This window comes from Apteryx rowi, unplaced genomic scaffold (assembly GCF_003343035.1).
Source record: "Apteryx rowi isolate R43461 unplaced genomic scaffold, aptRow1 scaffold_29, whole genome shotgun sequence".
Lineage (NCBI taxonomy): Eukaryota > Metazoa > Chordata > Aves > Apterygiformes > Apterygidae > Apteryx > Apteryx rowi.
In genome coordinates this window covers 2,598,105-2,670,193 of record NW_020449307.1, presented here as the reverse complement: position 1 = coordinate 2,670,193, position 72,089 = coordinate 2,598,105, and positions in this window count along the sequence as shown.

The window sequence follows — 72,089 nt, the reverse complement described above, 5'->3', positions numbered from 1 at the left end:
GGATGTCCAAAATCTAATGTAATGATCCAATTTTAATCAGGACAGAAGTTCTAGAATTTTAGAATTTGCTCTCTTTTAGTTCAGTTTTTCTCTGAATGTTTGGGTTGGTATGAAGACTTCACTCTTAGAAGACTTATGTGTGTGCTTTTATTACAAAAAAAACACAACCAAATCCTGTTTACTTGCTGTTTTCTGGAACTTGTACTAGGCAGGATATCTATAATGTAGGGTGACTTAGAAAATACATGTTACATTAGAATATTACATTCACATCAAAATATATTAAAAAATTGGAGACACTGCTCCACATGAACTTTTTATTAGTGTGTGGGTGGACCCTTTCATTAGCTGTCTGTATAAGCGTTCTTTGCACAAGTTTGTTTGGGAAGTTATGTACCAGCTGTTGGCACCAGCATTTGTTGGAGGTATTCAGAGACGTTCTCAATTTCATTGTTTTATTACGCTTAAATAAGAAATTGTAATTTGACCTCTGGGAGACCGTGACAAAGTACAGTCAGTTTGGAAAAGGCATTAGGGAGTCTCAGTAAAACTTGTGCCTGATGAATCATGAAACACAAGAGCCTGAAAAGGACAGTGTGGTCTGGAGAGCTGGAAGGGAACACCAAGGAGTAATGTGCCGGCAATGAGGTGGAAAGAAAATGAATACTGGTTTGGCGTGACACTGCAACAGGGTGGCTCTGCTGCAAATCCTCATACCACCTCCCTTCCATGTGTCACGGGGCACTGGGAAGTGGCATGGTTTACTCCTTGATTAAGATGTTTGGATTGCATCTTTTGGAAAAACCAAACAATAGGCAGTTTCTTTTTTGAGTTGTTTACCTTTCTATGAAAACATGGATAAACATATTTGCGTACAAGATATAGTAAGAAAAATTGTCAAAACAAAATAAATGTGAAATTGGTGAGTTGGTAGCGATAGCTATAAATGCTGGCTGTACTGTGATTATAACACGTCTCCATACTTGAATGATGTGGTTTGGGTTTTTTTGTTTGTTTGCTTTTTGTTTTCTCCTTGCAGTTAAAATGGTATCTTCTAATTAGCATGCTGATTACCTAAGAATGTGTAATTCCACAAGTGAAGTGCATAACTTAAGATCTGCTTGCTTATCTTGGATGACTTTACCTAATCTCTGTTGAATGTGGAATTGTGATCTTTGCCTTTGTTGCTGAGTATCAGTAAGTGAAAACTGTCTCAGCACAGCAGTGGTTAAATGAGTGGAACGGATCTCTCGCTAATTATCAAGGTATCTAGATAATTAACAGGGGTATTGACAAGAGTGTCCAAAAGAGAATAAACTAGAAAACTTTGAGCATGTTTCTTGTCTGACAAAATCTTATTCTATTTTTTTAGATTTGCACCACCTGTATCTGTATTTTTTTGAAAACTGCAGTAATCCTGTCTAATAGCGTATATTTAGTTAAAATATGGGATAATGTACTTGACTAGCTATGTTTTCAAAATGCACCGTTTTTATGAGGCCATTAAGGAATGACTGTGGAGTATTCACCAAATACATTTTCTTGTGYGTGGAAAGCAAACTTGTAGGTTTCTTAACTCTCTCCTGAATAAGATTCTTTTGGATATTTCTTTAAAGTTACAAGATCCTTTATGCTGTAGATACCATATCCTTTTTTCAGAAGAACAAATATTTTCTTACAAAAAAAAAAAACCTTCTCCCTGTTTGCTGTCCAGATTGTGGATTGGGTGACTGCTTTCCTGGTGACAGTGCTGCTATTCAGTAATAACCGTTTCAAGATCACCTTTGTTTGCAGACTTCATAGAACTTGGCAGGCATTAATGGATTTTTGACTCTCTGCCTGCCCGTGGACAGTAAACATAATACAACACATTGTCTATAACTTGCAGAGGGGGATGCTGGGGCCTTGGCTAAGTAACTTCTCAAAGAACATGAGAACTGAGTAGCAAAACCTTATAACCTGCATCACCTGAGAGCACATCTGTTTCAGTAAAGCAAAACTCTGATTATAGTTTGCACAAGGCATAGTGAGTCTTTGGTCTGAAGACAGCTTGTATGCGTAAATATTCAACAATAAATAACATCCACGATGTGCTGCATAAGAAGCTAAGGAGGAAAGAATTATTTTCATCTATAATATTCTAAAGTGATGCAACCTTACGTGCATATGAAAATTTTAACTTTCAATAAATGTTATGGTTCCGAGCAGATCAACTGAACATACAAGATGCACATTTTTTGAAAATAAAAAATGTAGGTTTATCAAATTATGCCCTCATAATAAGGACTGGGAGTCCTTATTTTGTACTGGACTGAGTCCAAWGTAGTACATTAATCTAAAGAAAATTAGAAAATAGGATACCTTCTCCTTATTCTAATGCTTCAAACTATGATAATCAGTAATAAAGATCAGTGACATATGTCACTGTTATATATGTCCTCATTTAATAAATACGAACAATCTCAAAGTGAACTAATCATAGTAGTGATGATTAACAGTTCTTTTCATTCTCCATTACAACCCATTGAAAGCCTTTTATTTAAACAGAGTGTTCTTTCATTCCCGATCCCTTCCATGGCAACAGTGACAGAAGTTACTCTAGAAGTAGACAGAACAGTAAATATATTTTATGGTCCCAAACTATTGCATTTTAGTCCTTTACTAAATAGCTTTGGCTGCTGCTCTGCATAAGTTGAGATATATTTGGTTCCTTTAGTCACTGTGCTCCTATTTTGGCCCTAAGGATAGATCAGGATGATATAAGAAAGCTGGTAACTGTGGTGGATATTAGGGGAGAGCAAATAGTGAATACAGCATTTAGCTGTGAAGAACTGCAGGTTATTACCTACATTTTGGACTGAAAACACTTCAAGGGAACATTTCCATCAAAAGGAAAACATTTTAATTTCTCTAATGTAATGCATCAACTGCTTGTGTAAATATTAACTTTGCAGTATTTTTATAATGAAGTCAAAGCTATTTAATCTTAGCCATTTTAAGACTTTTATGTACTCATCCATTATCTCAGTGACTTTTTCAGAAAATAGACTATACCATTATAGTCATTTCCTGGAGGTAATAGGATAGGTATGATTATGAACAGTTGCACGCTATGCAATTTTTAATGGTAAAAATGGCTTTTGTGAGACTTCTCTATCTGTTATAAAGCTGTAATTGATTCTTTCTCTGTAGTGAAGTTTGTAATAGATGAGAGATGTATTATCCAACCAGGAACAATATAATGTGCTTCTGGGAAAAAAATTCGAGTATAGAGTTGAAAACTAATGAGATCTGACTTCCTTCAGATTTTTTTCTTTGTCCTGTAGTCCTCTCTTTGACTCTACATCATGCTGCTGTATCTTGATTGCCGTGAAATTCAGATATTAGGATTTGGAAAAAAGATATTTGGGATAGACAGAAGGACAGATGGATAGAAATGTAGACAGTACAATTCCTAACAGTTTCATAGCTCATTGGACACTTAGATAATCTGCAATACCCAATTGCAGAGGAATGATCTTAAATGGATTATGGATTTCCAAATTCAATCAATTCATTTCCTTTGCAGGTGGGGCAGTTTTCTTGTTTGTTTTGTTTTGTGTGTGTATAGTAGTGGGTGTGGGTTTTTTTCCCCCTTTATTTCATTTTCCAGCATTATTACTTATGCTTGACTGTTTCTTGAGGTGTTGATTAAAAGGAGATAAAAAATACTATCCAATTTGTAATAGTCTCAAGAAAAAAACTTCTGACCCCTTTCTCCTTCCAAGATTGATTTCCCTTCAGTCATTCAACCTTCATATTTCCAGATGTAAATACTTACTAGACTTTTACAATAATTAGAATTCCTACTTCTTTTTACCAATGGCCTGCCTTCATTTTAGTGGAATATTGCTGATGGTTTATGCTGGGCAATTTAAAAGATCAAACTGTTCTTTCACAGACGCTAGATATTGGAAAAGTTTCCTCTTGAATTGTGTACCTATAATTTTGACTGTTGACATGCATTTGATGAATGACTATATTCTAAATCTGATTCTCAAAGGAGATAATCTATTTTTTAGGCCTTTCACTTCTTAGTTCGGAAATTTCTGTGAATAATGGCTGGATAAAAATGGACCAGTATGTTCAACATTGTATAAGATAATGCAACACTGGCCCACATTTCATAAATATTAGACCTGTTTCATGGCTCAGGGTTTTTTTTATAGATTTCAGTTTGGTTATGGTAAATTTAACTTTAGATGCTTAGTTTCAGCTTTTCTGTTAAAAATATTTGAAATGGAGTCTAATACTGAGATTTCCTTTGATTTCTGTAGATCAGTTACTATTTTAAATGGGGTCCTTGCCTTTGTCTTGGAAGCCCGCCTGGTATTCTTTCTCTCTTCTCCCTCAGTTAGAAATCACCCATCCAAAAACTTGAGTCAGAAGTTATCATAACTGAACAAATGAAAACTGCTGGAAGATGTTTGGGCAGAAAAGAACACCTGTTCAAGCTTTTGCTGTAGCTTTCACTGAAGGGTCAAATGCCAGTAACAAGGTGTTGATGGCAATACTTAACATGGTAGTGCAAAGATAAATCAATGCTCACTGCAAAAAGAGAATCAACCAATTGGCCATTTCACCTTCTTAGATTTAGTGTGTTACCAATTAGAAGTCATTTCTTCTTGCTGGGTTTTACTTCAAACGATCTAAAAAGAGAATTATTCTAGCCCCAAAACACTTTTCTAAGGAATTAGATGGTTGGATAAAATTATTTTGGTATTTCATTAAGTATTCCCCTCCACAAATAATGCCACAAAGAGATCTAAAGGTTTCAATATATTTTGTTGGCATGGTAATTGAAAATAAATTACAAATGGAAGAGAGGTTAAAAATGTATCTTAAAATATTTGAAGCTGTAGACATCTTAAAGGTTATCCCACTTCAAAAATCTATAGAATGAATTGGACTACCACAAAAATAATCTTGTTTTCTTCTATCCCCAAGCCTCTCTTTACCAACATATGTTAACTAAAACACTGAATTCTGCAGATGCCATACTTTCTCAAGACTTGTGAAGTTAATGCAATTGTTGCTTCCTGCTTTGCTTAAACAAGTATCCAGCAAATGCAGATCAGCTTAGTCAAATAATACTTTGATTTCTCTGTAGTTACAGTTCATACACTTCTGGTTTTGTTTGATCATTCTTGTATTTATATTATGGCTATAATGTTAGCTATTCCTTTGTAGTACTTGATGTTGATCCAGGCCTTGGTTCCTCCTTAACTTCCTTTGGTTAGGCGAGATGGGGAATTTCTGTAAAGAAATACCCTGACATACTATCAATTAAATTATTTCACGATAGACCAGAGGAAACATCAGTTCAGAATTTTAGGGCTAAGGGTTTTTCATCATGTATTTCATTCTCATACAGTAGTACATGAGTAAATATTTCCTTTATTTTATCTGAATGTCCCTACATTGGACGTAAATGGGAAACTGGCATTTGTTAATTAAGCTGCAGTAAGTGCAACTTCCACTGCCACTACAAGCTGCCTTTTTAGAAACCATGACAATGACATTAAGCATTTGCTAAACAAAATCTGCTCCTGTATGTCATGCAGTTTACATCCTGTTTACTATTAAGAAATTGTTGGCACAGGCAGAAAATGTTTTGTTAAAAACAGAATAGATAAACAGCATTCTCTTGCTCTGAAATCAGCTGCTTTCAGAGTGTAGATCTAGATGGAGAGAGAAGGCGTAAATTCTTCACTTCTTGCCCTTTTTTATGCATTTTTTACAAGTTGATGCTCTATGTCAAGTGTTACGGTTTTATGAAGCTGCAGCTCTCCTCATTACATGAACCCGCATCTTAAAGCAGAAAAATACTTTCTAACCACATGAAAATGCATGAGGACAGTTTACATTTATGAAGGTCTCCTGCAGGTAGTGGGGGACCTTGGTTTCATGTTCTTCTCTGCCTCAGAGGGCTTGAAGTCGTAGTTCCTGTTCTGCAGAACAATGATCTGGGGTAATCTCTGCTCTGCCTACGGCAGCTGGTGGTCTTGCAGTAACATGGGGAGAAATCATGCAGCCAGAAGAGTCAGAGAGATCTTATCCCTTTTGCATGCAGTTTGGGACACTCACAGGGATGTCAGTATGAATCCTATAGAGAAGGTTTTCAGATTAAAAAAATTTGAGAAACAATCCCAAATCCCTTGAGGTTGAAAACTCTTCATAACTAATTGTTTATGATCTGCCCCTTATTTTCAAAGTGGTGCAAAACTTGCTGTACTCTAGTCCATATCTTCTGTGTTCTTTATGTTGTTTCAACTATGTTTTACCAGGAATTGCTCCTCAGTCTGTCAACTCTGAGCTAACTTTTTGGCTGGAAAAAAAACACATTGTGGTCATATAATCAAGGGCATATTCTAAACACACTCTATTAAAGAAGAAAAAATGCAAACAATGTGAGAAAACTCATCTATCTGTTGTTTAGAAAGACAATTAAGATATGTGAGGTTTTCTTGGTGGAAAAAACAAATTAATGCAGATCATTGATTTTTAAGAAGCATTATCCTTTGCTAGTCAAAGAAGTTTTGTAGGCAGTCTGACATACTCACAGAGGAGCAGAGCCATATGTCACTGCAGCAGGGTTGTCCTTCGGCTTGAATAAAATGAGAATGTGAAATATTTTATTGCTCTGGGTGTTAATACTGGTCATAATCAAGATGAAACGGGATCATCTACAGTATCAGTGTGGGAGTTACTGCAATTTCAGTGGCAAAAATTTTATGGAGGAACAGATTAATTTATTTCTACATGTTTACTGGCTGTGCCTGTGAGCTGTGCTAGCTGTATGGCTGAATACGTGCTGTAGAGGAGAACACGTTGCACAGGTCTGTGCGTGTTGTGCTTTGAATGGCTAACTTTTCCCTTCACAAGCAGTGTCTCAGAAGCATCCTATCCAGTTGCATTTGAAAAAGCTGTGTGTAGTAATGATTAGTGATAATTTTTATGGAAGTTGGAAGGGAATCTGTCTAAATAGGGCTTTTATGAGTCATTATTTCATATGTTGCTGGAACAGTATTGGAACAAACTTAAGATGCAACCAAAAATGCAACTGCTTCTTGCAGCAGACTGAGAAGATGGAGTTGGGATTTTCTGACCTGAATGGCTCCTTACAGCAGCTTTGGTATGGAGAGTGCATGGAGCAGAGGGACAGCAAAGGTAGCAGCGTGCCCTTCTTGCAGCTGTGGCACAGTAAGCTCTGTTCTCCAGAGCTCTTTGGCTCGGTGTTTCACACCTCCTGCTATGCTGTCCTCGCAGCGTAGGAGCAGAGTCTGACTATGACCTGGCCCCTCTGCCAGTAGCCTGGGATGCCCTGGAGTGTGAGCAGTGTCTGCTGCTCAAGGGAAGGGAAGCGGATTTTCCCAGATGGAGCATGGGAGTATGAAAGGACACTGCACGGGGAAGAAGCCTTGGGGCTGTGGACTGGGGAGGGAGCCCAGAAGAACATAGGAGGTGGGGGAAAAGGGAATCCCAAAGGTGGCAATGGGCTGGGGAGGATAGCAATTTGCTTTGGCTCCCTCTTGGGCCTCTCCTCAACCCATCGCTCCCACTCACCCTCATTCCTAGGTATGTAGTGTGCTGCCACCAAAAGTGAAATTCATTTTTGCCTCTGTGGAAGAGGGTTATCATAGGGAATCAAAGGAATCAAGGGGTCAGGTGAGGAGAAGACATGGATCTCAAAAGTAGGTGTTCTTTTCAGAAGAACACATAAGAAGAAAGCACAATGATGGAGAGTGCAGAGCAGGTAGGAAGAATTTTTGCTTGTTCATTTCATCAAGTCTGAGGTAGAGAAGCCATTTCTACTGGGCCAGGTTCTGAGATGAGCTCGTACAGGTTGTTTTCTGCAGCAGCCAGTTAGGTCAAAAGCAGAGAAATTGTTTAGACTACCACTTCCCTACACAGAAACCTTGGACTTCATTCCCATTGGCACCCCTTATACATCCTCTTCCATCCCCAAACCTTACCAACCTAGACTGACATTCACCTCAAGTCTTTGTTCTTTAGATTCATAGGAGCCCTTCGCAGGTCCTGCTGTGTCCAAGTAAGTCTTGATTTCCAGCTGAGCTGAGTATCAGGGTATACTAGTACTTCAAGGGTTTGTAAGGGTTTATGTGTGCCTGTGGGATGCATAATGTTTTTTTTTAAAGCTACACCTCACAGGAATTTTAAAGAGAAGTCAGTAAAAAATAATTAATGAGAGTTATTGTCTATATTCAGGAACAGCATGCAAATTCAATGGATACAATTTGCTGTAGGAGTGCTTTAGCTTTTATACTATTTTATAATTGACTCAATCTATAATTTAGTACAGCTGAAAATGTACTAAATATGACTTTTTAAAGAATATTTTTAAAATGAAAGCATGCGTTATTTTGGGGAGAAATAGTACAAACCTTTTGGGGTGAATAAACAAAAATAGGGGCCAACTCTATAAATTATTTCATGAGTCTGTGTTTGCTCACTTGCATAAAGAAAGTCTTGGTTTATTTGAGGAGTTAGCTTCATTGACAGAAGTCTGGAAGATCGTATCTGAGATGTTGACATATAAAGGGAAGAAAGTTTCTTTTAATGTATCTTCCATATTCTTTTGAGGCCTGATCACCATATTCTCTGAGAACATGAAGCATGAAAAAAAGTAAATTAAATGCCCTTATAACTTTGTCTAAAGTGAGAGTTTCTGACAGCGCATGTTAAAAGAAGATCCATAAGATAAAGAGCACCTCTTGGATAGTCTTCTTGTTCTGTAGGTGTCATAAGCGTTGTTGTTGTTGTTGTTATTATTTTGTGGTCAGGCAACAAGGCAAAACTTCTCTTATGTGCTGACGTGCTCTTTTGTATTTTAATAATGCTCTCCTGGCTTTTCTGAGCGGATGAGAGTTTATTTGTCACCAGTGTGTGAATAAAGCCTGCGAGCAGCCATAGTTGGTCAAGGTGTCTGGCTCTCTCTATTAATCATTATGCTTTTTTAGCCAGATTAAGTCTTGTATGTGTTCTTTTTCCCCTACTGGGAGTGGTTCAACAGTAACTGGATGAATTGTCTAATCTAAGTCCCGTTTCTGTTTATTTTGTCTGATCCATTTGCTAAGAAGCTGAGGTAAGATGAAAAGTGCTGGCAGTGTGGAGGTCCCAGCCAGACAGGCCAGCCTGACAGGCCCACAAGGGTGATAATTGAAGTTACTGTGAAGAGAAGCGTAACTGGAGCAACATAATCAGTGATTCTGCAAAAATACCATTATTTAAGTAGTAGTGTGCTCTGTCAGGGGTTGATATGTGGAATTGTGGATCAGTGCCATAATAGCAGCTCCATCAGCATTACAGGAAATTGTGAATGAGTAGATAAAGCCAGATGCCAAGTTCCACTCCAAAATGACCTATTAGCTTTCTTTGTGTTTCCATCATTATTCCAGTGACAGAGAATATGAAACTGGTAAGCAAGAAGATTAGAGAGGTGAATTCACTACTCTTAAAAGTTTTAACCTCTTAAGAAATACTTACTTACTCTAAGGTGAGGTTCAGTAATGATGATGTGGCTTAAAAGGTGCCTTTTTAGTAGCAGATTCCAAACCCTTGACCTATGTTTACATTTTATTATTATGAAGTTATTTAATTATCAGATATACCATTATTAGGTATGATACAAAAGAGATCCAAGGAAATTGTCTCTTGCCTAAGATTAGAGAGCGACTCCGAGAGAGCCAGAAATACTACTTAATTTGCCATATATTCAGCCATGTGCCTTTTTCCTCTAAAATTAGTTGTCAGCAAATAGGAAGACAGGCAGTGAAACTGGTGTGCAATAACAGGGAGTAATAACCTAATTGCGTGGGGAAGGCTAATGGTTTTGATATTAGGCAATAGAGGTGGCAGTGTTTCATAGCTGCAGAAGCTTCAAAGAATGTAATGGACCTGATGGATACCAAAGGGAAGATGGAGAATGAAAATATCAAGATTTATAATATTAATTCAAGATGGCGAAGTCTTGTGATATGGATGTGAATGCTTGCTGTGTAGCAAACCTTCTCTGTTCAGGATGTTTTGGTGCCTGCTGCAAGTGGCAGCAGAAAGGGAGGCTGAGGCTTCATCCTTCCTAGTTGGGTTCTTTTAGTAAGGCCAGCGTTCTGTCACGAAAAATAGTTTCTTCGTTCTCTAACATCTTAGAAGTAACTTGTTGAAATGTCTTTTTTTTTATTTTCCTCTGTGGCATGCCACCTGTCTTACAGAAATGTTCTTGTGTACTTACTTGTAAGTGACATAAATATGGTCAAATGTGAGGCGTAAAAGGTCTTAAAGAAACTTTCTGTTGAGATGCTCTCATATTATATGAAATGAATGCTAAAATTGTTTGTGTTGTCCATACCTGTGACAGAATTTCTACAGGTTTTGAAAACTTGTATTTAAAATAACTTGTTGCCTGAAAAATAGTAAGATATACCCAAACCCTTCACTTTCCTGCCTTTTTCTTCAGTTAAAAAAAAAAAAAAAAAAGGAAGGGTAACCTTTATAGGTTTAGGAAGGATATTAAACAGTAGGAAATTCATTTCTGTATGACTTGAACAGCAGTGTAAAATTCTGATAATACTAAAAGATACAAAGACYGGACTGTGAAAAGAACAGGCAGAGGTTAGCAAAGATGTTTGTAGCATATTTTGCAATTGTTTGGGGTGAATCTTATCTTTTATGAAGGGAAAAGCCTAGAAATCTTGTACTGAAATAAACTGACTTGCTATCTATTTCAGCTAAGGAGTATAATCAGCACCATGGCCTTTTAAAATTTCTTTCTGTTAAGAATAAATTATAGGTTGCTCTTATTTTCATTTAAAGATAATAACAGCATGACTTTGACAGAAAATACTTCAAACTTCCAAGTGTATCATTCCTATTCCAATGAATTTCTAAAAGATTTTTGCTGTAGTAAGATGAATTCTGTACYATAACTAACCTTTTAAAAAACAAAATAAACCAATGGTGGCTTCTTTTTAATTGTGAAGCAACCATATTTTTAATATAACTGGAGTTTAACAACACTTTGCTTTGTATGAGACTCTTTTAAATAAGATATAGGGCCATATTAAAAATGTCTCCATAGCTGGTAACCTCATCCAGGGATGTAATCTGATCAGTGACATTTCAAATAAAAATAAATCTTGGCTGTTCTTGAGTGTCAAAATAAAAAAACCCACAAGTCCAATGAAAGGAGATGTGATAAATCCCTATGGCCTTTGGCTTCTGTTCTTTTCTCCAAAGTGCATGGGTTCCCTCCTGCGTCGCTGTGTCGCCCTGCATCCCTGTCACCAGGGCTCAGGCAGCCCTGTCCCGATGATGCCAACACCTACAGTGCCTTGATCCGGCTGTACTGTCTGGCCGTGTGTCTGTCAAGTGCGCCTGCAGACAGATTTGGGCTGCCTGGCACTGCTTATGAGACTGGCTCGGCTGCAGCTTGCAGGACTCCTCAAGACCACTCTGTCGCTTGATGTGCAGGTTGTTTCTATGTGAGGCCGTTGGTGAGCCCTTCCGACCCAAATGAATGCAGGAGGACTTGGCCTTTGGCCGGCCTGTCCTTCCTTCCCCTGCTAGTGATGTTGGGCATGGCCTTGGCAGATGCGGCTCTCACAAGGTCAAATCATGCGCAGGACTGTTTGTGCTGTTGAGCCCAAGATGTCCTTTCCCATTCGCAAGCCTTGCTTGAGAGTCTTGGCTGCTCTCTCCAGCTTCTGGACATCCTTTCCCCATCCTCCCCAGTGTCTGCTGGAGCAAAAGAAGGCATCTTGGGACTCTGATGAGTCCCTGCTCTTTCCCTCCCCTTCTCTGGTCAGAATTCTGCTAATGAGGAAACAGCACTTGCTCTTTTCTGTTCCCTAACCGCTGCTGCTGGATTATCAGAGTGTCTGCAGCTAATGCCGGGAACGATGTTCCGGGTTTCCCTTTCTACCTCAGCCCCACAAGGGTTGTGTCCTGCATGGGCTGTGCCGTCCAGTGGGCGTTAGGACAGAGAGGATCAGTTTGCTGGCTACCTGTGAGGCTGCACCTTGTATGCCTATGTGACTGACACACTGGGTTGTCCATGAAAGGAATCTGCTGGAGCTGGTAGTGAGCCCAAACTTTCTAGTTATTAGGGCTTTGTAGTGTTGTAGGGATTCGTAGTGTCCTGATCCGCTTCCTTTCTCTCTGTATGGAAAAGGCTGGAGTTGGGCCAGACGTTCCCTATGGAAAGATGGTCCTTGGCAGGCACGTCTGCTTTCCTTCCAGGAGATATCCAGGGTCCGGCTGAAGTAATCTCCTTGGTAGCACCAGGAAAACCTGGGTATATTTCAGAAACAGTGTCCTTTCTGCCACTTTATACTGCTGGAAGGGTGGAAGGAGGGAGCAAGATGTTCCCCCAGGTTTTCAGCATTTGGTTTGCATGGAGAGAAGGTGAAATAAGATTGTTTCTGAAGCTGGGTTGTGTGTTCTGCTTGGCCAGAGTCATTGCAATGTTGGCCAGATGTAGTTTGCATATGTGACCTATGTAGCCTTTGTCCAAGCGGAAGGTGGTCTGCCAGAGGCCATATTGTATGAACATCCAATAGCCTAGCCTAAAAATTCTGTGTGCACAAAGCTAATTTGATATTAGGATTTGAACCCACGTTAAGGAGTGTTCCCTGGCTCCCAGGCAGCTCCATAACCATTAAGGTCTCTTCCCCAGTGATCAGAAAATCCAGAAACAGAAACACTGTCCCCATCTTTGCTCCTGCTCCTCAAGGCAGTGTCAGGGAGCTTCCCTCTCTCCTGACATGGCAGAGGCCCAGGCTCACAGCCTGCTGCTGGGTATGGTAGCTCTGACTGCTGGAGGGGCCAGATTACGTGTTGGTGGTGGTGTGGCTGAAAGCATGAATGCGGGTAGTGAAGCTCCTCTGGGCTGTGGTTGAGGCTGTATGCTGCAGGGAGGTGTCTCACAGCCATGGGCGGTCCCAGCTAGAGTGGTGGTGTGGCACTGTGAAATCCTCCCGTGGTGGGAGATGTGCCCACAGCATGAGGCAGTTGCAGCCATGTGGATATTTCCCCAGGCCCCTTCAGTTAAGAATGGAGCTGAAGTTATATTTTTCATTCCTATATATATATATATATATATATATATATATATATATAAAAACCCAAAGCTAAAAAACCCTATGAAATGACTTTTGCTGAATGTGTTTTAGGAGTGTAATTTGGAGCAAAATTCCGACTACCAACAGAGTTAGTCAATCATTATGTCCCTTTTGGCCAGTTCTGATCCTTCTTCCCCTCCCCCATACGTTTACAGGTTTATTTTGCTGTAATAATTGCAGATGCTGAAATAAGGAAGGTTCCATTTTTAGACAGTCCAGGGGTATATAATCGCATTCAAGCATATGGCTTTAMCAAACTAATTTATTTTTAAAGCATAAATTATAGCTGTGCTCACTATCTGGAAAATGTACAGTTAAAATGATTTATTCTGTAATAAACATATGAACAGTGTAGTAGTTATCTTGTATGCGATGGGAGTATTGTCTGGGGAGTAGCTGCAGCAGCAGAGCTACTGTTTGCTCTGCAGTTCTCTGCTGACCTGCTTATTAGATGACGTTCTTATTAAAGAAGATGAATTTATACGAGAGGTGTTTAGGGGACTGCTGTCATTAAGGGTCTGTCAGCACTTTTGTTTAAAATGTTTTATGAATACATGAAAACCTTATTTTAAGCAGCTGCTGATCCTTGATCAGTAATGGGCAGAATACAACTTTATATGATCAAAATCATACATTTCATTTGTAATTTTACATAATAAATTGTTACAAATAAAACTAGGGAAAAAATAAATGTGTTAGAATACATCTGTTTTATTCTTAATTAAAAAATTGTACTTCCCAACTATGCATCATTTTACAGGTTACAGTATTTTTAGATGTAATAGCAGAGGGGAAGTGAAATGTTTCAGCAAAATGCAATGTTTTGTATTATGACATAATTATTTAGTGGGTTTTTTATTTCTTTTTTTTAATTAGAATGAGTCTATTTTTGCTGAGAGTGAAATCGTTTTCTTAGTACTGTTGTACTGGAAAAAAACCTTGCAATATTGAGAGAAAATTCTTAACTTCTCATGAAATTTAAAATAACAGTCTGTTCTCCCTTAAAATGGGTTGCTCTTTCCTCCTGCTCCCTTCATTAGTCCCTCCTTGAGTTCTGACCTTTTATTTTCCTGCATTAATGCAGCTCTGTCTCTTGACTTCTCATCAACCTCTCACTCTCGTACCCTGCTGAGGCAGATGCTCTTCAGAAGCAAATGCAAGAGTGCATCACAGAGAGGCTACAGCCAAGTATCCACATGTGCTCTGTGAACATCGTTGAAGTGTGATCACAGGTCGGGCTGATCAGAAACTAGAATTCATCATTTGGGCCATTGTGATATATCTGGAAATTTCCCAAGGAAAGCAATTTTGAAACTTAAAAAAAAAAAGAGAGAGAGAGAGAGAGAGAGAAAGCAACCTGTGAGAAAACTGTAGAGATGAGTTCTTAAAACTAGAATTACTGTAGCCTAGCTAGGTTAAGTGTTATGATTTTATGGTAGCTGGAACAATAGTTAGATGAAATGGCTGGCAGTTTCATGTACAGCACAGCTGGGAAGCCTATCAGTAATGCTTAGACACCTTAGGAAATATGTCAGTGGTTTCATCTTAGTAGTGATGTGTTATTTTTTGGTAAGTCAGCATGACTCAGTGTAACTTGCATTGTGCTGACCCTGCTAATATCACAGATGAGCAGATGGTACGGAAGATATTTTGTGCTGATGCCAGGGAAAGGCTACGAGGCCGAAAAGTAAACTTTCGGTGGAAGGTCTTGCGCATGGCGAGCTCACTGGTAACATCTATGGATAAGGTGGTGGGAGCATAGCTTGGATACCGCAGGTGTGCAGGTCTTTTCTGGGGAACAGCAGAGCTGTGCGCCGGGCTGGGCGGGCAGGAGAAGTCCTGCAGAAAGCCTGAGCTGGCAGGCAAGGACCTGACTGGCCAAAACAGTTGGACTTCAAAACTTAGAGAGCCGTGACTGGTGCGTAACAGTGGCAGGATATGAATTACTTCCATCTGCCACCCACAAGTGGGGAAGGAGGACTGCATCCCGGAGGATTACAGGAGATATATATGTGTATATGTATGTATTTTAACCATTGTTTCCCTGCTGTTCTGCATAAAGCTGCAGTTGGGATAGCCACGGGAAAGTGCTGCTGAGTGGGGAATCGTGATGTGCCAGTGGTGTAACTTGGTTTTCCAGGTTTCTGCGTAAGGGTTCAGGTTGCTGCTTTTTGTTAGCAGTGTGCTGCGCTAGAGATCAAAATGTGCTTCTTTTACTGCAGTCAGCTCCTATCAGGGCATGAATATAACATAGAAATGGGCAATTTAATTCATATTAGCACTAGTGTGTAATGGGACAGATTTCTGGAGGTCCCGTCTGAGTAATTCTATATGTGTTTATTCAAAGATCGTTCAAGTGTATGTCAGCATAAAGTTATACCAGGCATACCATATAAATCAGCACAGAAATGTAGAATGTGTCATAATCACTACAGGCCCAATTCGATCACACACACAATTTCAGGAGGAGATTTACTGCTAAAACTATGGGAATTGTAACCCCAGTTTATATATGCTTAGTTATGGCTGTATCTAGCTCCATGTCTTAGATGCTGCAGTGAAAATCTACAAGAAAAACAGACTTTTGAATTCACAGAAGTTTGGATTGAGCAAAAATCCCTTCATGCACAGTATGACCAAAACCTGAGATGCCTAGTAATGACCCTTCTTCTACACCCTGAATGTGCAAGGAGTTCTGTAGCGATCAAATTCACTGCTTTGTAATGAATGTATATGTACTGACTGGGTTAAGGAGTATTAACTGTATCATTTTTATTTTTTTTAAGTGCTTGACCTTGCACATAGTATTCTTAGGCGCAGTGTTGTGTTTCTGAGTCATACTTTGACAAGCGACTGTAGTCAAATTACCCTCTATATTGTAAATGCTTTAATTTGCAACGCTTGCTCTTTTAGCCATATAACATTTTTGAACTAAGTGTAAATGCCTCAAAGGTGTTGTTTCTCTCTTCGTTGCTGACTTGCTTCATAAACATCTGTACCTCTGAGGACTGTAAGTCAGTTAATCACCTAAGCATGTGGGTTTTGTTTGCTGGAGAGGATGGGAACGGGCATATTAATAGATGAAAACAGAGCTATCTGGATTGCAAATTCATTAGGCTGCAGCTGAAAACTCCTGTTGCACCAGAAATGCTTTTCCTGCTGTGATCAACATATTAAATGAGTTCTAAGTTCAGTACTGAGACTGTACTCTGCAAATTGATTTTTCAGCTTCCTTGCATAACTTATTAATGCACTCATGACAACAGATACACCTCATACACCTCACATGGCATAAATTGAGTGCATCTTGCTTTGTGCATTTTACTGCTTCTTATGCACACATTTTCTTTTGTAGTCAGAATTTCAGTTGGGGAGTTTATACCGTCAGCATTTCCATGCAAATATCTTTCAGGCAGTCTCACATAATGAGATAAAATGAATGCATGCGCACAGAAACTTGACATGATCTGTTGGACGTGGCACAGATTCTAGCAGATGAACAGAGTTATAATCATGGAATGATTATTTTTATTTGGATTTTTCGGTACTCACCTAGGGATGAAAAACTCCTTTCTGAAACTTGAATCTCTGGTAACTTAATGCCTGCTCACATTTGGCCCAGGTCTGCAGTAGTAATAGTAATTGCAAAAATCGGTCCTTTTCTGCAGTGATTTGGAAATGTTTTTCTTCTTGTTGCTCTAGCATTTAGACTTAAGTGAGAAGTACAGTAGCTAATGATTGTTGAATGTTTTTCCTAATGCTAGAGATGCCCATAATTGGAAGGAAATGCAACTGCAAAGCATGTCCTGCTGTAATTGTTTGATGAAAAATAGCGTAGAGTGTTAGAAGTTGGATGTGGCATGAGATTATTGGACTGCATATGAAGCTGAACACTATAGAGTAAATGTGAGAACATGTAGCACTTTCACCATGATTAATACAGCTTTGTGAAGTCTGATAAATACCTTAACTGAAATAAATATATTGGATTAATTCATCTGAAGGAAGACTTAGTTTAAAATGAAGAAAGGAATTGTGCTAAGGATACAACTATTTACATGACAAATTTGGATGTACAATGGTTTTTGTCTTAAAAGGGAAGTAAGTGACTTTGCGTGCTTCTATGAAAATTAATTCACTGTCCATTTTATTTTTTAAGTGGCATAAAAAATTACCTGAGGAAATAGTACACAGTGTACCTGTGGGGGAAAATGTCTTTTGTGAAAGAAATGTCAGCAACRATTCATATTAAGCTGTTTGCCAGAATTCTGGGAATACTGCGCTTACATCCTCTGATTTCAAATTTTCCTTTAATTTTTTACCATGGAGTCTGTCTATTTACATTTGCAAAGCAAAGACACCAAGTTTTGTCTGCATAAAACTTCTTTAATTGGTTTTGAAACAATAAGGCTGACCATGCAAGCCTTGAAATCTTACTTGTAATGTGAAATAGCTTCTTTATTAGCTCAGTCCCAGAACTAGAACTGGGTTTTCCGTACGGTGCTGGAGCGAGTGGGCTTAGTGGCCATTCCAGCTTGCCTGGACCTCCCYGAGGGGTCTCTGCACCATGTTCTGTTGCAAGGCGTGTGCATGCTGCTAGTCTCTGCTCCTACCGTTCTGCAACCTAATTTGAAATAACAGAGTGTAATTAACTTACCAGTCATCTGCGCTGTGGTCCTGGTGTTGCCAGGGAAAGTGTGGCTTTGAAGCAGTTATTTTTTCCCTTTAGAAACTAAATGATGTAAATGAATAGATTAATAGTCAAAATCAAATTAATTTAATTCTGTTTTTTCCTGAGGCTGTGATTAGGAGGGACTTAAGCAATAAATTACGTCTTGACCAACTTCTAACAAATGGGTTTGAGTCAATAACCTGAAACACAGCTTTAGTTGGGAACATGTTGAAAGGCTCACTCTTATCCCTAATAATGATGTATTTTGACTGGACTGCAGATTCCTTACAGAGTAATCTTGTCCTTTTAATGATAGCATTAGGGAGTAAATAGTTGTACTATGGAAAAAAATAATTTTTTGTAATAAACATACATTCTTCTAAAAATAAAACAAATTGAAACAGAAAACATACAAATAAGCTCAAACTTTTTTTTTTCCCCTAGAAATAGATTGTCTTTTAAGATTCAGAGTTAGGCACCCAAAAATGAAGACACCCAAAATTCTTATTTTGAAATCCTTGGCCTCATAAGGCTTTCCAGTACTATAACAAGACTAAGACATATGTGCTACCCATGTAATGAGTATTGGACTCATTGCACTGCTTTGCAGGCTTTATGGGGCTTTCAGTCTCTAAAAATCACATCCACATTTTAAAGGTCTTGTCCAAAGATGTAATTAAATTACATAACCATTTTGGTGGGGTTGACTCACAGTAAGGTGTGCTGTGTAGGAGATATTTAGCCAAATACTTTTATTTTGCTAATGAATAGGTTTGCAACTGTGCGAAGTTCAAGTTCAAAATTGGGTGGCTCATCAAACACAGCTAGTTAGGAGTTCAGACAATGGCCCCTGAAATTTTGGTGAAACTTAAGTGAAACTTTAATGGTCTTTGAGTAGGTAAATATGTATATTTTTAAGCTGAATGTTATGCTTTTGTTTGACTTCATAATGAAGCGTGAGGCAGCTGATCAGACAGGCCCCCGGCCACTTTGTGCAGCCGAGTTGGGTGGAGAGCCTCGTGTCGGGAATGAAAAGGTAAGTCAGGCGCTGTCCAGCTCTTCGCTGACCTGTTTGCTACCCACAAGTTAATTCTGGTTGGGATTTTTACATGACATATGTGGGGGTGACTGTACCTGTCTCTTAAGGATTAGACAGGGCTCATCAAATCACTGTAAAATTAACAATTCTGGTTTACGGCGAAGGCCTTTAGGCTCCAGTGTGACAAGAAGCTCAAAGTCCAGGTGCCCTGGTGTGGGAGAGTCCAGCTGTGCAGTGCAAAACCTTCTACACCTTCAGTAAACTCTGGTTTACTCATAATAATATAAGGCACCATTCCGATAAAATAAATGTTTAATCTTGACAAATATTCATAAGCCTACAGTCATTAGGCTTTTCTGGAATTATTTGTGCTTTTTTGGAATTAACCCTCTAATGATTAATGAAAAAAGATCTTGGCAGTAGTACAGCAGACAGGAATGTCTAGAAATAACCCTGGAGTAAACAGCTTTTTCTATCCTTGATCTTTTTTTTTTCTTTTTTTTTTGGATGCTTCCAGGCAACAGAAAGCAGTGCAGGTGCACAATATTGTAATTAAATTTAGCAAGCTTTGCATTGTGAATGACCAGGTGTGTGCTTGGGGAGAAGTTAGACATTCTCATTAAGGTATAGAAGCTCAAATTAAGGTAATCCTTTAAATTTCTTGATTTGTCATTTTTTTTCCCCCCAATGAATTAGGCTCCTGTATTGTGGCTTTTTTTTCTTCCCAAACATAAAGCAAAAAGCTCAGGTTCATGCATAACTCAGGAGGGCACGAATGACACTGAGCCAGAGCTTAGTTCTGCTTTACTGATAATAGAGCTGACAGTTGAGAACAAATCTACAGAATGTAACTGCAGATTCTCTAACCATGCTGCATACAGAACATTTGCAATGAAAATTGGCACCTAAATTAAAGTTAAGCATTAGTTTAAGTTCTCAAAAGCAAATTAGGAAGCTAACTAGATCTGTAATTGCAAAAAAATTGTAATTAACAGAAAGCTGGACTTCTTTTTTTATTCTTTCCTTTTTTCCCCCTTCTGAAAAGTGATTCTAAATATGCTAACTTTTAATAGCAGGTTTAGTATGTGTTTGTGTAAATGAACAATCAACACGTTTTGCACATTTACAAGTTTTCACTATTTATATAACCATAGAAGCAAGGAGCTCCAGTCATACAGTAGATACAATACAAGCAGAACAGAAACAGGCTTCCCTGCATGCTTCCAATGGGCATAAAAGACAAGAGAGGAAAGACAGGGACTACGAGGATATGGAAAGTATAAAGAAAACTAAACAGGAATAATCTAATAACCAAAATACCGAGGGCATTGATGTGAATATACAATTGTTAAAAACAGGGTGTGGATCCTTTTAATTTCTGTTTTTTAAATAGATTAAGATTTAAGTATGTTAAATAGGCTTAAATTAAGTATTAATTCAATTATTTAAGTATACTAATAAAAAATAAATACATTTTTTCCACTTGTGCAGAACGTAATTATCCTTGTGCTGTCTGGTGCTCTTTCCTTGCAAGATCTCTCGTGAAGGGGGAAAAAAAAACTATTTGTAGTGCTATTGCTATTATTAAAGGAATAGTAATTCCTTAAGCAAATTAAGGGAATGAATCTAGTGCAACTATTGGAAAAAATCTAGCTGTGATATAAGCCCATGAAGAGATGGACATATATGTCAGTTTTTTAAAATAATGGTATAAAAACAAGAACTTTCCAAATAAAGCTAGCAAAGAAAGTAGGAAGATGACTTGCTTAACTTGGCCTTGCTCTCAGCTGAAATAAATGTAGGGCTGATGTAGCCTTTAATAAAGACTTTAAAAGATAAGAATATAGTTAATGGTAGTTAATACAGTTATATGTAAGTAGGTTTTTCATAACATAACAAAAAAGTCTGAAAGAATTAACATTGGCTGATAAAGGTAAATTGCATGTGGCAGGTACTTAAGATTTTAGATACATTGAACATAATACTGTACAACACTGACTAAAATTTAGTAGCAAACTTTATCATTACATATTAATAGGCTGGATGAGTGACCAATGTCAAAATAGTCAGGAACTGGACGTCATAGTAGGGTTCAATTTTATTCTGTCTTACAAATGATTAAAAAGGGAATATGTAACTTATTTTCTAAAAATAATTAATTTTGATGACACAAAATGTGGATAGAGTGGTATAAGATGAAGACAAGACTGCTTTGGTACTTTCAAGCAAAATTTTGGTATAACCACATATAAATATCTGCCTCTAAAAAAGAGGAGTGTGTGATGTGCAAAATAGAAAGAGAAAGCCTCCCCAGCCCTTCCTCAGTGGCACAGATAAAAAACAACTCAGTGTCTAGGTGGGCTTTTTTTTGATTGTTTTGTCTTTTAAGTCTGGTATCTTGACAAAAACGATTAGTATAATTCATGATGTCAGAACAGGGAGTAACTGGGAGTTTTTTTGTCTTTGATCTAACTTTCATTTACTCTAATCATAAAACCAGTAGGAGAATATTAAATAAAATTGCCATGCCAGTGTTTAAAATTGTTGTTGAAAATTGGAAAGGAACAGAAGAGAAGGAAAGGAAACCAGAAATGATTTTGAATTTGGGAAAATGTTCAGACATGAGACTCAATTTGTTCAACTTCTCAAAAAAATATGGTGGTTTCTTGACTCCAGCGTGATAGTATTTTAATGGTGTGAAAATTCTGCGCGCTAGAACCTCTTTAAGCAAGAAGACAGTCTTAACATAAACTAGTGGGTAAAAACTGAAGGCAATACTAGACTCACTTGTTTTCAGATAAGTCTGATTGTCTTTTATTTCTGTACATGCACTGAGGGACATTTGGGATAGTTTGGGCACCAGGGAGATCATGCTCTGCGCTCTTCCTAGCCTGCAAGCTACTGTGGGGCAACTGAGCTTGTCAAGATGAAGGTCCAGCAATCACTAACATTTTTAACATGGCATCAATTGGCTCTGACCAGCTCATGTCTAAACGTTTCAGCTGGCAGGAACTTTTGTATTAATCACAGTTTTGCCATTACTAGCAGAGCTGCACTTATAACAGCAGTAGATTTTCATTAAAAATGCCCTGAACAGAAGAGGTTTGAAAGAAAAAAGAATTTGGTGCTGGATCACTTTCTAAATTAATCCTCAGTTCACTGCTTGCTTTGTAGGGAACATTTTTTTTCATGGCCAAAGAGTCTATTGCCTCACTTTTGGAGGCATTCTAGTCAGGTTTCTTAATTAATCTTTTCTGCCTTAATTTTGTCTCAGAATAATTTATAGGTTTATTTTGGCTTTCTTAGACCTTCTACTGTGTGCTATCTGTGATAACTATTCCTAGCTCAGTGCATCCAATTACATTTCTTTTTGAAAGAAATTGGCACTTAGAAGAATGTTCTTTCAGGGTACCCATGGTATCAGCGAGGTGCAATCTGACATTCAAATTTAAAAAACATCTTCTCTCACAGTTAACAAAGTAGATGTCCATGTGTTTAATTTTGTTTGTAAAAGCAGCGATTGGCTTTTGAAATTTTTCATTAGATATAATGACTGAACTGTGTTCTTTTTTCCTTTGAGTACTATATATGGATTTACATTTATGGTTGTACTGCAAATTTGAGATAAGTACTTTGACTGTTCCAATGATGAGAGTTACTTCGATTTATTTAAATTACTGAAAGCTGAGTAAAGGGARATAGAGAAAGTGAACCTCCAAGTTTACGAGGCTTGATTTAATGCTTATTGAAGTTAAAACTTACCCAAAGCATTATGARGAGATACATACACCTATTCCAGTAAACAGTTTGATTATACATGCAGTGGTGATGAGGTGCACTCCAAAACACAGGATGCACTTGATGCAAGGAACTGAGCTACTAATGATACGTTTGTGAATAATTTGCTAAGTACCTATGAAGGGAACATGACAAAATAATATTTGTATAACATTACAAGAAATATAATGTGTAGATATGTCAGCTAAAATTATTTCACATAGAAAAAAAAACATTTTACTYTAACTTCTAGCTGATGAAACACATGTAAACAAGTGAAAAGTAGTTCAATATTTTTAACAAAAATAAGAGAGTCTTTAAACATTTTGATGCAGACAGTTTTAGAAATTTATATCAATCTTTGTTTTCTTTTTCTGGGGAAACTCTTCAAAATGTTTCAGTTGAGCAGTTGGTATAAAATAAGTTGTTTTTCTAGACTTCCCAGCACTGATAATTATAAAAAAAGAGAAGAATATCTCAGATCCTTGGAAGAAGAAACCAAAGCTGAACTACAGAATAAATTTAAGTAACCATAGCAGTTAGATTTATATGCCTGGCCTCAGAAGGAATTCCAACCCCCCAAATTAGTCTTCCCACACAGAGCACGGAAATTAATATCCTCTTGCTTTGAGAGTGAGAGGTAACTAAGAGACTGTATGCTGAGCAGGGAGTTCTCTAAAGTCAACCATAAAAACACAATCGGCTATAACTGTACTAGCACATTAAATTTGTCTTGAGTGTACACAAGTCTAAATCACTGGATTGCCCACATTGCCTGTGGGTTGGGTTACACTCTGGATTAATGGTGGCTTGTTACCTAGCTCTCCAGGTGGAGAGGTGTGAGCGGGAGAAGGGAGGGAGGCTGGGACAGGTGAGCCCACTCCCAAGTCCTGTGGCTAGGATGGCTGTGAGCCATATCCGACTGGTCCAGACTGGCTCATGATCCTCAAAATTACAACAGAACTTATGACCTTGAATATCTTTGGGGTCACAGGATATTTCACTATTTAAACTACTGATGAATGGCAGACTGGATGGATGTGACTGGTTCTCTCCATCAGAACACCGGGGCAGAACATGTTTATATTTAGGCCACCTCGTGTTTGATATTCTCAATTTCAGGACTTGATATTACAGCCAGCCTTCTGAAACACAAAACCTGCCTGTTCTGTGAGTGCCTGACATGTACAGCAAGAGTACCGTGACATCTGTGGTACGTGACTTCCCAGCCTCCAAGCCTAGGGTAGCATTGAAAGGGCACCAGGAGGAGTCCCAAAGCAAGGCTCAGGGATTGTGGCCACCCAGGAGTCTGAAACTGCCAGGGAAACACTTTCCTTCTGTATCGAACCACAAGTACAGCCTATAGGCAGTTTACAGAAGATGCAGATTATAAAGACACATATATTTCTGGAGTTAGCTTGACATTGGCCCAAGAGCAATGTTGTGGTTAGTAGGTTTATGCCAGCATATGGGAGTCCAAAGGATGAAATCACAGAAAGCTCTGACTGAGGCACATGGAGGGGGAGAGGGGTCTCGTGTCATCTGACTTAAGCTTAGATAGGTTCAGTTTGGATACTGATGTCTGAGCTGGTTGCCCAAAATTTCCATTATATTCAAGGATGAAATAGGCACTTTCAGCTAGTAACTCATCTGACGCGGTTTAGATCTTTAGTGTAGGAGAAGATGAATCGCACCCTTGACTTCATCTTTATAAAGGGAGCGCATAAGATGACTAGGCCAGTTGTATATGCGAGAGGCCTACTTTTAACCACATGAATCCTCTCCGTGCTGTCTGGGATAATGGCCAGTTTCTGGTACTGACAGACGGAACAAAAGAACTGGCAGGTACAAAGTACCTAATGCAGTCAGCAATCCCCAGGATAACCATTGTCCCCTTCCTCTGACTGTCTGAAACTGAAATAGAAACCATAATCCCTTATGAGGGGAAACTTGCTCTAATTGGGTAGTGGCAGATACCAGGCATGACAGGCAGGTTAGCAAAAAAAACCCCAGTGTCGCCTGAGCACACTAAGCCAGGGAGGGTAGATCTTTGCTGGCACTAGTAGCCATTGCTTTGCACCCTTCCCTTCTCCTCAAAAAATGGTTAATTAGATATGCCAAAAGTTAAAAAATGACAGCAGGCACACCCACAAGTGCACTCGAGGATCTTATTAATTCACAGGAGGAACACACTAACTATCAAGCTGCAGACTGCACTGAATGGAGATACTCTTTTGCTAAAGCTGCTGTGTAGAAAAGAAGACAAGATTTGCAAAGCTGGAGGAAGATGGCAAGAGGGAACAGGATTGTACCCTAGTGGTTATGCTGTGATTGAGTCCTGTTCCCAAGATTTTGTCAAATTTGCACTGAATAGCTATTTAATGTATAATGCATTAACAATCTTGGGAGCAGAAGCTGGAACTGATAATTGCACACTCTCCGGTTGAAAATCCTATTAGACTGCAGATTCATGCTTTTCCTTTTGTTCTCTTTCTGTCTCTCTGCAGCTTTTCTATTCATTAGTGTGGCTTTAATGAAAAAGAAAGTTATCCCAGCTCCTCTTAAAACCTAATAGATAAGGTCTCTCCTATCATGTGGCAGATATGGGATTGAACACTCTTCAGACCGAAGAACTTAGATTTCTCATTTCCTGAGTAGGAGTGCTGATCAGTAGACTATATCTATATACATGCAACTCCCTCACAGTTCCTATTAGCCAAGAACTGCTTTCTAGAAAGATATGGAGTATACTCTCATTTAGTGAGTATTTGGATCCAGTCAATGCTCTGAATACACCAAGTAGACTCTGGGCTCCTGTCTAGCTCACAGACAGTTCCAGTTTGTTACCAACAACAATGGGAGTGTAGGTCATGTTTTTTAAAAGAGAAAAATACAGGGTTTCTCTGTTATTTTCTGGATATTGCCTGGGCTTTCAGTTGCAGCCTGGCCCCCAGTGGCCTGACATTAAACATTTCTGCTAACCCACAGAAACAGAACTGCAAGAACTGCTAGAGCGCTCAGGTCAGTCAGTGAGACACGTATGCTGAGTCTATGTTTTGCAATCAAGATGTGCCTTGCAGTTTTGATTATCTGGTTATTCATTTTGGAGTATGCTGTGATCACCTCCCTGCCCAGATGCACAAAAGTTGTTATGTTTGGTCTTCTCCTGATGTGGCCATGGGATGTGGCCATTTGGGCTGAGCATTGCTGGTGCACTGCAAGTCAGTTTACTTTGTAGGCTTTCAGTATCTTCCCCGTTCTGCGGCCTCGTGAAAGGTTTATTTTCTTATCCCAGATCAGGGCTGGGGCATGTATAAATATCTTGATATTTTAGATCTATACCTAGAACATGTAAATAGAGTGATTGTCTGATTAGACATACCGATTTTGTACGTAATGCAAGGTAAGAACCATTTAACAATTACAGTAGTCCCTATAAGAAAGAAGGACATAGACTGTGGGGTGGTGGTGTATTTCGCTTTGTTTTGGGATTGCTCTGCAGATTGATTTGAATATTGGTGAATGTATATAGCTGATTCTGAAGTCTTATCTTAGACTTAGTTTAAAGGCAGCAATTAAGACACCAAGCAGCACATCTATTTATAAATCATTAGGCTTTATGATCACTGAATACACTGACATCCTTATCACGGGAACTGCTACTGCTTGTAGATGGATTTGTTGCAAAATCGCTGAAAATCCTAAATGATTTTTGGAAAAGTATTTGATATTTCTGGCTAGCCTAAATCACTTCATATTTTCAAAGTGACTGGATTTAACCTTAAGGACTGCAGCAACTGTTTTCTGTAGAACTTGCTGTCATAACTCTCCGTAATTGTTTACCACAGCATAAATCCAAGTTTCTGTTTATTGTTGATATTTTACTTCCCTCACTACAATCCCTCCACCCTTTTTCAAAGGCTAGTAGTATTTCTAGTACTGTTGCTGCAGTTCATAAAATGTGCTTTACAAAACATTTACCTTTGCTTTGCCAGCAGTTACTAATAGTATGTCAGACTCCATTAAATTCTGGATTTATTGATTTAAATGAATGAAGTCTGCTTGGTGTTTTAAGATGTGACTTTAGTTTCAGCTTGATTTTTTTTCCCAATACTTTCTGCATCAATAGTGTTCTTCCATCAATGCTCTGAGAGCATCTGAGAAACGATGTATTACATAAAGATTAAAATCATTGCTGGTCACACCTCTAGAACTTCAGCAAACATTCTGGGGTAAATTCAAGCAGGAAAAAAATGAACTCTAATTGTTGTCTTCTACCAAGAATCTAATTTTCTCCCACAGAAGCACTACAGCTTTCCTTATCTGTGAAACAGTGAGAAGTAAAGCAAAAATAACTCTCACAATGAGGAAGACGTTAACTGTTCCTGGAACAGTTCCATTACACAAAACTTTGGGAGCACTCTACTTCGTTCTGTTCAGAAACCTGTGCCAGATCACATCCATTTCAAAAGGATCACTTCCACTGCATCTTTAGGCGTTGCATTTCCTGCTTCATGTGCTGTAGTTCATAACACTGGGGCTTGTAAACCACCTGGGCAGGTGGTTGCTCTTAAGCCACCAGAAGAAAAGCCCCAGTCTGGCACTTGGGAGTTCAGTGCAAGGCCTGGCGAGACCACAAGAGCTGGAATTGTCACAGTTTGAGGTAAAGCCAGCCCCTGTATCTTGGGGGTTGCAGGTGACCATACCCCTATGCCACTTAGAAAATGAGCGTAGCTGACCAGCGAGTTATATCCATCTTCTGATGGAGAAGGAAGGAAGCTTAACCAGCAGCAGGTAGCTAACACTTGCCATCTTAGCCAACATTAAAACTGGGAGCTGAGAGTGTGAGACCCTGTAGCTGGGTTTGAAGAGCCAATGTGTGTGGCTTGCTATAATAATTTTGCATCCTTTGGGAGATATTTTAGGCAAGAAATTAGATAAATCTTTGTTTAGTTTACTAAATTATTTATAGAAGGAAACTAAAGTGTGTGTTCAATAGCAAGTAACATATAGGGTTCTGTTTCTACATATAATGGGAATGTTTCTCAAATCTTTAGCTATATTTTTATGTAGCTAAAAATGAACTAATGCTCATTTTCTTGCTCTTTAAATTTTAGATGAGCTTAATCTCCTTATAATTTAGCTGCAGATGTACTGCCAAGTTATGCTAAGTTACACTGGGGGCAGTTAAATTCACTATAAGTTGAGTTCCTCTTGTTAAAGGTGATCAGAACATCTTTTTTGACAAAAAACTATGTTTTCACCTAGATTAGTTATATTATAAAGCACCTGTTTTCTGCAGAAGGCTGATGTTCCATTCAAAAACAAGTGAATATATGAAAATAGAATAAGTTTTAATTAAAAAAAAAAGTTGGACAGAAGTGGGATTTCAATTCATAATGCTGCAGTTGATTGATATGCTTGTGGTTGAAATATTGATAGATAGGAGCATAAGACTTCTGGTGGAAAAAAGACATAAGACTTTTGATGGAAAAAGGTAGTTACAAAATGATTCACTATTCACTATTCGCTTCTATACAGCTAGCTGAGAGAAATGAAGGTCCAAAAGAAAGAGGAATATCTTTTAGGCCAATCCAAAGTATTTTCTCAAATATGGGACATTTCCAGCAAAATTTCAGTTCATAATCATCTGAAGTCTCACTGTCAGACTTGGCTTAAGCAGATGGCCTTAATAACAGTAATGGACAGCTGCAATTTGGATGCTTCGTGACTGTGATAACAGGAGCTTTGTTAAGAACGTGTTGTGCTATCGTTCTCTTCAGTGAGCTGGGCTCTTCTCGTGGGATCATATCTCATGCTCAACACGGCCAGGCTTTGCAAGAGGTAGTCCTTGTTCTTGGGAGCGGGCATCACGGGCACTACTACTTCAGGCACTAAGGAGAAGTAATTTGAACATAGGTTTGTGTGTACATCAGATATCTTTAAAATTCTATTGGAGAAAAATATTTATATCCTGATAAATACTATGCAAGTTCCGTATTACACATTTCATCTTGAAAATGAAACATTGGACTTGGTCAACCATATTTGCAAAACTACAACTAAGTTACTTCCCTGAGAAAGACTGGTTGCATAGTTGAGTGTGAAATATGTTACCTGAAGAGCTTATATAACCACTATATGCGTATTTGTAATTATCTAAACAACCTGATATCAACCAGGAACTAAAAATAAAGTGTTGGCTTAGAAGACATATAAATTGGAAATATTATTGAACTTATTTCAGGTATCAGTTTTTGACACAAAGATTATTCCGCTTATTACTGCTGTTCTGCTATATGTTTTACTTTATATTGTATATCAAGTTTTTATTTTGTTTTAATGCTTTTTAACTTTGTTTGTTTTTTCTCTTAAAATTTTGTCTTAGTTGGAATGTTAATACACAAATGAGTTATAACCCTGCATTAAATTTAATATCCAGGAAAGCATGCATTTATCTCTTGTGATATTATCAACCTTTCAGATGTACAGAGACTGCCTGATGCGATTACTGTTATTAATAAAGCCCACAGTATGAAGCTGCGTGGACAAACAAACTGTTTCCCAGTGGAAACCCCCTTAATAGATGTTCACCATCCAGTGCCTCAGTTACATGATGTATTTGCTGACAACTAGCTTTTACATATTAACATACATTTTTATTTAACTTTACCTGGAAATATTAGAAGGAGACTTTAGGGAAAACAGCACAGAGACTTTAATTAATACTACTCACGCTGGGACCCAAGCATTGTTTCAGGTTCAAATTAGAGCAGTGCTCACTCAGGCATGCACTGCTAGTGTGTTATAATTATGGACTCATAAAGCAAGGAAAATTTAATGGACAGCATTTCTAAAAATGATGCTGTACTGTGCTCTTGAGTTCCATTACAGCAAGGGGAAGCAATATGGCCTCATGTTTCATCTGTCACTTGTCTTTGCTTCAGACTGCACTGTGCACACGTGCGTGTGTAATATATATATGAAAGAGTTATTTCTTCTTTTTTATGGGTTGATTAAAAGTCATCAAAGGCTAAAAGTTACAAAAGGTATGGAGGTTTCCTGTAGAGGCATGCTCATAAAATAATGAGTATCATTTCAAATCCAATTTAAGGCATGTTTTTTCACAGATTAGGTTTTAAGGTCTTTTAAAAAAGCTTTCAAAAAGAAGGAACTGAATGGTGTTTATTAAGTTGCCTGTTTCATTTATGGACAAGCGTTGCTCTTTCTCTCATTAAAAAGCTATCTGCCTGGCTTAAAAAAAATTCCACTAATTAATATTTTAATTTAAAGAACCAGTGCTGCTGCTATTCTTAAATACTCTTAATCACTCTTCCCTGCACTTATCTTTCATCAGGTTCTTTTTTCCATCTCAAAAACTGCTTTGCAAAAGATGTTCTCAAAAGTCTAGATACGTGTTCATATTCTCGCATTTGGTATTTACTGTAATAAGAAATTTTGCATAGTTTATAAAGCTTTTGTCTCCTGTAACCCCAGGCTTAATGGACTAAAATATTTCCCCAAAAGCCCAACTTACATAAAGAATTTTGTGCATTATAATTTTTACAGATAAGCAGTAGGAGGAATATTGGTTGTGGAAATTGTTACCAAGAGGACTAGTTTTATCACTTTTGTGCTCCCCTTGGTCTGTCATAAGTCAAAATCTGTTGCTTCATAGGAGTACAGAAAAAATGTTAATAATTTTTGTTTCTTTGAAGTAGCTAAAAATTAACAGTAGAAAAAATAATTGAGGTAAAAATTGTTTCATGGAAGTCATAGCAATGTATTTATAAATGTAACAACTGAAACAACAAGAGGGACACATTCTCACTTGTTTGTCATAATGAAGAGTATTTAAATGTTTGACTTTTTTTTTTTGTCTTTTGTTCAAATTTTTAAAATAATACCGAACTAACTGGAATCATTCTTTTCTTTTAAAACATTTCCCACGGGAAGTATGCTCATATTCTCTTTGTACGATGGACCTGAGGAAGGCATTGCTGCTATAGAGGTGGGAAACTAAGATTTGTATTTGGTTTGAGTTATCATTTGAGTATGTGAAATTGCTGCATCCAGATGGCTAGTAGTTCCTTCTCCACCTACTTGTTAAAAGAGATGGTCAGACCTTGTATTGGTGATGACTCATTCCTTATTGATAGTTTTACATAGTTATGTGATTCTCTTCCTAACATGCACCTCTTATTTTTGTGTTGTGGAACAAAGATATCTTTCATTAAAAGAATATTTTAATATGAAATTGCAGTTTAATTTCCACCTAAGGATTTCCAGGCATTTTACAAACTTAAATACACCAGGAACTCAACAGCATTTCTTTTAAAAATTTCTTTTAAAAAGTAGATGTTAGATAAGAGATCCAAGGCTGCAAAGAGATCCAAGGCTGCAAAGAGACCTGTATCAAGAATACAGAATGAGTTTTGAAAATTTGTTAATTCCTAATATAAGTCTGTAGAGCACTTAACAGAAAACATGAACAGTTTAGAAAATGAACAAATTTAAAATTCTTGTGGCATGAACTTATAGAACTTTCACTTCTAATGATCAGATTTACATATACAGAGAAGAGGGAGGAGTTAAAAATGGTTTGCTTGGCATTAGAGACCATAAGAAGGAATAGACTCCTTCTCACAACCAGTGTAAAGTCCTAATTATGTAAGTGACCCTATGTGAATATCAATGATTGGATTCAACTAGCATGTCAGGCCTAAAATTTATCTTTTGATAGTTCTGTTGAAATCATTGGAGATACCCCCATGTAAGCAATGTCAAAGCAGAGAGAGATTCTGGCTGTTCAGTGCTACTTAGCCATTTTCATGCAATGTACTAAAGAGCTTCAAAAGGTCTCATAAGGTAGAAAATTAGAAAAAAAGTGTTTTATAGACATTTCTTTTCAGGAAATAATAAATTTTGTGCACAGAGCTATTTTCATTGCAAGATATGAAGTTCTCAGTTATTCTGAAACAGTTGTCATTGTTCAAACACAATTTGGATATCTCTGCTACCCCACCCTGCACAAAAGACATACCATAATAAAGCAGCCTCTTAAAAATAAGAACTAGGTATTATACAAAATCAGTATTTTGGCACCACCTACCAAATTTTAAATGTATCACAGCAGTAAATCTAGAGTAAAATCCTCAAAGTCTCTTCAAATTGAAACAAACTAAGTTTTTACTAGGTATTGTACAATTACATCCATGTTGTGGAAACTCAATGATCCCCTGCAGTTTATGGCTTCATTTTGAGTGTTCAATCCTGTCTTGTAACTGGAACAAATTTTTTATCCTACCAGTTTTGACTGTTGATGAAAATATTTTTATAAATGACCATCTTGTGGTAAGAGAATTCAAAGCTGTTTGAATGACATACTATTGTATGACTCTCTTTTCACTACAGACAAGGTTTGATTTTGATGCATAATTTGTTAGTCACCCAAGTTTGGAGACACTATCTGTAATCATTTTTCAATGCCTACTGAGTAGTTTAAATTCCTCGTTTTACTCTTAATGCCTTATTTTTCCACATTACAAATCAAAATAAAGTTGAAGTTGCTGTCTTCACTTATTTGACTCGTTCCAGTGGTGGGGCTGTCCTCAAACTGTCTAGAAACAATCCTGTAGGGAGGTTCCCTCTGCAGGAAGTGTTTCCCAGGTGCAAAGAGCTGTTCTAAGTCCCCCATCTTTTCCTAAGTGAATATTTTCTATGTGCCAGAAGTCTTTGATAGCTGTCTCCCATTCTAATAACATATGATGTGACCGAGGCGCTTCAGGAATTTGATGCTAAGACCAGTGGAGCAGAAAGTTCAGATGGATTTCCACACCACCTACTGTTACTGTCTGTTGTTGAACTGGAATGTGATTTATTTTTGAACTTTATGGAGCCTTAGAAAGTATGTATATAATTTTACTAAAACTCATACTGTGTAATGGTATGATAGTGCTGACTTATGTTTGTAACCCATCACAATCCCAAACTTTCTCATCAAGAAGGGTCATCCAAGCCAACTATTCTGCATCTTGTATTTGTACAGTTAATTACTTCTGCCCAGGCAGAGTGTCTCACACTTATCTCTGCTGAATCATGTCAGGTTTTTTTATGCCATTTTTTCAATTTTTCAAGACTGGTTTGATTCTAATCTTATTCTCTAGAGGCTTAGAGAAGCTGCAGGCCTTGTGTTTGCAGATAAGTGTCAGATTTAATAAACATTTACTCTGCTCCATCATCTACATGCTTAATGAAGTTACTGAATACTGCCAAACTCAGGACAGAGACCCTTTGCTGACTCCTACTTGATACGTCCTTTTTTGACATCCTGTTTTGACAGTTATCCATTGATATGTCTAAATATGGTTTTCTAGTTTTACCCCATTTTAAAGAGGTCTCATCTAGACTCGCTAGTGAAAATGTCATGTGAGACAGTATCGAAAGCCTTTCTAGAGTCATCATAAGACATCTACTGACTTCTCCTTTAGCACAAGGGTTTTTAGCCTGTCATGAAGGAAATCAACTTAATCTGGAGGTCTATTCCCTAAAAATCCATGTTGGCAAGATTTTTGTAAATCTTTCCTATCTTTAGGGTGCTTTTTATTTTGTCCAGTGTTTTTCTGAGACTTCAGTTTAAACTGAGTAGTCCACATTTCCTTAACTTTTTTTTTTTCTTCTCATTCTAAAGAAGGTATTTTGGTTTACTTTTTCCAACCTTCTTGAAGCACACTTAATTCCTATGAGTTCTCTTGAATAAGTATTAAATGGTCTAAATTTTCTTCAGCAGACTTTCTAAGAATGAATTTCATCAGGCCCACCATTTGAAAATAGATAATTTAGCTGCTCACTTACCTAATTTTTCTTCGGTTGAGCTTAAGCTTCTCTTCCCTTTGCTAGTGTGGTGTGATTAATTGCCTGATCACAGTTGTCTTTCTAATGAAAACGGATGGTAAAATAGCTTGGAAGATTTTTCTTGTGATTACCTACTGATAACTGTCCTCCGAGTAACATGCACTTCTCATTATTTTCAATACATTTATTTTTGTGAAAAGCACACCAATTCATGGATTACTATTTTTTCTTTCCTCCATTTTTTTTGGTGCTTAATGCTGCAGAAAATTGTTCAAATATTTTTCAAAGCCTATATGTAGGGTTTTTTTGTCACTCTTCTGTCCCATCAACCACTTTCTGATGGTTCACAAGTGATCTACCAACCATAGATAGAAAGTGTGGAAGATTAAACCATCTGTTTTCTGACACTTTTCATACAATTGCTGTGTCTCTAGAACATGTTCTTTTCACTTGTTCCTTTACGTTGCATGCTATACCTCAATCTTTCTGACCTTCTTTCCCTGCTGTGCTCATGCTAGTTCTTATATTTCTAATTACCAATTGGACTTACTTCCAAAGTGATTTCTTTTGAAGAGCTTGTGATTTATCTACCTGTCAAATCTTGAGGTTTAGTGAAGCTGGTCTTTCCAATATGCATTGTCTTCACATCATCCATTCTCTCTCATGAAGATTTCATGACCTTTGTCATTTCACCATTTTTTGCACCTGCAGTTCCTTTCACAGGTCTTGAAAACCCCTTCTGCTCTGTGAGAACCAGCTGGAGACACRTCCTCTCTATTGTTTTCACAGCCTTTTATATAAATAAACAGCACAGAATGTCCTGCTATATTTTGTTTCAAGCAAAAATTTGGTAGTTCTAGTCTTCTACTTTGTATTCAGTGTTCTTGTCCTTTTCTGGTGTAGTCGATAAAACATGAGAAACCTATTGAAAAAAAGTTGTGTAGTGTACATAAACATACAAACATGTGCCTACACAAATGTATATATCCATCCAAAGTTTAAACAAACTGGAACGAGAATGTTGTTGATGATTTAGTTTAGTTTTGCACTCAGAATTGGTAAACGTTGATACCTGCTTCCCAGTACTGTCACTTGAAGACTATACCTTTTCGTTATGTTTAGCCATGGTTTATCATTTACAGAGTTAAACCCAAAGCCCAAGTGTAGTTCTAAAGTGTAAATTGGGTAATTTCATTCTTTTTCTGTTTTAAGACAGCATGTAAAATGAAGCAAAGTGTGCTGGTTTTTTTAGTTYGTGCTACAGTGCAGAAAACTCTGGGCCTTCAAAAAAACTTCCAAGGCAAAAAACACCACACATCCAAAATTATCTTGCTACTTTTATGTCTCTTGAAAGTACTGGAGTATTTTAGACAGGAATGGTGCTCCAGCACACATTCTGATCTATGAACACTGTGTAAGTGGCTTAATAGGTATTAAACATTCAGTTATATTAATATTAACTTTGGTTTTGTTTTAAGATTCTATTCTGTTCTTTTTCTATTGAGATTGTTAGACAGCTTTTCTCTGACAGTTTCCCAGAAATGTCTTGTGTGACATGATCAATATCTTTCACATATGATTCAGTCTCGTAAGATTTACTATGGGAGAAGCATTGTCTTCCTTTGACCTTGGAAACAGCTAATTCATCTTAACTGTTACTTTACCATTTGCTCAAGAAATTATTTATTATAATGATATGACCTATGTCTCGAAATTCTAGAGCAGCCCAAGTCTTGCATGTGCTGAGATGTTACTGCTGATACACATTTCTCAGCACAACTGCAGTGGTACAAATCAAAACCACACATGCAGTTTAATATCAGTGCAAATTATTCTTGAGGGGTTTGTACTTATGCAGCTGTGGAGGAGGTTGAAATCCTAATTTACACAAAGCCTAACATTGCTTCTGCACAGCACAATATGCATAATAACTTTCTGTACACCTCAGTGTCAGCATGGATGTCATATGAGTTTGTGTTTCCCATTTGTGTGTTATTTAACCAGCATTAAAATCAGTCCCTTTAATGTAAAAGAACTGTATCTGATACCTTTGAAAGCTTCTTCTGCTAAGATCTGAACCAAAAGCTGTAAGATACAAGCAGTAAATCTAGCAATTCACAAAAGGAAAACCTGTAGTAGGTGTTAGTAATGTACCCGATGTCACTAGAGCAAGAGTTGCTTTTTGGGGGGGTTGTGGACATGGTGGTATACGCGCTGGTTCACTTTGCCTTTGGGTGTTTCAGTCTTTAGTTTGCATTTTCAGTACAATTTCTATACAGCTGAGTGAGTTATAAATTTTGCAATAAAAACTGAGTATTTCCTCTTAAAATATTATAGGACTTCAAGGTTTTGAGAAAGAGACGAAATATTTTGGGATTTTGTTAAAAAAAATTGCAGTTTGCCAACAATTTCACCATTATCCGGCAGACTCGCAGAATAAAAAATAATAAATTTCTATTAAAAGCAGTAATTCACCCAGAGTAGATCATGAAGACAAAACTTGTTTATCTCCAGAATGACCTTGCTCTTCTTCCGTGTTCCTACCCCAACCAGGTACGGTAGGAATGCAATGTTTCAAATATTTTGACATCATCTGTTATGGGTTTTGCTGTAAGCATAAGAGAATTTGAGTTATTGTCTAGTACAGGTGATAACCGAAAGTAATTTTTAGGCCACTGGTATTTCAAAAAATCATTAATATAGGGAAATAAGATAGTTATAGTTTTGTTACAGCTATAGTGAAACCTCTAAGAATTGGCAGACTGAATATCGGACACAAACAATATTCTTACACATAAGATTTCCAACTGTTGTTTTTCAAAATCTGACCTTCTAAATGCATGATCAGTATTTGAAATAATAAAGCATTTCTAATGTGATGATTTTTAGAAAAGATTTTTTTTTCCCCAAAACCTCATGAGCTTCCACTTATATGTTTTTAGTGCCCCAAAGTACACCCCCCAGCAAGGCTGTCAGCTGTGGGACAATATGGCTTGTCTTTAACAATTAGAGGAATTACCATTTTCTATGTAGCACTGATAGAAAGCTTGGTCTTGCATTAGTTTGTTCTTCTGAGCAGAGATTTCTGCCAGAAGACCCTGCGGCTTCACAGCAATATAAACACAACTTGGTGGGCTTTTTTCTTGCATCCTACAGGTGGCAAAGTTCAGGTGGGTTGTGGCCCAATGTGTTTTTTTTTTTATTTTTCTTGCTTCGCTGCCCTGGGATGCTGCCTGCTGTTTAGCTGTGTGATGGCTTCTGCTGTCCTGTGTTACACAGATGTGGCATCTATAATCTGTATTTTTTTTCTGTGCTGTGACAATGTGTTTAGACTAAATGGTCTTAAGGATTCTGTAGCATATGAAATATGAGCCCACTAATCTGTACCTGTCTTGAGGCCTTTCTTCAAAATAGGCTGAGCAGAAGGTCCATTACTGAAGGAATGGAGCGCAATAATGAGAGATTCTCCCTACTCCAGGTGGGTAGAGAATCTCTAGGATTCTCCCCAGACATCTAGAAAACGTTGCTGRGGGTGCTAAAGTCACTTAGTTACTGCGTTGTTTCCTTTTCCTCTCTAGGTGAAGGGGATGGCCTTAAGGGGGGCCTTAAGTACTCACAGTTTTCTTCCCACTCTTCTAGTGAGATATGGGAGAGAGAGTTAGAAAAAGTAAGGCAAACAGATGTCAAGGTCAGAGGCCTTCCCCCCCCCCAGCTCTTTGATACTGCTTGCCTATGTTATTTCTATTAGTATATTCCCTGTGTATTAACATATGGATTTATGTGTGTATCTTCTGCATCAGTCGCCAACTACTCTGAATAGCACAACTATGTTTTTGTTGCAGCAAAACTTTTTTTGACTCCTTCATTTTATTTTCTTGTTATCTTGAAGTTCAACACACTTCTGGGATACCAGATGGCCAGGTATCAAATGTGTAAAGTGTGTTATTTCCTTATTCTTCTCTCTGCTACAGCAGTCTGTTTCTGTGTAGTTATGTAAATAGGAGTGGTTGAGATGAAAAGAAGTTGCAACTGATATAAAGCCCAATAAAACTAGGGAGTACTGAATATGCTTGAAAAGTAATAAACTTTTGGCATTCTTAAATTGCTTAGATAGGATTAAATAAAATTGTTGCCTGAAGAGAGTATCCATTAATCGTGTGTGTTTCATGCTCACTATAGTGCGAGGGAGGTTTGGAGGAAGAGGTCTTCCTTGGATGGTAATAACGCTGTTGCAAACAAGCTGGGATTGTTCAATGTTAATTTGATGGACATAGAAACAGTCCCAACTGTTAAGGAGTTGAAGTGAATTTTAGCCTGAAATTGAAGAATACAGAGGGAGTTCAAATAGTTAACCATGCTGACATGGCCTTGGCAATGGTATGGCTACGGTAAGAAAATATTGTTCTCTTGTGTTGTTTTTAAAACCTTGTGGAGAAATAAAGATAAAGCTAGTAACTCCTCACTGTTGCRTCTTATCTAATATCCAGAGTTAACTCTTGTCTAACTAGGGCATGTCTGAATGGCAGGTAGGTATAGGTAAAACATGGGTTTCTGGTGTTTTATAACCTGCTCAGTTCTTTAAACGAAAAGAAGCAGAGCCTTTTTGCAAACACCTTTTAATTAAGCTTGTCTCAGTAAACAAAGCAATATCTTGTTCCAGCTTTGCCGGTTGGTCCATATAGTCAGACCCTTTTGCTTCATTAGGTTAAAGTTTTAGATTTCCTTTTAGATCTTAAGATTCCTCAAGTAAGATAATGTACCATAGAGAAAAATGGATACTGTAACTTTTAAGGTTTTTGATATCTTTATCTTTCCTGAGAAAATATAAAATCCTAAAACATTGGACCTCATATGTTTGAATATCTTATGACTATTGACAATTTTTATGTATATATTTCTAAAGTATTTTAGGTCATCTCAGGGAAGTACTCCTGTAAAATACAGAGTTTTGCTTACACATTCTTGGAGACTGTAGTATGAAGAACTATGGAAATTATTTGTGACCTTGCCTACATTCATTAGTGGATGCAGCAGCAACATTAATCAAAATGTGCTCATTGGAGAATATTCATCTATAGCATACTGCTCCCATAACTCTTCCTGTGTTTTTCCTAGTATCAGCAGGATCTGATGTTTTTAGAGCAGATGCATAATTTCTGCAAATATTTGTAATTTACTTTACATGGTATATATCACGTAAGGGATGCTATTTAGTCTTTAACACATACAACATCCTCTGGTTCTTGTGTGCTTGACTATCAATGTATTTGCATAGTTTTTCAAACATTAGCACAGAAGCTTCATATGATGTATTTAAATGTCTCCCATGCAGGGTTTGGTTGGTGATCTGCCATAAAAGAACAAACATTTGAATCCATGAGAATTACTCTGCAAAAGTGCTGCAGCACAACATCTTGAATCAAATCAATGCATAAATCTTACTGATTTCAAAAAAGGCAAAATTTCTCCCCCCATCTGTCTTCCCCTAACTCTTGTCATGCTTGGCTGTGAGACCTCAAGCATCATTGTCTCTTTGACTCCAGGTACTGATGCTAATGTGCACAGGCTGATAGCTTGTTGCTCCTCATCCTATATGTTTGTTCCAGCATCTCATCCTTGTACTTTAATGTCTTTGACAGAATTTTGGTCTTTTTTCCTGACAAAAGTAGGTCAAGAGTAAGCACATCACTCTCATCATCCACAGCTCGGACTGATGGAAGGAAATTTCTTAGCTTCTCTGTAATATCTTTTTAATCTTATTGTCACCTCTTGCTCTCTGGTTCTTCGCTGAAAAAATTAAATTTTTAATGTAGAGCTATATTTGGAAGGAATATTAACATTTTTTATGTGGGAATTTATTCAGGAAAAAGAAAGGTGCATTTGTTATTCTAGAAAAAATCCTCATGAGGATAGTCTTGTAATAAGAGCTATAGGAAATGTGAATGGAAGGCCATCTGGTCTATGCCTCTACCCCTGAGGATATGTCTGTGCAGATTGGAGTGACTGTTGTGGAAACAGCTTATTCATAAAAGTCATGCTGTGTAGTTTCTCCAAGTATCCTACCTGTTCTTTGACTGTAAGCCTGAGGCCCCTTGTGTGAAACAGCGCGAGGTATGTTATATCTTAGTGGCCATACTGCAACTTCTGTTCCTTTGAAATGTGTATTAAAAAAAAAAAATCATGCCATGTATGTATGCATTGCATACGCCTCAAATCATGTCTTACGGAAAAGAGTTCAAATGCTATCTTGCACTGTCTAGTATAACCTCAGTCTTTCTTCCACCAGAGGGAGACATAAAGTATTATCGAATCAAAGGAGGAAAGCATCTGGTATGGGAAGACCCTAATTAGCAAGCAACTTTAGCRTTCCTGAGGGAAAGAAACTCGCAGAACAAGTAAATATCAATACTGTGTGAACATTTGGTATGACAGAATGTTTTCTTGTAAAGGAGAGAGAAAGGGAATGTGCAAATGTGATTATAGATTTTGAAGGAAGGCAAAATGTTTCTCAGCTAGATCCTGGCTATGTTTGTGTTAGCACATAGTGTGGTGCAATTGGAGCAGATCTACCAAGCAAAACAGTTGATTTGCAAAGCTGTCATCCACGCTTGCATGCGCTTCGGGAGGTGGTTTCCTTTGGAAGACGTCTAGTCTGGTCCCAGGGGTTGAACACCAGTAGTGGTTGGAGTCTGTTAGGTATGCTCTGGAATACAGCTTTTGCTTCATTTTCATCAAAAAAAGATGAATGCATGCGCTCTCAGGCTGCTCCATTATGGAAACTGTCTTCCATGAACATGATGCAGAGATTTGCTTCAAAAACATATTACTTGTGTGAAATAAAACACTACTGTAAATACACCCTCCATTTTTCTAAGCCATCATGCCACAGATTGGCTGTTTGACATGTGAAATTTCTTATGGCAGCTCTGTGCAAACTTAGATTTTGCCTGAAATGTGTTCTCTAGTATAAAATCAAAGCAATCATAGATTTTCCTAGAGAGAAAAGCGAGGGTGCTGTTAGTTATACCAATGACAACACCATCTTCCATTACTAAAATGCTTACAAAGCTCTGAAATATATAAATTTATGTAAGATCATTTTTTAGAAAAGGAGGGCAGGAAAGATGAAGTCTTTTTATGATGCCTGCATAGGGGACAATGCTGACAATGTCCCCTAACATAGAGGAGTCCTATCCATCCATTCATCTGCAGAGGTGTTCTCAGAAGCAACTTATTATTTGATGGTCACCACCAGATTCCTTAGTCCGTGTTTTTTGTTTCTGATGTATTTTCCAGCAATAGTCCTCATTCTTGCATATTTTGATTCTCAGATATTTTGATTGATTCCTGCACTCTGAGCTCTATTCCTTTCCACCACACTCTCTGTCTTGAGCTTCTGATTCTGTCTGCTTTTCTCTTCAGGTTTGTACATGAACTTTAACCTTTATCTTTGTGACTAGCCCATGCAAGCACTGCTGTAGCTGGGACGTGACATCCTCCTGGACCACCCTGAGCTTTTTTCACTTTTTTTAAGGCCACTGTCTTTCATTAGGAGGATTTGGGGGGGGGGGGAAGACCAGAGAGTTGTGTGTTTTGTCCCTCCCACTCCACTTCAATATTAAGTCTGCAAAAAAGATTAACTTAGCCTGGCTAGCATAATTAGCACATACAGCAGGGTAGTAAGAACCCCTCTGGAACAGGGAAGAAGCAGAAGGAAAAAGGAAATCAATTAGGTAAGGGAGATGGCTTGAGACTGACTGCCTCACCTTTTTTTCCAGGCGCTTTATAGCGAATTTTGTTCAATCCAGTCTTAGAGCTGTAATCTTGAGGAAGTTATGGAGGAGACCTGGTGTTCCATAAGGATAAAGGGTAAATGTAGAGCTAAGCTTAAAAAAACAAACAAACAAACAAATCCCCCCCAAATTGTAAAAAACAAACAAACAAACAAAACAGGAGGATGAGAAACAGGGAAACATTTTCAGCTTAACTTAAATTTCTGGAAAAAGTCTGGAGTATATACTTCACCAGCCAGTCTATAAGCCCCTACAAGATAAAGTGGTAAGTAATAGCTCACATGGATTTGTCAAGGAAAATAGAGATTTCAAACTGACCTAATTTCATCCTGTGACAGGGTAACAAGACTCAGTGCTAAGTATAAAAAATAAACATGATTAAATCATGACTTTAGGGAGGTTTTTGACACTTCTTTCATGACAGTATCACAAGCAAGTTGTACAAATATTGTCCCTATGAAAGTCCCTAACCTGGGTAACTTTTGTTACTAACATAACAAAACTCACTTCAGCATGGGACCCGGTCCCCCAGGATCAGCATCATTGCCTGGTTTTGCCTGCGCTGGGTCCTTTCACGCTGTGACTCTGGTAAACTCCTCCATGCGGGCAGATACTGATCAGCCATATCTGCCTTTTTTGGAGATGCTTATCTGGTACTTTTCAGTGTTTTCATAATGGTTTAGATGATACAGCTGAGGGAGTGCTTATGAAATCCACTAGCGATACACAAGCCAGGAGAGCCTGTCAACATATTCAAGGACAGGATTTAAATTCATAATGATTTGGGGGGGGAGGGATGGAAATCAGAGAAATGGCTTGAAATAAATGCAGCGCAATCCAGTAAAATGTAAAGTGCTGCACTTATCTGTAGTATACTTCACACACAGAGTGGAAGAACAGCTAAATAGCAGAAAAGGCTCTGGGATGTATAGTGTATCATGAGCTGGGAATGAGTCAGTCCTCTCATTAAGCTGCAAAATTATCAAGCATCCTAGTAGTATGTTTAAGCAGGAATGTTGTGTCAAACGTATGGGAGGTAATCCTATTCCAGTCAGCATGGTGAAGCTTATTCTGCAACAAGGCCCGGGTTTGATGTAGCCCAGTTGGAAGGAGTCCATTCAGACCGATGTAGGAATGATATGAAGAAAGAATGATGCTCTTTCTGATGAAAAAAAGTGGTGTTCTTTAGCCCAAAAAAGAAAAGACTGAGAGGGGAGAAGACTGGTAGGTCTTCAAACGTGGGAAAAGTTGCCATAAAGGAAAGGCAATATCTACCTGCATCCTGTATCAAGAACAAAACCTTGTGACTTAAACTTTGGAGTGGGGTATCCAGAGAAAGCAGGAGGAAAAATGTCCAAAACCTGCAGATAAAGAGTAGTGAGGTAGATTCCTGCTGAGATACAGCCAGTAGGAATGGTTTAGGGTTTTTTGCTACTGCCCRGAGGTGGCCTGGAGGAGGCCTGGCTGACCTCACGAAGTCCGTTCAGGTGCTGTTTTCTGTGATGCCAGCTTGCTTAGGTGGAGACCTCCGAGATTTGAGAGCCCCAGGAACCGTGTGGCAGAGACAAAAATTGGAAGTGAAATATGTTCAGCTTCCCAAGACTTTAATCTCAGGGTTGAGAATGACACAGGTGCAACCAAATGATAAGCAGTAACTGAAATGTGCCAGAAAACAAGGGTATGCGGCGCTGAACCATCTGTTACAGTTAGTTACGATTCTCATTCCAGCTTCCTTCAGGCCTTGCTCTCGTACAGGGTTCTGCCTGCCTACGCGCTCGTCTGGAGTGCCAGCCTCCAGCTTTAGATTGTCTTTAAACTTTATGAGACTTGGGAGTTTTTTGCCGCTTTGGTCTTTTATATTACAAATCATCTGAGGTCTCATATGGCTTGTGGGGAAGTATTTGGGTGGTATAGTGACCTGCCAGGTAAAGTGGTTACTGTATGATGCCTGTTGTTGAAGGCAGGTCTTCATTGTCCGTTCTGATCTTATGTCCTAAGTAAGTACTCTAATTTTCTAGGCGCAGCCATTTTTTTCTCTACTGTCACCACAAATCCTATGCTGTTGGTTGCTCCAGCTTTGAATATGAGATTAATTTTGCCCAATTTTAGCTATCCAGAGTTTAGGCATTTAGGCTAAACAACTTTAGGCTTCCCTTCTAGGCAGTGGATGGCAATATGCACTTTCAGATGAAGGTTTTAGGAGTTTACTGAAACAGAAATTTGGGCCTGGAAAGCAAAAGGAAAGCTTTGATCATGAAAATAGGGGAAGGAGCGATTTATCTTTGACATGAGAGWGTCTACTTTTCTGTTAATTAGCTATTAGGGTAATAAACTTTGTGGTGTATTGGTTTGTTAACATTGAAACATGTTTTGATTAAAAAGACAAAAAACAACTGAGGAGCTATTTTAAGATTTTTTTGGAATTATACAGCTCTCTTAAAGATATGACTTATTAAGTCATTACTGTTACAGTGATGTGAATGCAGATGGAACAGCATTGAATAGAACTGATACTTGTAGTTCGTTGTGGGATCATGTATACCGCCTACGATTGCTTCAGTAATATGTAAATTAGCTGGTTTGAGATGAAAGCCAAAGAATAGCCAAAGATGATGCCAAAGAATAGCTTTTTAGGTCCTCTTTCCCCAAAGTTTCATCATGACATCTGTAGTTGATCTTTTCCCGCTACGTCAGAGTCTGGCAAAGCTTGTCTGACTTTTGTGGATAGAAGTTATGTAAGATGAATCCCAGCCATGGAGCAATGTTTCTATTTGCGTGTAAACAGTGTTTGCATATTATTTAAGGAGGAAAGTAAACTGTGACAGGCTCTGCTTTGCATAGTGTATTGTCTCAGGTAACCAGCAATGCCAGTGAAGTTTACCAAGGATTCATATGATCCAGTGTTTGTAACTGAAATCTGTCTTCTGCCTGCTCTCCCTTAGATCACAATATAGCCATACATGTATAAACCATGGCCATTTATGGGAAGAAATGTTTATTTCATTCATTTTTTGCATGCCTGATAAACGTGAGAGTAGTCCCTGGATGATCTTATATATTATTTGTTACTGAGTTTTACTTGTAAGTTTTATTTGTGGAATAGCGATCTGCATTTTTGTCTCTGTAGGCAAAGTCTTWAGAGAAGTCTCACATGGAATTATGCAAAATATTTCCCATGAACTACTTTTAATATGCTCTTCTCTTACTGAAATACATCTCCTTAAATTTTTCTTAGCTTTATATTTACTTTTTTGGCTTTTATTCATGATTTCTGTGATTAAGCCTTATGAAAAACACAGTAAAGTTTTTAAACTCTTGTAGCCTGAAACCCAGTGTCATTATTAAGAGGTCTGTGAGTGCTGTTTAAAGTTACTGTTGGAACTGATTTGGGACAACTTCCTATTCCCTTTTGGAGGCTGCCATCTTGTGTTCTGAAATCAAAGTTTCCATTACCAATATCTCTTTCACTAGTCTTTGTAGTTACAAAAATGGCCTCTAAATTGTGAACTCGGTGTGGATAAATGCTTCAGCTCTGTAACCCAAATCTGTACGTAAGCAGACACAGTCATTCTGTTGTATTAAAAAAAAGTGATCCTAGAAATCTTCAAAGGATGTTTACTCTGAAACCCATTGCTGGACATTGAGGAAACAGCTGTAATACAAAGAGTTTTGCAATGAACTGTTGGATTTGATCCTTAGATTATTTCATCATAGATTTTGTAAAAGATTACTGGCAATGTTCTTGTAATGCTTGTAATACCTGGAAATAAGATCAATGGTAGGTGTATCAGGTTGATGCTTTAATCTGATATGAAGGAACATATTTTTGGCTACTCCTCACAACCTACCCCCCTGAAATTGTCTTCGAAAAATTAAAAAGTAAAAATTCAGATATAGATTCAAATTTCACTTTCATTTTCTTGTATTTTATTGTTTAGACTCTTCTCTAGTTTTAGGCTAATTTTATCTTCTGCGATATTTTCTTGTTTGAAAAGGTGAATGAACAAATCCAAAATATGTCTCATGTTGACTAGCAGACTATCAAATCAGGATTTTTCCAAGGTTTTTGGAGGGGAGGGGAACCACTAATAACCCCCCAAGACCCTGAATGTAAGAGTACAGTAGACTTGTATCTTCTGTCCTTTAGCTGTGGAAGGTAACAAGCCATCATCTTTAACTTATAGCATAAAATAAGTTACATTTGGAAAAAATTTTCCAGTGTGGTTGTGCTACTAATAGTGGGAAAAATGTTTGGGGGAGTTTTCAGAGTTCTTATGCAAAAATGAAAGCTGGACTTTTGAAAGCTTGACATGAACAGGAAATTTTTGCTTTTTTGCAGACACCAGGACTGACTGGCATTGTACTCCTTTGTAGCTGTGGTTATTTTCCCAGTCTCTTTACAGAGTGAGTTGAGCAGAACTTGGCTGAAATATCTTCCTCCTCCTACCTTCCTTTTTCTTTGAGTTCTTATGGTTCTTATTATCATGGTATGAAATTCAAAATGATATTTTCCCAAACCTTTTAAGATGTAAGGTCTGAGAATTATTTTTGTTTCACCTATGAGGAATAAAGAATATGTATGTAATACACTCAGTGAAGAGGTGCTGCAATTGTTCTTGATTCATGCTCATGTTATAGTTATCATTTTAGTATAGCTGCTCCAGAGTATGATGTGCTCTTAGGATGCCTTGCTTATTATGTAAAGCCTTTCATGTTTATTTTTAGCACAGACTTACACTGTGCTGAACATGAAAACATATTTAATATTATGGCCTATATTCTCAATCATTATATAAATTAAATGTGCTTGAAGCAATCAATGACAGGTAACAGAAAAGCAAGGCATTTCAATTCTAAAACCATTACAAAGCATGTAAGATTGCTCAAATGCAAATTTAAACTGATCACTGAATTATGAATAAAACATGACTACAAAGCAGTTAGAAAAGATACTGTTTCTAAGGCTAATGTATAGACTCTGCAGTTCCTTTTAGGGTAATCTGTGTCTCAGTGAAGTTGCTACAGTTCACTGATGGAAACAAGGTGAAAACAGCTCATGGTGTCAGTTTGTGGACATCCATAACCCAGCAGAATAAAATAGACTTCTATGAGAAAGTCAAGCAAATACACTCTCATTAACAAAAACAAGCCAAGGGAATGAACATCCCATGTGTGGTGTGTTCTAGAAATGATCCTTCCATTAGAGTTCCACAAGTTCCCGTGTAGCTGCATATCCAAAAAGTCCAGTTGAAATCTGGGGTGTGTTTGTGTATCCAAACATAGCATTATTCAAGCCTAGCATGAGAGAGAAAATAGGGCTCACCATGCTGAAAAGTCAGTAGCATTTCAATGGTATGTTAGACTGTGTAAAATGAATACACAGTTGTAGACACAAAGGCAAAACAGGTCAAACTCTGGTACTTTTTTGAAGTGCCACCAAATATTGCTGTGCGCATCAAAGGTGCAAATTTATTATCATCAAAAGTACCAGCAGCAACAAAAAGCCCCCAAGATTGCTGTTATGCTGGCAGTCCTCGTAGATGGAAGAAAATTGCTACCATATATCATTTGTAAAGACAATGCCAAAGGAGAAGCTGCCACAAGGTGCCACCATCAGATGTCAGGGGAAGGGATGGGTGACATCTGAATTAATTTAAGACTATTGTTGTGCTGCTTGGAATTGGTTAAGCTGGTGCCTTATTAAAGAAGAGCACAGTGCTTGCACCTGATGCTTTTCAAGGAAGAAATAGAAGGAACCAAGAGGAAGTCTAAGATGATCTAATCGTTGTTTCTGGGGGCATGATAGCACAGCTACTGCTTCTTTTATCCAATTACAAACAAACCTTACGCAGGCCATCCTCAGAACAATATCTAGCATGGCTACTGGCACCCATTAATTCCAATTGGATAAGTCCAGAAATCAGAAGGTGTACTGGGAAAAGGATTCTTACTGCTGGCCAAAAATATCTGTTGCTAAATGGCTGGGCACATGTTACATTACAAATACTGTACAAAGGAATGAACCATGGGTATAGCTGACATTTTTCTCAAGTTTAGGAGTAAAAATAGCACTTTCATTTGCTTGGTTAAACTGATTGAACTCACTGAATCCTTTTCTTTGTCCAAAACCTGAAAAAAGCTATTCTTTAGTCTTATTATCATTATTCAGAAACTAATAATTTTTTTTTGTTCAGTAAGTAGCGTTTCTTTGATAGCTAAGGCAAAGAGAGCCTGTCTGCAATATCAGTTGCTTCTTTCTCTTTCAGTAGGAAAGTGGTACAGCAATTTTAATGTGAAAGTCTTCCATTTCCTATATAGAGAAAAAGGGGAAAAGGTAGAAATTAAACCAAATTCAAGCTATTACTTGATGCAGCAAGAAGGAGAGGTATCTCTCAACTGTTCTTTCAACAGACATGTTAAAAATTACCTGGCCTAATAAAAAGAGGTGGCTTCATAGTTTCAATGAGGATCGAAAGGATCAAGATGCAGTCTTGCAATTTTTCCATGCGGGGCAGAGGGGGAAGTGTATGAAATGTCATATAGAATCTGTGATCCAGACTTTCTTTCTACGGCTTGAGTGTTACACCAAAAAATTTAAATATGATCCAGCAATCTTTGGTCAAATAATCAAAATTCTGGTTACTTTTCTAAGCTTCTAAAGGAGCATTTCCTGCCTGTGGAGCATCCGATTACACTGGCAGGAAAGGAGAGCAATGGAGAATAACAGAGGCATAAGCTGCAGCATCCTGGCATCTCCCTGCTGTAGTGCTGTAAGTAGGCATATCCATAACTGTGGGTAAATTGAGTTATTTCTTCTCATTCCCTGTCTACTGCCCTGCCTGTTGCTAATACTGTGACTACAGGAATAGTGTGTACACGCAAGGCTATGGGACCAAAGAAGGCCAAGCTCTTCTTTTGGAGCACACATTGCCTTAGTTCAAAGAGTTATCAACGGACTGTCTCCAAGTAATTCTGCATTTCTTGAATACCTGTTAGTGATACTAAACAGCTTGAGAAGAAAAGGAAAAATATATGACCTCCTGGGATGGCCTTCTGCTGGAGGGCATGAAATGCTCTTTGATGCAAGTGTGTTGCTGGTTCATTCTCCATCGCATCCTGCCTTTCCTTTCCTTTGTATCTAGACAACACATCCCTCAAACAGGAGGCCTGGAGATTCGTCTGACGGCGCTTTCCATCTGTGAGACTGTGTGCTCTGAGGCACGTCGCACTGTAATTTTGTCGTACGCCTGGCACAGGGGGATGTCCCACCTGCCACGAACTGATTGATAATATGATTTAAAAAATCAGCTGATTCTTTTCTTCCAGCAAGGCAGAAACTGCAGCTATTTGTTGTAGCTGTTCAGAGAACATAATGTGGAAATGAGTAACACTAAAACCACTCATCATTTGTATGGTGTTTAAGGCTTTTCACTGCGTTGTATAAGCTTCTGCCAGTGAGACGCTGTGGGTAATTGGCACTTGTTCTGCGAACGTAGCAGAACGCGGCAGCATGGGATCCGGCTGGTTATGGGCTTTCACTGGCGTCTCGGGAATTTGCAAAGCTGGGGAAATTATCAGGTGTTCTTTCTGCCATCCTGTGGTGGGATCGCTATACTGCAAAGGTCTGACCGTGTCAAGCTTTCCTTGGGCTGTGGGCTACAGCGTGGTGCTGGCGCTGTAAGAAACTATACCCCGCTCCTGGCTCTTTCTGAGCAGGGGAGCTATTCCCGACGCATTTCCATACGGCACACGTAAGCAAAGGTATGGCAGGAGCAACGTTCTGGCAAGTTCTGCCTGTATATGTGATTTAGCGTACTCTGCAGCTAGCCGCAACAGTTGTTCATTAGCAAGCAAATGATGGTGCTTGTTTTTCTCCCAGGAAGCACAATGCAAAGTGAAATTCTTTTGAACGCTGCTGTTTGGATAATCATATATTCCTGACACATTTCTGAAATAAAAATGGGTGAGATAAATTCCTAATGTTAAATAGTAAAAAAAGAAAAAAAAAACAGTTATGAGTTAATAGATTAGAAGTAATTTGTCTTGAGCTTTTACTTTAAGAATATTTTTTATGGAATTTCTGGAGGGATGATCTTATCTCTGGTTTTATATCCTAGATAAGCCAGAATTTGTTGTCATTAGTGTTTTCATTTCCCTGCCTGAGAATTGCTAATTTCTGTAAGTGACTTTTGTGAATCTAGATAAAATTTGAATTTTTACTAAAATTTAGTGCATAACGACAATGCACTTCAGTTAGACCTCAGAATTTAAATTTCTTAACACTTCTGTGGAACAAAACCAAAAAATATATAATGAAAACATCAGATGTGGATGATTTTCTTAATCAGTTATTATTTCCTTAAACACATTTCTATGAGTTGAAATTATTTTAGTGGAAGAGCCTGGGGGGTGGGTGGGGGAAGTATTATTGTCAGGGGCTACTAATATAAATTGAACTAGTTTAGAGAACTGTCGGAACTCAAAAAAAAAAAAATCTACATCCTTAAAAATGAATTTTAACTTTTTTAAAAGTTGAGAATTAAGCCTCTGTTTATGCACAGTAGTGTTTTATCCTGTGGCTGTGCATGTACTTTGGTGCTGGATCAGCTTTCTTACGTGCTCATCCCAGGAGAAGTGTTCAGCCTTCTAGGAGAGAGGTAGAGGTTATGTGCACTAAAAAATAACACATATCTGTGGTATAAGCTTGGACAGGCCATTCCATATTCTCCATATTCTCCATATTCTACAGTGCCAGACACCGCTGGCACTGTATGCCCCTCCAGGAGTTCACGTACCACAGGTTGGTCTAGGTGTACGTGGGACGGACAGTTCCTCATTCTGATTTACTCAGCATAACCATTTCAGTTTGTTCTAGGCACGGTCTCCTGAATGTCTTCGGTCTTCTGAGTCATTTTCTCTAGTTTGGATTACATCATTTCTAAATGGAAAACTTATCTGGAAATGTTTTTTCCAGCCCATCAGAAATTTTAAGCTTTTCAGTCTTTTCTAACTAGCTTATACTATTTGTTATAGTGGCATGAGGAAACTATGGAGATGGGGCAATTCTGAATGAAACCAGACTGTTGGTCTATAATGGTAACAGTAAAACACGAACAAAACAAAGCTACAGCTAAGTTCATTCCCATCCTTCATTCTGTATTCCTTATATTAAGATATTTATATTTTGGCGTTTTTATCTATGTCTTAACTGTGCATTCAGTCATTTATTTTCTAACATTCACTATAGATTGATGTCAGCTAAGCCATTTAGGAATGTTATAGGCTTTGAGGTTTGGGTAACTATATTTTTATACATTAGGATATTCATCCTGTCTATTTGAACTAAGTCACAAGTAACATTTTTATAGTTGGTGAATGTAAATGATATTTCTATTTTCAGCAAGGCCATTCAGCAAAAAATCTGGAGGAGTGAATTATTTTTGTGGTTTATGTAACTTGTCTCTACCCATGACCTTCTTATAGTTTAAATACTAGTATACATGTGCATCGGGCTTTATGTAACAGTGTATACTGTACAGCAGAGGGAGTATTTTGTCAGGAATCGAGAAGGCTATTTGTCACTGCGTCACAGAATACTTGGCACATCACCTCTGCATCTTTGTAGCAGAAACAGTCCGACACTAGCATGTTAAACAGTATGCAAGTGCAGAGGCTGGATGACATCAGCTTTCAGTTACTAAAACCTTTCATTTTGTCAGCTTGTACAGAATACTTATCAATATTACTTCTGCAAATGGAATGGAGAATAGAGATGCATGATAAAGATGAAATGTTCAATTGCGATCCGTATTTCTCTTTTCTGAAAAGTGTGGGTTTTGGATGTTATTTATGAATTGCTTCCTAGGTTTGAGCAAGAGTTCCCCTCTCTCCCTTCTCTGAGTCACTATTTCCTAATCTCTCTAAGGTTTTATGCTGTTCCTTTGACTGTTATACCCGTGTGCCTAAATTTGCGATGGTCTGATACCTAGTGGACTTCTTGACATCCCTCTCTCTTCTCCTGGAGTTAATATGCTGTGTTAAAATGGGGTTTGGTAGGGGGTCAGTTCGGTGTGATGAGAAAAGCTGTTGGCAGAGCTCTGAAATTTCTTCTGCTGGTGGTGGGAAAAACAATTTATGGTGGAGAGGTTTTGCAGCATGAAATAATGGGACCAAATTAATCTAGGTATCCCTGTGACGTGTTTCATTACCATATTGTCCAGGATTTCAAGTTTCGGACAAGGATCTTTTGTACAGGGCACTGTATTAGGCAAAAGCCCAGAAGAACTCCTTGCTCACGCTGTTACATTGGGGTGCTCATTCACAGCCTAATAGCAACAAAGGCAAATTGACTTGAAATCACTGACGTCTTTCTGTCTTGCCTCTGTGCTCCCCTCATCAAAACTGATTGTTTAATTATCCTGGAATTCTAGAGAATGAGCTGTCATTGCATCTCCATTTCTTTTATTTCATTTTCATTAGAAGATATTATTTGTACTATCTTTATACTAGTATAAACAGCCAGTTATTTTTAGTAGTTAAAAAAAGGTGCATACAGTATGCTAATGGTCTACAATGTTAGCTGGCATTCCTGTTATTATTCCACTTTTCATATTAGAATTTTAGTAAACCAAATTGGTTATTACTTAGCACCGCAACAGGAACTGGACAAAACCACTCTCCTTAACTGAAGGCTCTTGGCAACTCAGTCTTGCCACTGAGGTGTGTACCAGCAATGCAGGGTTCAATCACAGCAGAGTTTATTAAGTTCTTCATTCTTGCAAATGAGGCTGCTTGTTAGAGATGTGTAGAAACAAGATGCATTCAGGTCCACCGTGATGTTAAAGACCCCACCATATCCTTTTATTCTTAAGATATTTTGTGTTAAAAGAAATCTGAATTAAAAAAAAAGTCTGTGGAGTACGGCAGAGAAGACGCTGCCGCATTCTTCTTTTACCCGCCTCAAAGGCAACTTCTCCACTAAATAAGTAGGAACCTTCCTGGCCTCCTCATGTAGTGCTCTTGCTAATTTTGTTTTCTTCCCCATGTTTATTTTATGTAAAAGCACTGGTTTGCCTTTGTCAGGTATTTCCTTCTTCCCTCTCCGAAGCAGATTACGGATTGCCTGCCTGAACGCACCTGGTGCACAAGTCTCGTCTGCAGTCGCGCCCAGAGCGGGGACGTAGCCTGCTGCCAAGGCAGCAGGCTCTGGTCTCGCCTCAGCCGCCGGTTCAGCCCTGGGCTCTGTACGGCATCGTCTGGGACGCATAGGTTTGCTGTTAGCCTTAGTTTTGGCGTCTGAAACAATGGAGACAAACTTTCCTCAGCCTTGAAACTAGCAGTAATGCACCCCAAGGTTTCTCAGTTAACTATGCCCAATACATACAGTTCTGATTTACAGTTTAGCATTTTTGAGACCTGCCTTGCCAATAGAATAAGAAACCCTTGTTTTGCACAGCACTGGCTTTTGCACAGCACAGGTCTTTAGGAAAAGCAATAAAAGTCTGTGTCATGCTCTCTAGCCTTTTTGTGTTTCCTGGGGCCTGCTCAGTGTGGCATGTGCCTAGTCAGATGGTCCTAGTCACCCTGGACTCCAGTCCTAGGAAATTTTGTTTTCAATCCAGTTTTTCTCTGCAGCACAACCATTGAGCTAGCAGTGGAATTTCCCATTTAAAAGACAGTCTCAGTGCATAGACATGCTAGTCCTTCATTTTGGTGTCCTTGATAGATGAAGAGAAACATAGTGCACAGCATCATGCTTCTATCTCGGAATAATACTTCCATTCCTCAGTTTTGTTTACAATTTTGAATACAGCGTGGGGCAGAGATCCCTCAGCTACTGCTGAATAATCTAGCTCCAGAACCCAGAAGCATCAGAGTGATATCAGTGTGGTGCTGTTCTGGGAATAATTAGCCTTGCTTGAGAGGCAGGCCTAATTAGCCCTTGCACAATGTTGCTCTAACGAGGTTATATTCTCTATGAGACCTCAGCTAATATCCCGGCATGGTGCTGTATAAATGTGCTAGTTTGGCTAGCTCTGACATGGTGTTCCATCGCACTGGGTAAATATGCATTTGAAAGGGTAAATGGGGGTCCAGGAAGAACTTTACAGAATATTTTTCCTTTTTTTGTTTGTTTGTTTGTTTGTCATTTGCAAGGGTATTGTACGTATATCTGTAGGGTACTATTCTGTAATCCTCGCTCACTTGGAGCATCCTATTGAAATCAGTGGAGCCACCTGCATGAATCAGAAAATAAGTTTATAATGCACTCAGGAAAGAACTATGACATTCAGACCTTACAGTTTTAGACTTATGAACACGTTTGTTCTCATATAAATATTTTTTAAAATGACTGGCTTATAATCATGCAAATTATCAGATTTGTATTAACATGCATCAGTGGCAGCAACAGTCTTTACTTTTCATTGTTAATTCTGTCAAAATGTTAGACAGATGTGATTTAGCCAATTAAGGAACTTCCATTAATTTTTCTTGTGCCAAGTTGAAAAGTACCATTTATGACCTAGTCTCATTGCAGCCTGTCTTTCATCATTGCTTTCAATTTTCAGTCCTGTGGAGTCCTCCTGTTCTCCATAACTTTCTGGCACAGGCTTGCAGAAAATTTGTCTGCTTAAGTGCCTATTGATTATGGGATTAATTTGTGCCTCTTTCTCAGCTGTGTCAAGGCTGATTCAGTTTCAACTTCGGTTTAGTAAATTTTTCCCTATGTTGCAGATATGTTTGTCTAAAATATTTAAAATTGGCCCCAAAATATGTGAAATGAAGTGCCCTGAAAAATGTGAATCCCCAAGTAATCCCCAGATATTTATCGTGTGAATTTCTAAAGCTTTAATTGGGCAAAGTGAGACATTTGGTACTGGAACGCTGTTGTGCCCTACGGCTGTGATCTCGCCGTGCAGCGCGCGGCAGGCGCGTGGTGTGGGTCTCTGTGCTGGGTACCTTCCAGGCTGCGGGGCGCTTAGCTTCACACCAAGCTCTCCAGTGATTGCTGCTTGGATAACTGACTGTAATATTAGCAATGGCAAAATTATCTCAGGAGGGTAGGGAGGAAGGTAATACTTTTGGATACCTTTATCAAGCTTGAGTCCGCTCCATGGACAGCACCATAACACTTGCATCTTCCTCAGTGCTGCTGCTGCTGCTGGGTCCAACCCTGTCTTGGCACCAGGGTGAAAGTGTAACTGCTGGTAGGGCTGAAGGCAAGGGGAACCATGGCCCTTTTGTGGGACCCCAGCACAACATGTCATCTCTTCCGCTGGCACAGTGTAGCTGCATTCGCGCACGCTGGTCTTGCATAAAGAACCTGCATTTTATGTGAAGAGGATGGCTTTGGCCATTCTGGGAAGAGGGCAACGAGGTCTTCGTATGGCAGCGTCCGAGGTGTGCTGGGGCTGGGTTTCTGTTGTATAGACACTGCAAATGGAATTGCACAGTGTTATGATGCGAAGAGATGACAAAAGATGGGAAATGAGAGCACCAAGTGGAAGGGTTTGTGAAATAAACCTGGTCCTGACTGTGCCGCTAAATTTAGGAATTCTGAGTTTATCAATCAGGAATTCAGTTGTCTGCCAAATGGAACATTTTTTCCCTGAGTAATTCTTTGTATGGTCATCTGGGAAGAATTTTATAATCTAAAGTTTTAGATAATAAAATAGAGACTCAATGTGACTGCATATTCCATGACTGAGATGCAAATATTAAGGCAGACTTACGCTGTGAGAATTTTTTTTTTTTTAAAGAATATAATACTCCAAAATACAGTACTACCAAAGCTGAATGATATGCTCTTTTGTGATTCATGTATGAAAACATTTCCTTACTGTTAATAAGAATGAATTCCATGTCCGCCTCAGTAATTCTTGTTTTAACATTGGAAGGAATTACATAAAATAAGCAAATGAAATATTATAATACTCTGTTTTTAGATATGATAGGAAAATATGAAATACCTTAGCATGTAATCAGTGCAGTTGCAGTCTTTGGGTTTTTCCTGTCACATTTGTTGCATATTTTCATATTGCTCTTCCAGTCTGTATTTATATAAATTTGCATTGGTTTCCCTGGGGGGTGACTGAAAGGAAGGAAAATGAACTGTGCAGCACACAGTTATTGTTCCTGTTCAATAATTTTCTCCATTCTTACTCAACTGTATTTTTTTCTATATTCCAAGTTGTTATATATGTCTTTTATCACAAATACTTAAACCCTTCTGAGATTTTCTTTCTGTCTTTCTTGGTCTATTTGATTATGTTTTATGTCTGTTTTCAAAGATCATTTTCAACTAAAAAAAGTCATGATGTCTTAGTAAAAAACATGATTTATTTATTTTATTGTTGATAATATCTTTTGTGAATTTGGTCACACACTGAGTGTACCTTGCCAGAATATTAATTTCCTACAAACACAAAAGCAAAATGGTAAGATGTACTGTGCATTTTGATCATGTGTTTAAGTGAATTCAGCTTAATACAGAACTGAATTGATTCTCCATTGTCATTTTGTTTTTTCCTGTTATTTGCTGTGTTTAGATCCAGAAGTAAGTTTTTACAGGAAAAAGTTGGAGAAGTTTTCAAAGAGATATTTTAGGGTTGGGGAAAAAGGGGAATTGCAGAGTAATTTTCTGATGTGGAAACCAAGTATGTTAAATATTTCAGCATTCCCTTTTAAAGCAAATTAGATCAAGCAAATCCCTATACTTTTGATCTGTTTCAAAGGCTTCACACATTTTTGTCATAGTTTTTGGTGATTTCTGGTGTTGTTGATGTCTTGGCTTTTAACAAAAACAAGACAAAATCCTAAACATTTCTAAGCAGCATATATCACTGAGGAGGGCAGCTGTACTGACACCTATCCTATGAGACAAAATACATTTTAAATAAAAGCAACCCAGCTGTTCCACAGTATCACTGCAATTTCACTGAAAGGTTAATGTGGACTTTTATTCACTGGGTGCCCCAACATGTTCATTATCCCTGTACTAAAACCTCTAAACTGAGTTTGAAGGTTTTTAAAACTTAAAGTTTAGTTAGTCTGGCTGGGGGCATATAGGCTAGTTTTCACATGGGTAGTAAATGACCTAGGTTGCAGTACAAAATATTTACTGAGTCTGCATATAACTGCATTCCCTTTGTGTTTCCCAGCACTTGAACAGAACTGCTATAGGAAATGGGAAATCATCCTTGTAATATCCTACTGGGTGATGAAAGGGTTGACACCAGGCTTCCATGAGAGCTCAGTAAGAAAAATAACTGGGAGCAGCATGGGTATAGCAATAGAGGAGGAGTTTGCCCAGGAGAACCTGGTGCGAAGAGCAGCCTTTACTAAATCAAGGAGTTACTGAGCTGTAGAAAGCTGAGGTAGATGAGTTCCAGGAAAAAATATAACAACCAATTGAGGAAGACTTGCTTGCACTTGTCCCAGTTTCTTGGTGTCAGAATTACAGATAAGATCCTCATACAAATACTGGTAGGTCATTTTCCTCACGTAGTTCTCTTCGATCCACTGTGGGCACTTGGCAATTGTCGTCCTGCTCCAAAACTTCCTATACAGGAAAATCCAGGATTTTATCCCTCTACAGGTCCACCCTGTCAGGTCACCATGGGATACCCTTAGCAGAATATACTGTCCTATTCTCAGAGAGGGAATGAAGCCAGGCTATTGGCATGCACTCCTCTGTGTGTCCAGCCCTAGAGCTGCCCCCATCTGAAGGGACAGTTGTGTTAATGTCATCTTCTGGAAGAGATCATAACTCTTGGTAGCAAGCTAAAATCCAGCTCAGAGAAACACAGGCTACTGTTTTTCTAGAGACCATTTCTAGACCATTTTAAGGTGGAAGTTGTTAACCGAGTTATTAACTGAGTTGGTGGGAACAACTTCTGAATGTTGGTCAAGAAGCATAAATAAGACTTCTGGTAATACACAGTAACTGTCAGGATTATGCTGTTGGTCTACAATGAAAATTCTACTTAGAAAAGCATGTCTGAATTTGGCAACTGAAAGAGGAAATGACATCAGGCTAGAATGTAGGACTCATGGAACTAGATTAAGAAATATTAAGATGAACTTTGTAATTGAAATAACTAAAGTTTGATCCCCCTGCTTTTCCCCTCATCTTCTCTGTTTCTCATTTTCACCGGTGCATTTTGGTTTTGGAGCTGGCCCAAAGGAAATGTGTCAAATCCATGACAAGATTATTGTGGAGTATCACAGCTAGATGAAGAGAAGCACTTCCCCAGAATTTGCGTCTTGCTAAACATTTTAAACTTCCTTTGTTCTGAACATAGTAACAAAACTTGAGAAAACTAGAAAAAATATACCAACCACATCATCTGAAGCTTGCCCTGTGGTTACTCTATGATTTTTGAACTGAGTTAAGGATTTCTCCAATATATTTCACTTTTTACGTGGGAAACATTTGTAAGTAGGTAGTAGAAAACAGATGAGTTAATCACCTGGAGAAAGTCCATTCTTCATGTTAGTGAATGTATGCTACAATTTTATTTAATGATGAAATTCTAAAAGGAAATCCTAATTCCATATTTCAGATGCTCAGTAGTTTTGATATCTAGTCTAAAAGCTCAGCTTACGGAATTGAAGAAAATTACTGCAGGTTCTATCCACAAACTTTTAATATTATATATTCTTATTTTGATTTGATCTACAAGACTTTTATAAATAATGTATTATATAGGTAGATATGAAAATATATAATTTTATAAAGTACATAGCTGGAAAGGTGGTTTCAGGGTGGGATGAAGGAATAGCTCATAATTCAGCTCAACTTTGTGAGCAGTCACATTACGTCATACTTTAAAATTTTAAAAAGTTCCACAGTCTGATTTTCTCCATTTTTCAACCAGAGAATTAATTGAAATGCCAAGGTATGAAGATAGTATTATAAATCTTTTTCTAATGAAGCTACATGTCTGAGCTTAGACCAAAAGTTTTAGACAGTTTTAATACAAGCTAGCTTTGACTTCATATTGGTAATGAAGTCCCTAAGTATCCCGCTGCAGCCATTTATTTTTAAATTTTGAAAATAGTATTTTATGTTGTATAGATCACAAGGGCAGCTATGCCATGCCAATCTCTGCACTCTAAACAGGAGTACATAAAAATGCAAGGATGCAGAGCAAATCTTGGGCAGACTGTTTAGTTAGTAAAGTTCCAATAGGAATTAATTTGCTTTCTTTTGCTCATGATATTGTATATACTCTCAAAAGAAATATTCAGTCTGTCTTTGGTTTTGTTTTCTTGGAAAGTGGTGGTTGCAGCATTTTCATCTGTAAAATTTAGATGTGTTTTGAAATAAAGCATCCTAGGCTGACATGAACAGTGTTTTTAGTTGGTTTTTTTTTTTTTTTTTAATGGGAACAGCAGATGTCATAAATTACGGGCTGTACTTGAGTCAGTTACCATCGGTTTAACTAATACTGTGTAGTTATCCTAAAATGTTTACAGCTACTGAATTAAACCAGCTTATATTTTACAATAGAGGATCGGAGAAAAATAGAGAAAAGATAACTGAATTGGTAGTGAGCTGTTGGCTCTGTATGGAATTATTACTATTTTTTTTTAATGTAGACTATTGGACTTTTTATGTCAATATAAGGTCCTCTTAATGGCAATATTCAAGAAAATTCCATTTAGGATCCAAGAATTCTGTTGTCTCACTACTGATGCCTTCAAATCTGTTGGAAGCTGCATCCTCACTTGAATTCTAGTAACAAAATGGAAAACTTAATTTGTACAAGAAAGAAAGTAGATCTTACACCTGTGTCCTCAATGTTTTTTATGATGTTATGTGAAATTAATAAAATTATGCTGAATGTAACGTTTTATTTGGGACAGAGGAAGAAGAAAGAAAAATTATGGAAACCGATCAAATATCCAGTAACACTTCCTAAGTGTACACTAAATTTTTTGGTGAATTCTTAATAGTGTAAGTCCATATCTGTAAAGCTACATTTAGTTCCAAAGAGCCAGGACTTTTCCTGAGCATTTTATTAGATAGCACAACTAGTTACAGCATCCTGCTTTTTCCTCCTGAATCTTAGTACAGGTTCAGAGAGCTTTGGGAGCATATCCTGCCCACATGCCCTCTGTCTTCCCTCTACAAAAATATAGGTAAGTGAAAGACTGCTTAGGGTTGTCTTCCCACGAGGAAACCCTGCTGCCTGCTCTCAGCAGCCCAAGGGATGCAGGTGCTCTGTCCCGTATCCTTCATAAAGTCATTAATAGCCAAGAAGCCTCCAACCCAAATACACTTCACAAATAGCAATTTAAAGAATAGTCAGATAGGGTCAGGAGGATTAATTCAGGTGAACATTCAGGTCTAGGAGTACAGAAAGCACAGGGTTATTTTCAGAAAGGACTCTGAGTAGTACCCCACCAATTTACAATGAAAAGTCAAAGGCAAAATATAAAACTTATGTTCGCATCATTTCTCTTCCCCCTTTTCCTTTTCTTTCTTACCTTAGAAAAATTTTCAGATCACTTAAGCTATTTCTTCTATCTTTTTCATGATTCCGGAGCTGGCTTTTCTGGAGGCAGTTATGCCAGTGTAATGAGAAGTGCTGCTTCTGTTCAGAAACATTTCTTTTCTCGTGTGCATCCTAATCTCCCAGCTTCTCTGCATGTTGTTCCTTTCTCTTTTATTTCTTGTTCTGTTTGTCTTCCTGATCCTGTTTCTCACCCTCATTGCCCTCTGGGAAAGAAAAACAACAATAACAAAACCGTGCACTTTTTTACTTTGTATTTTATGAAACTATTTAATCATTGGACAGTAGCAGTTGGCAAACATTGCCTATTGAAAAGTGAAGCGATTCATTCACGGAAAGTACAGGAAAGTCTTCATGAGCAAGGTGACGACTATAGAGGAAAAGAAGAGTCTTGGTAGTGTCCGGACTCATTTCCATTGAGTTACAATATTGACGCTTGTCCCCTAGCTGCCATGCCTTTTATTAAGATCTATTGACAATTAGGGGGATTATTTTGTTTATCAGAGAGTTTTCTTAATTAAAAGAGCTTAATTTATGATAATTAAGGTCAAACTCATTTAAAAAAATAAAACAAAACAGTCCTTCTGCTTGAACTCCAAAATTCAAATTTCAAAAATTCTTCTATTTCACACCTATATGTAACATTATGAAAGTCAGTCATTTTTTCTTTTGTGTTTTCTTCCTACATATATAGTTTGGGGTAAGCAGGACAATTTCTTTATTAAACTGTCTAAAAACCCACTCTGTATCAAAGTGATTTTTGTCTGCTGTGCTACTTGTGACTGTTTAGTGTCAGGACCAAAACCCAAAAGCATTTCAATGCTTGATATTGTTAGACTGTATTCACGCTGCTGGTAAACACTACTCTTTTGTGAAGTTGGTTTGAGGGCTGGTCCTGGAGCTGTTAGTTGTCAAGGTCTCAAATTCTCAGGAGCTGAAATTGCAATAAACAATGTAAAGTCAAGGAGTTGCCCTGGGTGCTTTGCTCTAATGAATATAGAAAAGAAACATAGTTAAATAGTTCCCAAACCCACTTTATACAGTGGTGTCCTGCTTTATTCATTGGAGATGTTTACTTACTAGGCATACGTCATGGTCCAGATCCATTTCTGTACCAAAATAAATCAAGCTGCAGAATTCATTTAAATTAAATAGGTAATGGTAGTGCATTGTTTGAAAACTGCAGACAGTTTTAGAATTGGATTTTTATAGTGTTGGCTTTCAAAATAGTTTCAGTAGATTTATAATCTTTAATTTAGAAAATAACTTTTTTTTGCTCTCACATACTTTTATATTGTTGATGAACCAAGACATTTGTCCTTTTGAAAGATGATCAGGTGTATAAATCTAGTTACCCAACACAAATGTTAGCAGATGTGGGTGTTGATACCAGCTTCAAGAAAATATCTTTCAGAAAGACAAATTTTCTGTTAATATTAGAGTTCTGGTTTTCAGATGAAGACATTTAGCATATTCCCATAGGTCATATTTGTCCTCCCTGTCTATTCATATAAATATAAATTGCTTCTTAGCCTTTAGGATGATGTCACAAGTGATATTTATTAGCTAATGTTCAGAAGTGACTTACTTTGGGCATGAGTGGGATAGCGAATTGCATTGTCTGCCATTTGGTTTCGTACACCTGAAGGAGATTGAGAATAAGTGAACCTGATTCCTGCGACAAGGCCCGTGCTTATGCAAGTCCACATTTAAACATGTACTTGAATGCAAGCCTGTGAGAGTGTCTGTGTACTTAAAGAGTAGTACCTATTCCAAATTTTTTCTCTCATCAGTCTGTGTATACTGCAGACCATATCCAAACTTTATGCTGAATACATAATTAGTAATTTACTCTTAAGTCTTTCAAGGTCAATCACTACTGTAGTATTGAAATGTTTCAAAAAGATTAATGAGTTTGATCAGTGGGGAAAAGTGATATTTCACCAATTGGGAAATTGGAGACCAATGAGAATATGGCTGAAATTGTCAACACTAAGCATGTACAAAGAATTTGTTTTTTTCCCCTGAGGCTTATAGGTCTATTACATGTGAGTGGATTTGCACAAAAGCAACTAATGGTATCTCTTGGAGTCAAGAATGGTCATACTAAATTCAAATCCTTCCCCAAAGTGTAGAATTATTGTACGTTTCCAACAAAATTATGCTTTTCTATTGTGAAAAGCAATGTATTTACATGTGAGGATGCCCAGGGAACTGAACTGTTACTTTAATTGTTAATATGGCCGTTTGCATGCAACAGGGTGCAGGTAGACGCAGTAACACTGCTAAAGATGGCATGGGAGTGCACAGTGATGATGGCAATTGCCACAGGGCATGTTGCCCAGCACCGGCTGGACCAGCCACCCTGACAAGTCAGAAAGGAGCTCCAGATGGAGGATGCGGCTGTCCAGGTCTCAGGTTATAAGGTGCCTGGTGCTTCCTCTGGGGCTGAGGGTGACATTTTGGCCTTAATGGTGAGACATGCCCTCTGGTCAAAACACTGAGGCACCATATAAAGGAGCTGTGAAAGACAGTGAGCAACCTTTGGAGATCAGCAGGGTTTTAGCAGATTCTCTGCAGAGGCAAAAGCCCAAGCCCCACAGTGCAGGGAAGGAGGGACAGCTGGAGGCTGTGCCTTAGCGGGTGGAAGCTGGAGACTTGTAGGATGGAGGAGGTTGGAAACTTGCATCTCCTAGCAGGAGGAGGAAGGCTCTTTGTCTGCTTGCAGAGGTGTCCTTACAAAATAGATGTATGGCCATAGGAAGAGTGGAGGAGGAACAAGTTTCCTCTGAAGAGACATCAACGCTTTCTGAGCCTGAACCACTCATTAGCACCAAGAGGAACCGATGCGTGATTGTGGCTGGAGGCTTCCTTTGGCTGGAGATGGAGGCACTGTCTGCTGATCAAACTTGCTGTTTCTGTCTCTTGAGGTCTGTTGCTTGGGGTTATTCCATCCCACATTCAGCACTTTGCTTTTGCCTTTCTTCAATTTCATAGGGTTTCTGTCAGTCCATTTCTCCAGCCTCTTGAGGGAATGGCTCACACTTCCTATTTGCACATGTGTATGTAATGAAGGTCTAGACCTCACTTGTCCTTTCTCATCCCTTCTCATCATCTTTAAGATCCTCCAAGGTGGCTTAATGAGTGTGGTGCTAAGGCCCACACAGATTGTGCACAGCATCTGCACAGGTCTGATAGTGCTTCTTCACTTGAGTTTGAAACCTTACCTGCTCACTCCTGCTGCACCTGGGATGACCACATTACTAGCGGAGAAACACTGCTTTAGCAAATGGTAAAGGTGTGGTCAGAAATCACCCTAGGACACGTTGCTTGACAGACCTGCTTTCTTCAGTGTTTCCCATTGCCTCTCTCTATATAACATGAACCTCTCCGTTGTATGAGACTTTTGAAAGCAGGCTTCCACATTTCTTTCTTACTAGTAAAGTTTCCAATAAAACTATACATACATATAACACAACATATATAACAAAATTTGAAATGTGTGTAACTAACTTTGTGACTAACCTTTGTAATTATGTTCCGGTCTTTTCTTTGCACTTTTGATTGCTTTTTTTAGCTATCTTTAAAATATCAACCGTTCATTTGTCCATTTGCACTGAAGCGATTGTATCAAAGATCTCATCTGTCTTATCTTCTTATTGATGCATATCTGAGAGGTTTTCAGGCAGGATGGCAGATTCAATGTCCTTTATCCTGAAGACTGGGCAATATTTACTCCAAAGGTTGTATGTGTTCATAAGGTACACTAGCATTGCAGGACCAAAGGGCATCTTCTTAGAAAGTCATCTGTGGCAAGTGAACTTTTTATTTTGATTACACATGAACACCATCTCAATTTCTTGGAGTTGTAATAACTCCCAGATCCTGAATAACATCAACTTTTTGGTTCCATCCTTATACATCTGTGTTTTTCCAGTTCTACTGACACCACTATTACTCCAAGCCTTCTTTCTCATTTTCCTGTTAAGTAAAATGTCAGAGGGTGAATCCATGCCTAATTAATGCTGTGTTGTAACCTAACAGCACTATTATGAACTGGTGCCTGACTCTTAATGCTTCCTCATTGGGATATTCTGCAACCTGGTCGAACTCAGCTACTTTGGCTCATTTATTTCATCTCCTGAACTATGTCTAGGAAAAATAGATTTAATGTGCATAATCATTTACTGGTAACACTTGTAGGGGAATCAGCATGGCCCCTTCTCTTAGTAACATGGCCCGGATAGCAGCAGATGGGAATGTGAGTTGTAAACAGTGTGTGTCAATGGAGTACCCAGAACCGCCTGAGTGGATGTTTGCCCCAAAACTGGTAACTCTAAAGGGGAAATTAAATAGAACAAAGTTCACTTAACAGGACCATCAGCTAGATTAAATGGTAACCAGGGAAATACCGAGAGACTTTTGGAAGAAAAAAAAAAAGGGGGGGAGGCAGCTTGCAAAGAAGAATAAAAGCAGCATGAAAATTTGCTATGGTGGGGAGAGAGAACTAGGAGCAGCGCAGCAGTCGAAATGGGTTTTGCCAGTGCTGGAGGTGCCCCGCCAGCATCGCAGCCTGCCCCCAGGCCGCACGCAGCACCCTTCCCGCGGGAGGCTGCGGCAGCCGGCGCTGCGCCTAGCTGGCCGATGGCACCCAGCCCAGGGGCGCGCACGGGACCCGGGGGGGTTCTCTCCGCCGGGGGATTAGTGGACTGAAGAAAGCGACGTGAGTACACACAGAGTCGGAGCCCCCGCACATCCCGAAGGAGCTGGGTGTGGAAGGGACCCGCGCTCCGGAAAGGGGGTGCTTGTACTCCCCGCTGCCCCATGCAGAAATTTGGGGTTTTCTGTGGAAGGCCGTTTAGAAAATTGTAGGTGTTTGTTAACATTTTGTAAGTGCCTAAAATTGTGGTTTATCCATTGCTTCGCTGATATCGATCCTGAATGTATAGCTCACTGATTGCTGCTTAATTACGTACCTTTAATAAATCAATAAACCACTTCAATCCTGATTTGATTTCAACCATGTGAGTTGTGCAGTTTTTCCCTGTGACAACTCTGTATGTAAAATTGAGGTAAAGGAAGACAATATCTCCAGAAAGTGCATAATCTATGCCTGCTTTATTTAGCAGGTCAGTTTAGATCATGGTTTTTTTAGCAAGCTGGATCAGGATCAGCATGTTGTGAGAGCAGCCCAGGCTTTCTCTCTCGACTTATCCTGTTGCTTTGGTGTATGTGGTTGGCTCTGATAGCTACCTTGGTGTTGCTATTTTAATAAAGCCAATATAAAATAGCCATAATCTTTTTTTCCATTCAGAAATTTTATCTTTAATCAAAAGTGCAATCTTTTTGGTAGTATTTTAGGATTTGTTGTCTGGTGCTTCAGCCAAATTTCCATTAAAACTTCAAGCACCTCTTTGAACTGTAAAGCATGACTGGCAACACACTATTCTGATCACTGTAGGCTGATAATCACAGTCACCTTCTGCAACATCTCAGTCTAAGTCATAGCTCTGGCAATCACTGTCCACATTTTGTCTGAAAGCAGCTGATTAAAAAAAACCAAAAACCAAAAAACATTGATATTTGTATTACCTGATAGTAGATTGCATTTTCACCAGTGAATTAGTGCTGCACACTCACCATGTCTCTCTCTGTTTGTATCTAGTTTGCATATTGCTTCTTAATAAAAATGAAAAGTGTGTTTTCAGCGAAAGTTATATTTAAAGGCCAAAGAACCAGGAAGGCMTTCAAAAAGTAGCTACTATCTGAGTATGTATGCTGTTTTCAGATGTCCAGTGCTTAGAGGTACAGAATTAAATTAAAGGTTATATGGGACTTTTACTGTTGTTAATGGCATTGTGTTTCACCCCTGATACTACCGCTCACGCTGTGCACTTTTCCTCAGGTGGTGTGGTGTTCAGCGATCCCTCTGCGACAGCGGTGCCTACAAAACGGCTTCATTAAGTTTGTCAGTTCTGGCTCTGAACGAGTATCTTGAAAGTGAATTCCAGCCTAGTGTATGTAAATGCTTTTAGGTTTGTAGTTCATAAGGGCTGTTCTTGCAGGTGAGCTAAGCAAAAAGCACTGACGCACATGTTTTGCCATCTCTAGCTAGCGACTTATAAAGGACGAGAAGAACATGGGAATTCTAACGTTCATTTCTAGTGATAAATTATACCCATTGGATAACTTCAGTGAAGTGCTTCTGCTTATGTAGAACCTCTCACAAAAAATAATATCGTTGATAAAAGACGATGTTGTTTATCTGAAGGCTGTGACGTCAGATTAAACTAATGAATCGAAGGGGGTAAGATATGGAAGGAGAGGCAGGGTTAGATGCTTGTGAGAAGTATAAAAATGCTGATAGGAAAGCCTTGAAATGGTTGTTGAAATGGTTTTATAGAGAAAAATATTTAGAATTGAAAAATTATTCAGAGGTAAGCTGGAATCGTACCAACATACATTCTGTTGTTTTGTTTAATGTTTGCATTTTGGCTAGTGGAAGCTATCTCCCCAGATAAGGTGCAGGTGGTTATGAAAAATGAGCACAATACATGCAGGTGAAATTTGGGTGAGCAGTGTGAATGATTTTGCTATTGCAAACCTTCAGTCTTGATTTAATAGACTTCTGCCCAGAAAATCAGATTCACTCTGGACAGTGTAACGTTGGCATGTACCAAGAAAAAGCGTGCCTTGTGTAATTCTGTGACCTCAACAGATTATTGCTTATACATTGGAAATTTAATCTATGATCAGGAGCACTTAAAAGTCCTTTTCCCTACGGGGTGTTCTGTGACCGCTGTGGTGACTGCACCCCACATCACAGTTCAGCGCAACCTTTTATCCCAGTTGGCAAAATGGTGGAAGCTGAACTGCCCTTCTGCAACAGCTGGAAAAAATTCAGGCTTGCGGCAGGCCGGGTGGGTACGTGTTCAAAGAGGGCTTTCTTTGCCTTTGTAGCAACTTGCAAGTCTGTAGACAGGACTATTCAATAATTTCTAAAACACTTCACGCAGCTGCAGTTTATGCACGCTGAGATGCAGAGTTAGAAGACAATTTCTGGGGACTGTATATAGAAGTATGCATGGTGATCGGTGTTGTATTCATCTTGGCAGGAGCTATTAACATTTTTCTGTTTATATAAACTGTGGGCATTTTCGACAAAGCTAATAAATGGTTGTTTTGGTCAATCTAGATGGCATCAGTACCTGTTTTTGTGCTTATGAAATGCATATATGTATTTCAAGAGATAACATTTCCCAGAGTTTAACAAACTATTAGGAAAAGCGTTATGGAAGATTTGTATGCTGTGTACATATTTCTGAGACCTGAATTCTGCCCTTGGGGAATTGACACTGCTACTGCTCAAAGGAGAAGCTATCAAGGGAAAAAATATTGAAAATCCAAACATGAGCAAATAAGAGATGTTTTATTTCCCCTTCCCCCTTTTCCATTTGCAAAAGATTGGAAAATAACTGATATTGCAACCATAGTGGCAGAAGCCACTGAGAAGAAAAAAAGATCCAAGAAAAAGCAGGTAGTATTAGTGCTCTGCTTAGTATTATATCTTCATCATAACCTGCTGGAATTACACTTCTGCTGTAGCTCTGTCAATGGCAGGATTTTTTTTAATATTGTTATTTTTCCTTAAGTTGTTATTATAGACAATAAATTACATATGTTTAAGATACTGCCAGAGTGGCTGGGAATATATTTTTATAATGTGTGTAATTGCTGTTATTTCAGAAATCCTCACCCCATAATCTTAGCAGATTCTAGATTCGGTATCTGAATATTTCTAACATTCTCGTCATGCCCCTAGGAGATAGATGAAAACCATGCAAGGGAAGAATCATTTATTCAGTTACATGGGAAATTCCAGTTTTCATGAGAATAAATCCCCTCATTTCAAACATTATATCAAAAGGCCTCAGACATGCACATTTGTCATTTGTTCGATACTGATTATCTCCCAGTCTGAATCTTCGTATGTTGAGTACCGATACATTTGCGTGGTAAAATTTACAGACTGTTCTGATCGTAGCTGCTTGGTGGTGTGCAACATTAGAACGATGTGGTCAAAATATAGATCCTCCTCAAGGACAGATGTTGCCACAAGAGATGTAGAATGAACAGATTTTGTGACAGGACCTCAGCGTTTCTTCTTGTATGTAGCAATATCCCGTATCGTCAGCCCTTAGCTACGGATTGCTGCTCACCAGTTTGGAATTAGTCAGCACCTCATCAGGAGCCTTGATTCTGCAATCACAAGTGTGAATCTATATGATATTTTGTTGGTTTTAAAGGGCCTTTGCACAAATTTGGGAGTTTACCAGCATGATCTGATGAGAAGATTTAGGGCATAAGAAGAAAAGTCAAATGTCTGAGGTGGAAGGAAATACCTAAGAAAATACAATTACGGTAATTTTAAGCATGCTTTTCATTGGTTTGGTTGCAGAAAAGCAAACTCTCTCTCTTTGCTGCCAGCCCTGTCAGCTTCAATGTTAAATAACCCTCCAGTACTCTGTTCCTGTTGCACCCTGTAGATTGAAACCCCACGTGAATAAATAAATGGCAAGTCAGATGGTATCTGTTTTAATCCTGGGCTCTAGAAATGGAGACATGACTTTTAATGCAGGGGAAGGCACAGCCCCCAGCCATACAGGCTATCTCAGCTCCTGCTGCTTCGCCCCCACCCCTCGCCCCTTCCCATGAATAGAGTCATGATGGAAATTGTGCCACCGCTACAGCTTCGCCTGGGTGATTTGCCCCCTTTTGGCAGCTACTGAGAAATTCTGGGATGCAGACGGAAAGTTCATCCCAAATGGACATTGCTGAAGGGTGTTGCATCGCATGCTCAGAAAACAGTGTGCTGCAAAGTGATTCAAAAAGATTCATTTGTATTGAGGCTCTTAACACTATTGGTCTAATGATAAAGCTTTAATTGCCCTACATCCTACAGTCTAGGGCCTAAGATCATTAAAATCTTCAAAAGGACCTCAAATCTATGCTTAAAAATATTACAACTTCAAGATCTGACATCTGTCATCTATATAGGTCCGTATGTCTTCTTTTGGATGAGGGATATCTCCAGTGTCCAGCTCAGAAGGCCCACCAAGAAGCCAATTTTAAAAGCTTTTCATTTTTACAGGTACATAGTAGTTGCGGATGCTGGGCTAATATTTCCCAGACTGCTGGAACTTGGATATTAATCTACACTGTAGTATAGCTACACAGTATTTGTAGCTATGCTAGTCTGCATTTATGAAATATATATTGCATGTTTATATAGACAACATTATACCTGTGTTAATACTTGTATAAAATATTGTGTCTGAAGATTACTGTGGCAGGTGCATTTTGAAGGTTAGACTAATTATAAGGCTTAAATGTAAATATTTTGATTCTGGTATCACAGTGTTATAGGGAGAGTACACAGGGATCCAGTGAGGGAGGGGTGGTATCCTCGCTGAAGTATGAGATTGCTTTCTGAGATTTCTGGAATGAAATAACCAGCCAGTATTTCTGAATGCCAAACAACTACACAAGAAACATCCAGAAGGCCAGACATTAGAAAATCCCTTTTATCCGAGAAAGCAACCTTCAGTTCTTATACATCTTAGCTCACTGATGTTGTTGCTAGCGGAGGCAGAGACAGAACTGGACCACTGATGAAAAGCACATTTAAGGGAATCTAACAAGAAGAAAACAAAATACTTATCTTCCAGGGGGGCTATGGATTTTTTCCTTTTCCTGTTACCTCTTTCCATTTTCTTTGTAGGTATGGAAATTGTTCAGGAATAGGTGGTAGCTGAGGTGAGAGTGTGTGTTTGTGTGCAAGACACCACATCCTGTGCTTGACCATGCTTGTGACGTGGCCTTGAGTGATGGCAGATTTTCCAAGACCATTCCTGTCCAAAAGCAGCACAGCCCGAATTCCCTGCAGCGCTGCTTTCCAGCTTTGGCTGGCCCGCTGGCAACGATACTCTGCACGTAATGTAGTCTGGATCACGTTGTGAGCTCCCTATTAAGCTAGACTGTACTGGCTGTGTTGCTGTGAGTAGTTAGCTGGGGACAAAAGTTTTTATGAGCTCTTGCTTTAATATTTTCATTCTCCGGTTTGAGGTCCCAATCCTCACCCCAGCTGTGCCAGTGCTTTCAAGTCCCGGTTGTCTTCTGCGTTACGAGACCTAAATCTGAGAGGCACACGTAGAAGCGCATACAGTGTATTCACATATCTGACACAAATAGATTTTTAAGTTAATTAGCAGATGGCTTTTCAATTCCTCTTGAGTGCCTGATTTAGCAGCTTTGCATTCAAGGGAGTAATCCTATTGCCTGCAGTGGGATCCCGCGCGTGAGTGGAGGTTGCGGCGCAGGAGCCTCGTGCCAGCAGCTGGCAGAGCTTAGAAGGGTATTTCCTCTAGTCTTTGCTGTGGACAGCAGACCGAAAAGACATCTGTAACCAAGGGGCGATGTGCTTGAGATCCCTGCTCCTTCCCGAGCGCTGTGTCTCCATAAGCCTATATCTGCCGCTACCGAAATGACACCGCTGGCACTAGAGAGGCACGATAAAGCAGCCCAACGCTGTGGTCTCTGCTAGTGGCAGACCTGCGAATCAGGGCCACATGTTGACTCTGGAGACCTTTGCTTTTTGCTCTTTAGGAGCCTCGGGCCCCTTTGGCAGCGCTGTCTATATGCTCTTAGGCAGAAAAAGCATACGTTAATAAGGGCTTACTTTCTGCTCCTCAGAGGGGCTGGCAGGCGGCCCCCGGCACACGCAGAAGCGCTGCGGTGGGGGCGCAGCTGGGCGCACAGAGGCGAGCGGAGGGCGGACTGCGTCCGAGCCGCAGCTCTTGCGGCCCGAGGCCTGCCGCAGCGGCCGGCTTGTGCTCCGCGGCCCCGCCGGAGAAGCGGCCGCCCCGGCTCGCACGCGCGCTCCTCGCTTTCAGCGTCGCAGGCACAGCGCTGCCTGTGCCAGCGCCGGAGGCGAACCTAAACAGCCGGAGATATAKAAAGGAACAAAGTGAGTGAGTCTTTTGAAGCACAGAGACCACTCTGAATAATTTAGAAATCTCCCGTATCATCTCCCTGTTTTCCCTGACAGTTTAGATGTCCCGATTCAGTGGCTCAGCTTGGCAGAAAGAAGGCAGAGGTTGCCTGAACGAAACAGCTGAAGTTTGTTTTCGTCTGTAGTTCGTCATGCGCAGCCTCCTTCCCCCTTGTTGGGAATAACCAGCTTTTTCTGAATATTTCTGATATTTTTGAATTATGAAGAGCGCTTAACATAAAGTCTTTTTGTTTGTTTTCTGAATGTGTTTCCTGTAATGGTACTGGGCTCTCAGCAAGGAGGTTTATGACTATAGATTTGCATTTGGCAGTTTCATGAAAATGTCTCATTTCTTGCAAATATACCTTTACTTACAGGGTGTATTTTGTACTTAAAATTAATAATCCACCTTTTAGTGAACAAAGTGAGATTGCTTTTGGAAGAAAGATGCACAGGGATTTGAAATATTCATGAAGGTCTAAAAATGACTGCTGACTTTTATTTACTATAGATTGCATTGGCTTTCATGGAAAAGAGAATTGGCTTTTAAAAGAGAAACCAAAACCCCCTTGAATGCTTGGTTTGGGGAAGGAGGGGGAGAACCGACACTGTCTGATGATTTGTTTTCATGAGATGTCTGCATTAGCTCTCAAATTACAGAGCTGATTCGATGGAAAATTGCAAGAGGCTGCTCATTTGTGACTGACCCTGCCATCTAACAAGAAGATAGACCTTAGGCATAATTGGGTTGATGCTGATTTGATCGCAGGGAAAAAAAAAAAAAGCTTAAAATAAGTCTTAGATCTGCAGAAGCAAGGCAATGCTCCGTCCTTAAATTGCTGCTTTTGTTGGTTATCACGGGATTTTGCTACACTGGATGACTGCTTATTAGAAATCAGATGCCTAGTTCATTGGATTGAGGGTAAAGTTATTTTTATTGCTGCTTTATGCAACTATATTTTGTATATTTGTTTGAAGAAAAAAGTAGTTGCCCAATATCCCACCCCAAGAAATCCCCTGCACCTTACACTGTATCACCTGAGTGGAAGCAATAAATCTAGTGAGATTATGCTCCCTAAACGCTTGTCACCAGCACGTTTTATGTAATCTTGCATTAAGAAAAGGCAGAATATCAATTTTTGGCTAATGAAGGCAACATGAGTCTTGAACAGCTTATGAAAAACCGATCTTACGGATTTGTTTTC